The sequence below is a fragment of the Peromyscus leucopus genome, chromosome 4 (assembly GCF_004664715.2).
Source record: "Peromyscus leucopus breed LL Stock chromosome 4, UCI_PerLeu_2.1, whole genome shotgun sequence".
NCBI lineage: Eukaryota > Metazoa > Chordata > Mammalia > Rodentia > Cricetidae > Peromyscus > Peromyscus leucopus.
Genome location: NC_051066.1, coordinates 151,103,511 through 151,164,458, shown reverse-complemented (window position 1 = coordinate 151,164,458; position 60,948 = coordinate 151,103,511). Strand labels below are relative to the sequence as shown.

General features: G+C 53.6%; 1 protein-coding gene across 1 annotated transcript; it reads left to right on the top strand.

The window, feature by feature from the left end:
* The first annotated feature begins 206 nt into the window (after window positions 1–206).
* On the top strand, window positions 207–29,466 carry Ube2v1 (ubiquitin conjugating enzyme E2 V1). Its single transcript, XM_028868577.2, has 4 exons — window positions 207–540; window positions 17,024–17,172; window positions 26,195–26,320; window positions 27,835–29,466. Exons 1-4 carry the CDS (start codon window positions 519–521, stop codon window positions 27,979–27,981), a joined length of 444 nt encoding a protein of 147 aa, XP_028724410.1. The 5' UTR covers window positions 207–518; the 3' UTR covers window positions 27,982–29,466.
* The last annotated feature ends 31,482 nt before the right edge of the window (window positions 29,467–60,948 follow it).

Below are 60,948 nucleotides of genomic sequence, written 5' to 3'. Positions count from 1 at the left end.
GGAAACAAGATTGTGGTGGCCACAGTCTGACCTATTCAGGCCTCTCGGGTGTTTTTCTTTTCTTCAGGTACCCCACAACAAAGATCATCTGGCCTGGGTTCCAGTTCTGACTCAGCTACTTAACAGCTGAACTGGACATCTCCTGGCTTCATTTTCGCATTTAATAATAACCTGCTCGCGACGGAGCGAGAGGGGAGCCCGGCGAAGAAAAGCGCCGGGCTCCGCAGCCCTGCCCCGCTCGGCTCTCCCCGCACAGCGTGCTCACCCCGGGCCCTGCCGCCGAGCACCTGCACACCTCCCCCGCGCCCGCGCGGGGCGGGGCTGGCAGGTTGCCCCGCCCCTCGTGCTTGCTCGCGGAAGACCCGGGCGAAGCCCTTCCCGCCCGGCTCGTGCGACCCCGAGCGGGCGTCAGCGGCACCGTCTGCGGCTGCGTCCACGCCTGCGCCTGCGCACCAGCGCCCGGGAAGCTCAAAGGGGGGGTGAAGAAGGGGCCGGCCTTCGAGCGACAGCGACGCAAGATGGCAGCCACCACAGGCTCGGGTGAGCGGAGGCGCCGGGCGTGCTGGCGGATGCGGCGCGGGCTGGCTGGGCTGGGCCTGGGGCTAGCGGAGGCCGTGGTGGCCGGGACGGGGCTCCGCGCTCTCCCTGCGGCTGCTCTTGGAGGCGCGGCCCGGGCCGGGACGAGCAGGCGGCGGCCGGAAGCCCGGGCGGGGGCAGCGGGGCCGTGGGCGGTGCGGCCAAGCCGGAGGTTCCGCGGGCGCCTCCGGGGGTTGGGGGTGGGGGAGGCCGGCCGAGGGGCCGAGCGAGCCGGGGAACGCCCGGGTGAGGCCCCCACTGAGCCAGCCCGAGCGACGGGGAGCCGGGGATGCCTGGTGGGGGACGCGGGCGCAACCCGAGGGAGCACGGGAGGAGACGGAGCCTCGCGGGCCGCAGGCGAGGCCACCCCAGGGCCCAGCGCCAGTTTGGGGTCGGGGCTAGGAGAGGGAGAGCTCATGGTGGTCGCTTCCCGGGGAAATCGGGGCATCTGCACGGGCTGAGCCAGGGCGTCGGTAGCGGGCGCAGGCCTGGGTGGTAGAGACCAGGGTCTGCCCAGCTAGGTTTCAGGGGGCGCGCATGTGGGGTGGGCACGAGCAGGTGCCTCGGGAGCCCTGCGAGGGGTCTGTAGGGTCGTGTCACCGGTGGGAAGGCTTGGGGTGCAGTCCCGCAGATGTTTCTTTTAGAGAAGAAAAACCTCCTCTTCCTGCACCGGGCGGATGGAGGAAGTGCCTGTTTGGTGGAGGCGGTCACTTCGGATAATTGGGGAAAATATATGGGTTCAATTCAGACACCCCCCCATTATCTGCATGGGTGGGAGAGGAACACTCAAATGGGAACTCTTGGATGACACAGAAGGACTAGCAAGAGGGGAAGACGGTGGCGCTTTTAGGGGAGAAGCCCTGCCAGTTTCTGGTGGGCTAAGAGAAGCCTGCTGTGCCACCACCTGCGACGGGCCTGAGGGGAAACCTGAAGGGTCCTCCTCAGCACTGACAACTTAACACTTGATTATTGGAGTACGGCTCTGGCGGTCTAGAGGCGGGGTAGGCATTGATGAAGGAGATCCTCCGGGTCTGGGGAGGCGGGAGAGTCTGGCTGTTCGAGTGAATGATTCAGAAGAGAGTGGGTGCCCCTTTTTGATGAGAAGCTGCACCTTCAGGAGTCTGGTAGTGGAGGTGGGCAAGGGGTAAGGATGGGCCGCCAGCCTGGGTACTGGCATCTTGGAGCTGTGTGAGGCCCCACCAGCAACAAAAGTTAGGGTTGGGTTGGTTGGAGGGGGGTCGTCTTTCCAGGGTTGGTCTTGTATTCCAAGGAGCCCTCCTTGTGTGTGTTAGGAGAGGGTGGTGGTGCTGGTGGTGAAGGGATGCGAAGTAGAGCGGTTCTGTCTGCAGTGACCCATCACACACTGCCTGGGATCTCCTGGAGAAGACTACGGTGCTGAGTCAGTCATTCACCAACACATGGCATGGGCACTCCAGGAAGACCAAGGCTGAGTCAGGCTGGACTGGGGTGGGGCGGGGGCATCTCTCAGAGCAGTGTCCCTGCTGGGCCTGGGAGTGCAGCACCTGGCAGCCAGTATTGGGGTGGCACTGCCACTCGGCTCAACTTGTCGTTACTTGAGACCATCTCACAATCCGGTTTGACAGCTGCTTCTAACTTCTGAGACCTGCCAGTGCTTCCTAAGTACAGGGAGGGGAGATACCAACAGCAGCAGCTGCTGCTGACCGAAATCCAAGAGAGCTGGGGCTGGAGTGTGGCTCAGTGGTAGAGTGTGATCTCGCATGTTGGAGGCCCTGGCTTCCATCCGTGGCACCACAGAAAGAAGCAAGAGCATCTAGTGTCGTTATATAGCATAGGGAAGGCTTGGAGGTCCCGGGAGGCATCCCCCAGCTTCCCTCTAGTCCACAGATGGCTACTGGGACCTGTTGTGTCCTGTTGTGCACAGCAAACAAGATAGGCACACCACTCTCCTTGAATTTCATTCAAACTAGACAGAAGGCCATTCAGGGTATAAATAAAGTGACTCCAAAGCAGGAAGTTCTGGGAAGAAAATTGTGTGCTGTGATGAGGGAGGGGGTCTGGCTTCTGGGGCAACATTTGAACCAAGACCAGTGGTGGGGAAGAACTGTCAAGGCAGTGGCCCTGTAGTGGGGCCAGCCTGTAGTGTTAAAAGATCAAATTAAGAGGCATGGGGCCAGTGAGCTGGTTCAGCAGGTCAAGGTCCTTGCCGAGCCTTGGGCCCTGAGTCTGATCCCCAGGACCCAAATTTTTCTAGGAAAGAACCAGCTTCCACAAGTTGCCCTCTGACCTCCCTAGGTGCCCCTTCCCCCAATAACTAGGTGTCAGGAAGAAATGTAAAGGCCTTAGTGATGAGATGGAGAGAGATGAATGAACACGTGTCTGGTATGAAGCAGGATTCAGTGTTTGCTGACGAATGAATGCCTTGAAGAGATCTCACTTGTGCCTTGGAAGGCATCAAGAGCCTGTGGAGTGTTAAGAGTGGAAATGGACCTTAATTGGTTAAACTTAGCCTCTGCTCCCCCCTACACCCCTCAGGTGTGCTCAGGCCTGAGTCCACCTTTAGACTGAGCCTTTTCATTAATCCATGCCCTGGTTGCCAGGAAACCACTGTGTAGCCTTGGAGTTCCTGTAAGGGTTGAGCTCAGGTTTTGTGGGCACTGCTGCTGGCACCTTCCCACATGGTTTGCTGCTGTGATCTTGGCACAAGTCTCAGGAGTGGAGATGCTCACACTACAACCACTCAAGATGTCTGCAGTGGCAGGCACCTTCCCTCCTGTGTTTCCAGGACTGCAGGATATCACACGGTGGCCTTGGCTGCCAGGTCCTTCCTCTCATCCAGCAGCCCACATGCTGTGCTACCCTGCCCTACCCTGACAGTTAACCAGATACCAAGTGCCAGAGTGACAAGCCCTGGCAGGGTGCCACTGCAAATATGTGTGCAGGGGTGTGGCCTCATGCACACATCCAGCTTCTAGAGATGTCACCATCTGGGCGGTAGAGATTGTAGTCTTTCCTTCCACTCAAGGGTGTCCCCAGACAGCTGGAGGTGGGAGAGGAGCCCCAGTTCCTATGGGTCTTACTGTGAGCCGTCTCAGGTCCCTTACAGCCAAGTGCCTTTTCTCCCCCGTGGCCTGTCCTCGGGATAGCTGCTTCCTGATGGGCCTGCCCTCAGTGGGGCCTGCTTGGTGAGCCAGTCCAAGTGGGATTTCTTCTTTTCTTTTCGTGTTATTTTGTGTTGTCATTTTAAGACAGGCTGTCTGTAACCCAGGTTGGTTCTCAACCCATTGTGGAGTTGAGGATGACTTTGACACACCCCTGATCCTCCTGCCTCCGTCTCCCAAGTGTTGGGATCACAGGTATGTGCTGCCAGCTACCACTGTATCAAGAATTGCCACACAAGGGCTGGCAGAGTGGTTCAGAGCACTTGCTATTCCTCCCGAGGTCCAGAGCCCTGTTCTCAGCACCCCACCTCATCCTACCCCACCCCTATCCCCGTCCGGCAGCTCACAACTGCCTCTGACTCCAGCCTCGGGCTCTAGTACCTCTCTTTTGGCCCATGAGCACTTGCACACATGTGTCATACACAGACACATACATATAAACAGAAAAAAACAGATCTTTAGAAGAGAATTGCCAAGTGAGTTTTCTTGGAGCTTTTGCCCCTTCCTGCTAACTTGAGTTCAGCTCATGTAGCATACTTTCCTAGCACAGCCTTCGGTTGGTTTGGTTCCTAACATCAAAAGGACGACAAACCCCATCTACCTCCACTTTTTCCCTCCCTCTCTTGTTCTTTGTCCCGAGTTGACACTCTACAGAAGGTCATGACAGTGGAATAAATACAAGTCTCAGCTTAGTTGAGAAAGGCCACAGCAACACCCAGAGCGGCGTTAGGTGAGGTGATCCCCCCACTCCCCAGAAGGGTTCTCATTATGTAGCCCTAGCTATCCTGGAACTCCCTCAAACTCAGAGATCACCTGCCTCTGCCTCCCCAGTCACGGTGGGACTAAAGGTGAGCACCACCATGAGGTCTGCCTTTAAGGAAGTTGTTCTGTGCACCTTACTCTGAGTAATCCACACCTGCTGAGCTGGGGACACCTGTGTCTTACCCATCGAGTAAGTAGGTGCTTGTCCTCATCTGTGTGCAAGCCTTCAGGATGCTTGATTTCTGGGAGCTTTGGGAGGTTGTTGTTGTTTTGTTTGGTGGTTTTGAGGCAGGGTCTCACTTTGTAGCTTAGACTGCTCTCAGACCCGGGCAGTCCTTCCTGAGCCTGGTCTTACAGGTGTGCACTGCACCCTGGCTCTAAGACTTGAACTTGCACTTGGAGGGCTCGCTGGGTGCCAGGTACTGGCTTGAGCACATCTCTTCACTTCATGAACCTGTTGAGGCAGATGCCTTCTGGGATGGTGAGGAGACCGGATGGCTGGGTGACACAGCAGCTATTCAGTAAACACTGGGCTGTCGTAATAAGTTCTCTGACCAGATGCTTGCAGGGAAATTGTGTCTGACAGGGTGATGCAGAGGTGCGGAACTCAGAGTGGGGCTGTCCCTGAAGGAAGGGATGGAATTCAGTGGCTCCTTCCTGAACTGGATTTCTGTCTCGTTCTTGGCCTCTACCCTATCAGAGAAGATCTGATCTTTGGCTTGGTCACTGAGCCCCCAGCAGGTCTTCTATCCTGTCACACTAAGCTGTAAGGATTGATAGATTATGGGAGCTGAAGAGCTGGCTCCGGGGTTAAGAGCATTGGCTGCTCTTGCAGAGGACCCAGGATGGGTTCCCAGCACCCACACCCACCGGTGACTCCAGTTCCAGGAGATCCAACACCCTCAGGCCACCAGGCACACACATGGTGCATTTACATACATGCAGGCAAAACAAAGTAAATAAATCTTTAAAAAATAGCATCAGCCTGCCATGGAGTCTTCCACTAGAGCCTCTTATCTCTGCATAGAACAGTCAGTCTACAGGCCTGTCATATTGCTGGGCCACCCCCAGAGGCTCTCATCCTGGAATTCCCAGAGGACATCCCAGGCCGGCTTTCAGGCTGACTGGCCATCAGAACAAAAGTCATCGTTTGCCCACTGTCCGGTTTCAGTGATACAGCTTCCCAGGGCTCCTGCCAGGCTTTGTCACTTCCTGAGGCTAGAGCAGCACACTGGTCCTAGCACAAGCTGGTGTCTGCCCTGAGCAGGCACCTAACCCAGCCAGCAGCTCCTCTCTCAGGACCCAGAACTCCACCATCATGAACTAGGGCTGAGCTGAGTGGCTCACACCTTTCATCCCAGCACTTGGGAGGCATAGACGGTCGATCTCTGAGTTCAAAGTCAGCCTGGTTTACAAAGTGAGTTCCAGGACATCCAGAGCTGTTAAACAGAGAAACCTTGTCTCGAAGAGCTGGAAGGGGTGGGGGGCGACGGGATGGGGGGGACCTGCGGCTTGGGTCCCTCTCTGCGGGGCAGGACACACAGGCTGCCAGAACCATATCATAGCTTTGTGGTCCCCAGTTCTCCAAAGATGTTTGTATTGTAATTTTATTTATTTATATATATGTTTATTAGTTTTGAGGCAAAATCTTACTTTTTTGTGGTTTTTCGAGACAGGGTTTCTCTGTGTGGATCTCACTCTGTAGACCAGGCTGGCCTCAAACTCAAAGAGATCCACCTGCCTCTGCTTCCCAAGTGCTGAGATTAAAGGCGTGCGCTACCACCGCCTGGCAAAATCTTACTCTTTAATTCAGGCTGGCCTGGAACTTGTGGCAGTCCTCCTACCTCAGCCTCTTTAGTGCTGCAGTTACATATGTGAGCCACTGAATGAGGCTTCCAAAAAATAATTTTATTTTTAGACAGTTTCACTATGCAGTTCTAGGTGACCTCAGACACGGAGATCATTGCCTCTACCTCTCAAGTGCTGAGGTCAAATACTTGTGCCACCACATCTGTGTTGCCTTGACTGGCCTGAACTCACTGTGTAGACCAGGCTGGCCTCAAACTCCTAGAGATTGCCTGACTCACCTGGGGTTTTTGTGAGTTTGTTTTTGAGGCTGTGTCTCATGATCTTAGACTGACCTCTAACTTGACTTGTAAAGGAGAGGATAACCACAAACTCCTGGGCCTCTGCCTCTATCTCCCAAGTGCTGGGATTCCAGGCACACACTGCTACACCTAGCTTTGGATGGTGCCGGACTCTGAACTCACAGCCTTTGAATATTCTGTCTGCTTTAGAGACGGGATTATGCTGTGTAGCCCTGGCTGGTTGCAATCTCATAGTCTCCCTGCTTCAGCTTCCTGAGGGCTGGAATTGCAGGTAGTATACGCACACCCCAGAATCCTTTTCCCAAGATTTAATGTTTTCTATGCTTCAAATTACTGTGTTCAGTGTTTCCCTAGGACATCGTATAAAACTATCAAACATTCATGCTTTTTCAACCTGCAGGTCGGTCAGTCTGTCTGGTTGTAGTCCTCTTCCTCCTCCTCCTCCTCCTCTCCCTCCTCTTCCTCCTCTTCCTCCTCTTCCTCCTCTCCTCTCCTCCTCCGGAGGGTGGCATGTGTTGTGGCATACTTTTGGAGGTCAGAGGACAACTTAGTGGTAGTTGGTTCTCTTCCACCATGTCAGTTTCAGGGATTGAACTCGGGGCCAGGCTTGGTGACAGTGTATTCACCCTCTGAGCCATATTGCCGGCACCTGGATTTCAGTTGTTTTTTGTTTTTGTTTTTTTACTACATTCATTTACTTTGTGTGGTTACATGTGCCACATCACAGGGGTGAAGGTCAGAATTTGCATAGGTTGACTCTTCTGCTCTGTGGGGTCCAGGGCTAGAACTCAGGGAGGCAGGCTTGGCAGCAAAGGCATTGACCCACTGATCCAACCTGCCAGTCCTAGATTTCACTTTTTGCCATAACTGCACATCTGATTTTGAACTCATTCTGTGTTTGAATTCATGCCCTGAGGTTCTGGGACTGAGGTGCCCTTAGGCCACATGGATTTCAGTGCTTTGTAGACAGAACAACACTAGTTGTATTAGCTTCCTGTGCTGTTTCTAAAGGCTTGGGACACCAGTAACACACGTTCATGAGTTTTCCTCTGAGGAGCCCTCTATAGGGGTTGGGCATTATCCTCTGGGTACAGTGCTTGGAGAGGCTCTGGGCTCAAGCCCAGCACAGGAAAGAGCCTTTTCTCTTGTGAAGTTTGGTGAGGAACCAGTTCACCTTAGTATATATTTAAAAAAAAAAAAAAAAAGAAAGAAAGAAAAAGAATAAGCAAGGCCTAGTGGCCCAGACTGGTAAACCAACCCAACTACAGGAGAGGCAAAGGCAGGAAGATCAGAAGTGGAAGGGTCGCTTCAGCTGTAGAGGCAGTTCAAGGCCAGCTTGCACACTTTAGTGAGATACTGCCTCCAAAGAAGTGAAATGAGATTTGGAGATAATACAGCTCAGTAGTAGAGTCATTGACTGGCATGCGCCAAACCCTGGGTTCAATCCTCAACAACCACTACCACCCCCCAAAAAGTTTCCCTCAGATTCCTAGATTTTTTTTTAAAACAGAGGAAGGCTGTTGGAACCGTCTGTGATGTGGCACACCTTTAATTCTAGCGCTGCTGAGGCAGAGGCAGATGGATCTGAGTTGGAAGCCGGCCTGGTCTACGTAGCAAGTTCAGGACAGCCAGGGCTGTAAAAGAGACCCTGTCTCAAAAAACTAAGTACAAATTTTAAAAATGCCAGGTGTGGTGGCATATCCCTTTAATTCCAAGCCCTAGGGAATCAGGAGCAGGTAAACCCTGAGTTCACAGCCAGTCTGGTCTACATAGCAAGTTTCAGGCGAACCAAAGCTACAAGCTAGGCTGGGGGCTGGGAATGGATTGCAGAGGATGGTCAATGCCAAGACCACGTGGTAGAGAGAACTAATTCCTGGGTGCTACCCTCTGAGTTCCACAGGCCAGCTGTGGCACCAGCACATCCAGACATAACATATGCATGTAAAATGAAGTAATTTTAAAAGCTACCAAACTTTACATAAAAACTCTGAGATGACTCATGGATAAAGGTTCCTGCCACAGAGTCTGGTGACTGGAATTTAACCTGAAGATCTGCATGGTGGAAGAAAACCAGCTCTTGAACGTTGTCCTCTGACCTCTCAGGTGCATCGCGGTGCACACAAAACAAGTAAAATGTAACTGAAAGACAAAACTCGCTGGGCAGTGGTGGCGCACACCTTTAATCCCAGCACCTGGGTGGCAGAGGCAGGCGGATCTCTGTGAGTTCCAGGCCGGCCTGGTCTACAGAGCGAGATCCAGGAAAGGAGCAAAGCTACACAGAGAAACCCTGTCTCGAAAAAGAAAAAGACAAAACTCTGCGATTGGGCTGGCAATATGGCTCTGTGGATAAAAGCATTTGCTGGCTAAACCTGGAGACATGAGTTTGATCTCCAAAACCCACGTAAAAGGAAGGAGAAAACTGTGTCCACAAGTTGTCCTCCGACCGCCACACACACAATAAAATTAAGACACTCACCTACTTCAGTTGTATGTTATTACCCAGTGTTCTGGTCTCGGTCAACTTAGAGTTCCCAGTATGAGCAGATGATTCTGCTGTTCATCCAGGAGGCATTTATTGAGCACCATCATGTGCCAGACAGCAGGCCAGTTGGGGGAGGGGCGGGTTGAATGAGTCACAGCTCTGTCTGAGAGGTGCAGAGATGGAGTGAGATAGCAAAAGACAAAGCAGGAAACAGAAAGAGAAAGTACTGGTGTGGGGGGCAGGGCTGGCAGGAGGTCAGGGTGCATGGCTGCTGGCCTCTTCAGTGGGAAGATTGACAGCTCTTACGCTTGTTCTGTTTGCATATGTTATGGAATTTTGCTTAATTTAAAATCCATACTTAGCCTTTTGATAAGATTCTCAAGCCAAGCATGGTAGGCACACCTGTAATGCTAGGACTTGGGGGTAGAGGCAGGTGGCTCAAGGCCAGCCTGGACTACCCTGTCCTCACCCCCCAAAATAATAATTAGACTCCCTTTTAAGGGTTCTGTGACTTTCCTGGATGCGTTTTCAGAAATCTGTTAGAATTTTGTAGGGCTGAGGGTGTGTCAGCACAAATCACGTACCTGCTGGAAAAGACATGGAGGTGTGCTCAGATGGGGAGACTAACCGGCCCTCCGTGCTGGGAGAGGCCATAGCGAGCAAAGGCTGGAGGAAGACAAACCTCCCCTGGAGCCTGAAAAGCTGCTGCTGTAGTGGCAGCAGGGAGGCCCAGTGGGGCAAATCCCAGTCGTAATGGAAGGTCAGTGGTGGATTCCTATAAGGAAGTGATGGTGTCCTGTTCACCGTTAAAGGATCGTCCATGGAGAACAGACAGGGTCCCCGGCAGTCACCAGTGAGGTAATGAGCACGGCAAGAAGACCAGACTGAGGTGGAAGGAGCCAGGAGGTGATGGAGTGCAGTGGGCTCTCTTGGAAGTGTCCTGGGTGGTTGAGGCCTGTGGCAGGTGTTGAGGAGGGCACGGCGTTGCCTTGGAGGTTGAAGGTCAGTTTATTGGGGCCTGTGGGTCCTGTAGAAGCACTTGAGCAGTGGGTCCTATCAAGAGCTTAGAGAATGGATCCAGGAGCCAGATTGAGCTTAGAGGCAGGAGCTGAAGGAGAAAGCTAGCAACCTGAGGCAGGGGCATGAACTGACCGTAATATCTGGCCAAGGACCCATGTCCTGGTGCAACATGTCCTGATGTGAATGACCAGGTGGCAGGTTCAAATAGAGCCACAGATGAGACTCCTGCTTGGATGGCCTTTTAGGGTTGTGACTGCTGAGCTGGGGAGGATGTGGGTCAGGAGGGGCTTGTTTTGCTTTGATATTTGGAAGACGTACATTGTACTGAGGGAGGGGGTACCACACACAGCAAGGTGGCCATGTGACGAGCATCATCCCCACAGAACTTTCTGGGCTCACTCCTTCTGCAGAGGTCAGAGTATTGTGATCCCTTCTGTACTGGGCCAAGGGAAAGTGCTCAGCTTATATAGCAGGACTATTGTAAACAGACTGCACACACATGCACACTCACACATTCTTGACTGATCTCAGCTCCTGCATCTAATCTGCGGGAAGAGGATGCCTCGGGTCTCTTGATTCTCATTGGTGGGAGCATGGTGGCACTCTGATCTGCCCATTTAAAGAGCAGTCCATGCCATGCTGCTCTCAGTCCCTGGTTCTCCCTCTGGGGTGCCTGGTGGCTGTAGTGGAAATCAGTAGTGAAGTGCTTACCTAGCACATACAGCCATCATATGCTCTGCACACTTGTCTTTTACTTTTGAGTCTTGGAGTGGTAGGGGCGGGAGGTGTATCCCTTTATAGCCCAGGCAAGTGCCACCAAGCCTGTCTTCTCCTTTCTGGTACTGACAGCGAAACCCAGGGTTTCCCACAGGCTGTAGGACACTGTTCACTGAACTATATGTGTCCTCAGTCCACTTTCTACTTTTGAAATATTTTGAGGGGGGCTCACTAAGTTGCCCAGCCAGGCCTTGAACTTTCCAAGCCTTCAACCTCAGCCTCTTGAGCGTATGGGTTGCAGGCCTGTGTTGCCATACCAGCTTTGGTTTTCATCTGGCGTGTATCTGCAGCTTGTCCAGTCCAAGAAGAGGGCTGGAAGTATTGCCCCTTTGGTAACCCAGGAGTGACACCACGCATAAACGCTTGCCCATGTGCCTCACCCCCCCACACACACTGTGGTGCCCAGTACCCGCTGGCTCAGTCTAGCATTCCTCCTCACCACCTGCCAGGCCTGCAGGGAGTTGGTGGCAGGTGTCTGTCACTTCCTCTCCTGGCAGACACCCATCCTGAGCCATGGCAGAAGCAGTCCAAAGCTGGGCCATGCCTGCTGGCTCATCTTGACACTGTCCAGAGACTTGGTTTACCTTTTCTCTGCTTCTCCTCAGAGCCACGTGCAGCTCCCCACGTGTTCGTTACCCGTAAGGGGTGCCTGTCACTTGAGAGCCTGTCAGCATCCATGTTAGGAAGGCTGCTCAGTGGTAGAGCCTCTTTCTCACCGTTTCCTCCCGTCGGCTACATTTGAGTGTTGGTGTTCTTTCTATACTGACACTCCATGGTCCTCCTGCTGCCCGTGTTGTCTGGCATGGTGCAGACACAGGGTTGCCACACTGAGTGAGGGTGGGTACCCATTGTGTTGATGGTTTTTGAGACCAAGTCTTGCTGTGTAGCCCTGGCTGACTGGAACTTGCTATATAGACCTGGCTGGCCTTAAACTCACAGAGAACCACCTGCCTCTGCCTCCGGAGTGCTGTGACTAAAGGTGTGTGCCACCACACCCAACATGTTTATGTAAAGGGATTCTGTTGTTTGAGACAGGGTCTTGAGTAGTCTAGGGTGGCCTTCAGCTCCCAGTATAGCTGAGGCTATCTTTAGACTTCTGGTCCTTTTATACCAGCCTCCAGAGTACTCAGGGATGGCAGGCCACTTCACTTGGCTGCATGAAGGTGAAGAGCCTAGACCACTTTCCACTGCAGCCCACAAGTGGGTGAGTTTGGTACCGATTGAATGCACATGGTGAGTACAGTTCAGTGCATCTTTAGAGAGACAGGATGAGCTGTCCCGTGACCCTAACTCCTGACTTTTAGCCAGCTGTTACTATTCCCCCAAAACTTTATTTTAATCAAGATTTTACTGTGAATTAGAACTTGTTTATTGTTTAGCTGGGTGGTGGTGGTGGTGGTGGTGGTAATGCACGCCTTTAATTCCAGCATTCGGGAGGCGGAGGCAGGCAGATCTCTGTGAGTTCAAGGCCAGCCTGGTCTACATAGTGAGATCCAGGAAAGGCACCAAAACTTCACGGAGAAACCCTGACAAACAAACAAAAAAATTGTTCAGAAAATAAATGAGTTGTAATTGGGCATGATGGCACACGTTGTTAATCCCAGCAGAGACAGGCAGATCGTTGTGAGTTCAATGCCAGCCTGGTCTACATAGTGAGTTCTAGGATGGCCAGGGCTACACAGAGCAACCCTGTCACCAAAGGAAAAAAAACAAAGGGTGGGGGGACAAATTGGAAAGTAACATGCTAGCCAGGAATAGTGGTGTGGGCCTGTCATCCGCTTACTCTAGTGGCTGAGGCTGGAGGATCAAAAATTTAAAGTCGTCCTTGGCTATGTGTTGAGTTTGAGATCAGCCTGGGTTATAGGAGACTGTCTCAAAAGAAAAGAAAAAGACTTGCTTGGATACTTTGGACTCAATGGTATGAGGTGAGGCAGAGAGGGATACCAAGGGCTGGTGGTGTACTTGTGGTACATGTTTGTGGGCATGAGTGTGGAGGTCAGAGGATACCTTGTGGGAGTCATTTCCCTCCTCTACCACATGCCTTCCAGGGATAGGCTCAGATAGTCAGGCTTGGTGGCAAACACCTTTGCATGCTGAGCCAGCTCGCTGGTTCCCCGCCTGACAGAAGAAAACAGCACATTACTGCGCTCAAGTGTCTTAGAACTGAGTCCCCAGAGAAGGTGAAGGAGGCTGTCTTAGTGCTGTCTGAAGAAGTCCTCAGAGACTAGAAAGTGCAAAGGCCAGGTGGTGGAACCTTGCCAGGAGTGCCCTGGGCACACAGGAGCGCTCACACACACCATAGTTCAGCTGAGGAGACTGAGGCAGGAAGATAATGTAGGTGTGGACTGTAAGGCACAGTCCTTGTATACAGAGATGCCTCTGCTGACATCTCAGTCTGTTTCCTTCCCGAGTTATCGCCCACCATCTGAACTGCTATAACACAATACCCAGACAAATTATATTTCTCTCTCTAGAGACAGGAAGTCCAGAGTCAAGCCCTCCCCCCCGAGACAGGGTTTCTTTCTCTGTGTAGCTTTGGTACCTTTCCTCGAACTCCAGCCCAGGCTGGCCTCGAACTCACAGAGATCTGCCTGCCTCTGCCTCTCGAGTGCTGGGATTAAAGGCATGCACCGCCACCGCCTGGCAGGCCCTTCCCTTTTGCTTGTAAGTTGATTCCTGCTGGTGTGTCCCTAGGGTCTTTCTGTATCCTAATGACGTCTTAGGGAGTCTGTAGGTTGGTTTCGAGTTCCAAGCTGCCTCCTGAGTTCAGGAGGAGCAGGAGTCAGTCTGTGACTCTTACCTTTGCTGTGATAGGGTTGAAACCCAGGGCCTCGTGCCCGCTAGGCAGGCACTGAAGCCCCTCAGATGGGGGGGGGGAGGTGGCTGTCTAGAGGTGTGACTGGTGCTCTTTGGTCATTCGTCCCTGCTGTTGTGGACTTAGGTGACAGCCAGGAGTGATGTGCAGTCATTTGCTTCACAGCCAAGTTTGTATTGTTATTAAACATTTAAATTTAGGTCTGGGCCTGGGAGGAGGCTCAGTGGTTAAGAGTATATACTGCTCTTGCAGAAGACATGAGTTTGGTCCAGTGCTGGATTTAGAGGCTCACAACCGCCTATAACTCCAGCTCCAGGGGATCTCTCTTCTGGCCTGTGTGGACACCACACTCACATGCACAGACACACTTTATGTGTGTTGTTCTTTTTTTTTTTTTTTTTTTTTCTTCCTGAGACAGGGTTTTTCTCTGGAGCTTTAGCTATCCTGGAGCTCAATCTGTGGACCAGGCTGGCCTTGAACTCAGATCCATCTGCTTCTGCCTCCCGAGTGCTGGGATTAAAGGTGTGTACCACCACCACTCAGCTATATATGTGATTTTTTTAAAAGAGATTAAGGGCTATGAAGATGGCTTGGCACTTAAGACACCGACTGACAGACTGGGTTTGACCCCTGAGAACCAGCTCGTGCAGGCTGCCCTCTGACCTACATATACATGGATCTAATAAAGAAATTCAGAGTAGCCAAATGTGGTGGTACATGCCTTTAATCCTAGCACTTGGGAAACAGGCAGGCAGATCTCTTGAGTTTGAGGCCAGCCTAGGCTACATATGAAGACCCTTTCTCTAATAATAGTAGTAGTTAGATTTAACTCTGGAGGGTTGCAAGCACACATGCAGGCATGCACACCCATGCACACGGTACAGGAGCCAGAGCAGAGACTAGTTAGTGTCTGCTTAACTGTTGTGAGACAGTCTTGCAATCAGCAGCTCTCCTGACTCCACCCCAGTGGTGGGGTCATAGGCACATAGGCATGTTCACCCATGCCCTGATTTCTATATGGGTATTGGGGATTTGAACTCAGGTCTTCATGCTTGCAGAACAAGTGCTCTTGCAAATAAGCTATCTCCCAATCCTCCCCCTCCTTTTTATTTAACTCTAAGCAAAATAATTGTGGTGTTTTCGTTTTGCCTCTGATGTCTAAATCTCTTCGCTTCGTGTTTGCTGTAGGACGTCACCAGCCAGACAGTGCAGCTGGCTCTCCTGAGGGTGACAAATGCTAGCGTTTCCCGAGCCAGTGAGTCAAGTATGCTGTTAGGCTTTTGCTGCGCACACACACACACACCAAGACCACATGTGCTATTATTTAGTGTTTTCAGTCAAATGGCTCTTTTGTTGCACACTTGTCCCTGGGGGTGGGACAGGTGATACTGCCTTGTAAGACTGAGGACCCGGTTTTGAGCTTAAACACTCAAGTAGGAAGCCAGCCAGCCAGGCATGGTCTGTGATCTCAGTGTTTGGAGGTAGGACAGGATCCCTGGGGTTCGCTGACTAGCCATTGTAGTCTATTAGTGAGCATCAGTGGACAGCTCCTGAGGTACATGCATGTACATACACACATGTGCACAATTATTATTCTTTTAGACAGGGTTTCTCTGTGTAACCTTGGCTGTCCTGGAACTCACTCTGTAGACCAGGTTGACATCAAACCCAGAGGACACTTGCCTCTGCCTCCTGAGTGCTGGAATTAAAGGTGTGTGCCACCATTCCCAGCTTCAAACACAATATTTTAAAAAGGAACTTCACTGTTACTGTTTGTAAATGGGAATTAGGATAGTGTTGTTTGCCCTAAATAAATTCTGTGTGCTGGAAATAGAAGCAGGCAAGTGCCTGCTAGGCACGTGCGCTGCACCCCAGCAGTAAAGAAGTCACTCTTTTTGGTGGTGGTAGTGAGAATGGAACCCAGGGCCTTTGAACTGCTAGGCCCTGTACACTTCCTAACCCAGTAAGTCACTCCTAGTAATTGTGGCCTGGAGGATGAAGCACTCCATCCGGCCCCATGAGCACGGCTGCCCCAGATGCTCACACCACACCTCTGGGTACTAGAGTTCACCTCTTTCTCTCACACCACAGGCCACTTGACAAAAATCCTGTCTGCTGGACCTTTGCTCTTCCCCACATGGCCACTGGTCCTTCTCAGCATCCCCCTCATAGCACTTGGGGTCTGTCTGGGTTGGGAGAAGGACTCCGGTCACTCTGAGAGCTCCAGTGGCCTTCGTGTTCCCCAGGGGCTGCACTGTCAGAGCCCTTTCCTGCTTCCCTGGCTTCCCTGTTTCCTCTGCTCCTTGACCCTAAGAAATGTCAGACCTGGGGACTTTGGGCATGCTGTCCCTTCAGCCACCCTTCAGCTGAGATCCGTCTCCCCCATCTGTATACAGTTCACTCATTGTATCTGTCCCACACCTCCCAGGGTGGTGGGCTCCAGGAACACAGACACTGTTCTCTGCCTCTCTGTCACCCAGCACCTGTGGCATGGCTGCCATGACGGGGCAGGTGAGCTAGCGCTGACCTGTGCCCTACATATCAGGAAGCCCAGGACACCCCAGGAGCTCTTCCAGTCTCCTGGGATCCTTTCCTCACTGTGCTACACAGTGAGTGCTGGAGTCTGGCAAGTGAGGCTCTGGGTTCAAAGAGAACCTGTGGCTTGTGTAGGTCCTGAGTTGTCCCCCCCCCCCATCAGGGAAAGTTGCAGGGGAGTCTAGGAGTGAGCTGTCAGCTGCCACTGCTGGAATTTGTACCCCCAAGTCTGAGCTCTATGCAAGACACCTTGCTTGACCTGAGGTGGCTCCAGCCTCAGGCCCAGCTTAGGTATCTAGTTAAACCTGGCACTGTAAATCAGAACCAGCTGCCTCTCGTAGCATTTTTCACAAATGAGGAGAGGAGCCATGACTTCTGGAATGGAAGAACCTTGAGAGCCTGCCCCTGGCACCTCTGCTGACAGCCATGTGTAGGGACAGCATTTCATGGGATACAATGCTTTTTCCTCTAAGGCTACCAGTCATCCCAGCCAGGAGCTTCTCCAAAATGTGCCATACCAGGACCCGGTGAAAGGAAGCGCTGTGTCTCAGGCTGCAGTTTGCATGTGGCATTCCTCTCAGCCAGCTCTCACAGCCGAAGGAAGGAGCATCCAGACCGGGAGTTGGGGTGGGGTGTGTGGAAGGGCTGGGGTGGCTGAGCTCCGGCTCAGTGTGTGCTGCAGGGAGACCGCTGTGGGCACCTCATGCATGCTGCCCTTGTGTTCAGACAGCGACACTGAGCAGCCTGCTCTAGGCTTACAACCCCCCTGGACTTGCTAGCATCTTGAATTTCTTTCCATTTGTTTTAGGAGTAAAAGTCCCTCGAAATTTCCGACTGTTGGAAGAGCTGGAAGAAGGCCAGAAAGGAGTAGGCGACGGCACAGTTAGCTGGGGTCTAGAGGACGACGAAGACATGACACTTACAAGATGGACAGGGATGATAATTGGGCCTCCAAGAGTAAGCACCAAGCTGTGGCTGTAACTGTCTTGTCTTAAGTTCACCGTGCCTCCTTTTGAATCAGTGGTTGTGGATGAACAGTCTTGTTAAATAGGAAACACAGAGCCAGTGCAGAAATGAAAGCCCAAGAGGTCAGAGCAATAGCTAAGAGCTAGAAACCTTACCCTTCACTGTTGCTGCTGTCTTTCCTCTCAGCAAGAGACCTACACCCTGTCTGTTTGTCCTTTTTATTGACTTTCTATTCTGCCTTCTCATTGGTTGTAAACCCAACCACATGACCTCCTCGTCACTTCCCATCTATACAGACCTCCAGGTCGATGGTTGGTATTGAGATTACAGGCGTGTGTCTCCATGCTGGCTGTATCCTTGAACACACAGAGATCTGCCTAGCTCTGCCTCCCAAGTGCTGGGATTATAGGTGTGTGCATCACCACCACTCAGTTTCTGCTATGGCTTGCTATTAGCTCTGACCCCCAGGCAACTTTATTTATTAACCTACAAATAAAATCACATTTCAGTACAAATAAAATATCACCATAAATGGTAACCTTGTTGGCAGACGCTCACCAACGGTGTTTTTTGAAATGTGGCTGGCCAGTTTCAGTTTATACATCTGAGCCCCTCTGGTGATGTCTCTCCATCTTGGGTAAATGAATCCTGTGTAGTCAGTAGTGTGAATTTCCATGACAGTGTAGACACTGGCCTTTGAGCTTGCTGTGCCCCGAGCTGACGTTTAGAACACGCTCTGAGTACCTGGACTGCCCGCAACACTCCTAAGGCAGCGGCCACCACTGCCCAGCTGTGCTGTGCCTTTGTGTACTGCTCGTCACTGCCAGCTCTGCTGGGTTCAGAGGTATTTTAAAAAAACCAGGGCCAGTGAGAGTTCTGGTTTGTGAGGTCCTGGCCAGCTGTGTTTGAGGATACATGGTTAGCCCTCCAGAAGTGTGTTTAGTGCACACAGGTTGTTGTCAGGTCCTCCTACGTGACCACATTCCAGGTCACAGGTGGGGAAGCTGACTCAGGAGTGAGGTCACCTGCCCAGTCGCACGCAGAGCTGGCACCTTCCGGCCTGGGTCTGTCTGTCAAGGCCTCACTCCTCCCTGCCATTGGTCAGCACTGGGGTGGTAGACGTTTCCTACTTGATGCAGGAGAGAATTGGGAGAAGGAAAGACCCTAGAATGGGACACTCCAGCAGATGAGCCCTGGGAGGTGTGGCCTGAATGTGGCTAGACCTGTCCAGTGTGTTTGTGTGTGCCTAAGGGTGACAGCTTCCTTCCTTTTCAGCTTGAGCAAGGCAGTGCCTGTGCACTTTGGAGATAGGAGGACTCCAGTTGTGGGCACTGGGAACTGACACCTGCCTCAGGCTCAGGAGCTTTCGCATACTTGAAGTTCATCTTCGAGGGTTGTTGACGCTGCCGGGGAATGACCAGCCGTGCGCTTTACTGTGTCTTCCTGAGTCGTTTTCGCAGTGCTGACGCTGGCTGGTACAGAGTTAGTGTGTGTGTGTGCCGTCCGGTTGTGCCCTTTCCCTTCTCCCTGAGAAGCAGCTTACTGACTGGAGTACTGGGGATGCACAGCTAGATGGCTCTACAGATCCTTCTTTGCTAAGAGGATTCAGCCTCTAGAGAGTCCTTCCTTCTCCCCAGAGTGCCCGCACATGGCTCGGGGTCAGGCAGCTGCGGGGCTGTGAACCACTTTCCTGCTTCCCAGGATCAGCAGCCTGAGAGCAGAGCATGTGCAGCTCCGAGTCACTGCTGCACAGACAAATCTCAAACAGCCCATAAGTGACACTGACGACACTGTTCTGCCTAAACGCAGGCTGGGTGTGGTGTGCAGCACACACCTGGAACTAAAGGGGAGGCGTCAGTGCTGCAGGCTTGAGGCAGTTGGGGCTACATACCAAGACCCCCGTCCCTAACAAACAAAAACGGCTTGGATTGTCCTGAACTTGAGTTTACTCTTTCCTGAAGGGGTGGAGAGCTGAAAGAGCTGCTAAAGCACTGGGACTTTCCACGAGCTAATGTGTGCACTTGCAGTGCTGCCGGTATTACAGAGCTACCTTAGGACCTCACAGAGTCTTGCTTGGCAAACCCTGCAGCATGCCACTGAGCCCCACCCCAGATATGCCTGCACATCTTTTAATTAAGACAAGGTCTTGAGCCGGGTGGTGGCTCAGACCTATAATCTCAACTCTTGGGAGGTTGAGGCGGGAGGATCACTATTAGTTGGAGGCTAGCCTGGGCTACCTATCCAGACCCCATTTCAAAAGTAGAACAGGATCTTTCTTTGCAGATGAGGCTGGCCTTAAACTTGGCATCTTCCTGCCCCAGCCTCCCAAATGCTGGGACCTAGAGCTTTGCACAAAGCAGGCAGGTCTCTACCACTGGACTATATCTGTTGGGCTTTCTAATTTTAATTATGCGTGTTTGGTGTAGGTATATGCATGTATCTGCAGATGTCCAAAGAAGCAAGTCGTATTGGATTCCCCTGGAGCTGGACTTACAGGAGGCTGTGATCTGCCGGTGGGGGGGTGCTGGGAACCAAGTGGGTCCTCTGTAAGAACAGTGTGGGCTCTTAACAACTAAGCCATCTCTCTGGGCCCCAATCCTTGGTTTTAAGGTACAGTTTGATGTAGTACAGGCTGGCCTCAGACTCAAGAGTTATTGCTCTGCTTCTGGTATACTGAGAGTACGTGGATGTCCCCATGCTTGTTTTAGAGTGTGCTTGTAACGTGTATAATTGCAAGTTCTTATTATTGGACTTTTCTCAGCGCTCTGATACAATACCTGGCAAAAGAAGCCTGCTGGTCACACTGCATACACGGTCAGGAAGAGAGCGTGGAGAGCTGGTGCTCAGCAAGCATCCTCTTCCTATGGTCTGGGGCCCCAGTCTGCGATGATGTTCAACATCCAGGGTAGCTCAGTGGATAAAGCAACCAGAGTTCAATGTACACACACACACACACACACACACACACACACACACACACACACACACGAGTGAGTGAGTGAGTGAGTGAGTGAATGAATGAATGAATGAATGAATGAATGAATGAGTGAATGAATGGCATCCAGTTAACAGGGCCACCCCAGAATCTGTCACTTCACATCGTATCATTTTCATCATTCTAAAGAACTGTTGGGAACTGCTCCAGTTCATAGGCTTCCCTTCCCCCAGCTCCTCATTCCTATATAACCCTGCCATTTCAGCTCTGTGTTCTCGGCCCCCTCTCTTGCCCCCCTCTCTCTCTCTTGGTTGTCTCTTCTCTTCCTCTCTCGCTCTCCTGGTCTCTCTCCCTTCTCACTGCCCAGTTCACTCTACAGGCCATGTTGAGTGTATCTCCCTGCTCTGCACACTCCCAGATGCCTCTACAATAAAAACCTTCCCCTCAATCATAAAAAAAAAAAAAAAAAAAAAAAGAACTGTTGGTGGTGACTTCTTCCCCCTCCCACGCTGAGCTGCAGGCATGTGATGGTGCTGATTCCAAGGCGTCTGTTTCTGGCAAAGCCCTATAGCATGTGGTGACATATTGTGTACCCTATAAATTTGCCTGAAGATCAGAGAACAGGACAAGCCACTAGAGTAAACATAGAGGCCAGGCAGTGGTGGTTCACACCTTTAATCCTAGTACTTGAGAGGCAGAGATCCATCTGGATCTCTGTGAGTTCAAAGCCACCCTGGACTACATGAGATTGACTCAGTCTAGGAGAGAAATAGAGCCAGGCAGTGGTGGCACACGCCTTTAATCCCAGGACTTACTGGGGGCTGGAGAGATGGCTCAGAGGTTAAGAGCACTGACTGCTCTTCCAGAGGTCCTGAGTTCAATTCCCAGCACCCACATGGTGGCTCACAACCATCCGTAATCAGATCTGGTGCCCTCCTCTGTATACATAATAAATAAATCTTTAAAAAAAAAAAAAAAAATCCCAGCCGGGCGTTGGTGGCGCACGCCTTTAATCCCAGCACTCGGGAGGCAGAGCCAGGCGGATCTCTGTGAGTTCGAGGCCAGCCTGGGCTACCAAGTGAGTTCCAAGAAAGGCACAAAGCTACACAGAGAAACCCTGTCTCGAAAAACCACACACAAAAAAAAAAAAAAATCCCAGGACTTGGGAAGCACACATGACATTAATCCTAGCTGGGCGGAGAAAGATATATAAGGCGTGAGAAGACAGGAACTGAATCTTTTTTAGGCTGAGGACTCCTAGAGGTAAGATGTGGCGGTGGCTTGTTCCTTTGTCTCTCTGATCTTCCGGCTTTTACCGCAGTGTCTGGCTTGGGCTTTATTAAAGACCGTGTAGGAACTCATGGTACGGTAGCACCTGCGGTACTCCATGCCTTTGCACTGTTGGCAGGAGCGCCGTCCTGGGTGTGCCCTTGTAGCGGTGGGCGGACACTGATGGCGGTGTGTGTGTGGATGGCGGTGTGTGGAGCACTGTTTGCACTTCGGGGGGTGTGCCTAGGACTGCCATTGCCAGAGGAGGCGGCTGCTGCCCAGCCTTCCAGCTGTTAGTGACTCTCCTTCCTTGTCTCCTGTGGTTTGGGTTTTAGTTTTTGGTTTTTTATGTTTTGTTCGAGACAGGGTTTCTGTGTAGCCCTGATTGTCCTGGAACTCACTCTGTAGACCAGGCTAGCCTCAAACTCAGAGATGCGACTGCCTCTGCCTTTCAAGTGCCAGGAGTATACCAGGCATGCACGCCATCACTGCCTGGCTGGGGTGTATTGCTTCTTTTGTTTTAATGTATGGGTGCTCTGCCTACATGTATTTCTGCATGCCAGAAGAGGGCACCAGATCCCATGATAGATGGTTGTGAGCCGCCCTGTGGTTGCTGCGAATTGAACTCAGGACCTCTGGAAGAGCAGCCAGTGGTTTTAACCACTGAGCCATCTCTCCAGCCCCTGTTCTTCTTTTAAAACCTATACGTTCATTGTTTTGCTTTAGGAGACATTTTAGAGTCTCTGCAGCCCAACTGACCCAGAATTTAGAGCCGTCCTTCTGCCTCAACCTCCCAGAAGCTGGGGCATTGTCGTAAGCCACCACACCTGGCGTCCCTGTAGTTTTGATTAACTTGGTTTTCTGATGTTAAAAACAAAGCCATAAAAGCAACTCTTTCTAGGTTCCTGGTGTGAGTGATCTGCTCTATGCTCATAAGGAATGTGCTCTGGAACTACAAACCAACTTGGTGTTTTTGAGTTGGGGTCTTATGTATAGGCTGGTCTAGAGCTCCTCCTAAGTGTTGGCGTTATGGGTATGTACCATCACACCTTGCAAGCATAATTGCTTGTTTTTGTTTTGTTTTGTTTTGTTTAAAGATTTATTTATTATGTATACAGAAGAAGGCACCAGATCTCATTACAGATGGTTGTGAGCCACCATGTGGGTGCTGGGAATTGAACTCAGGACCTCTGGAAGAGCAGTTGGTACTCTTAACCTCTGAGCCATCTCTCCAGCCCTGTTTTTTGTTTGTTTGTTTTTTGTTTTTTTAAGATGGGGTTTCAGCTGGGTGCTGGTGGCCCACACCTTTTTTTTTTTTTTTTAAGATGTATTTATTTATTTATTATGTATACAGTGTTCTGCCTGCACACCAGAAGAGGGCACTAGATCTCATTACAGATGGTTGTGAGCCACCATGTGGTTGCTGGGAATTGAACTCAAGGCCTCTGGAAGAACAGTCAGTGCTCCTAACCGCTGAACCATCTCTCTAGCTCCCCCAGCCCACACTTTTAAAATCCCAGCACTCAGGAGGCTGAAGCAGGTGGATCTGTGAGTTCGAGGCCAGCCTGGTCTATAGGGCAAGTTCTAGGACAGCCAGGCTACACAGGGAAACCCTGTCTCAAAAAACCTAAGAAAGGATCTCTGATCTCAGTCACTGCTAGCCTGGAACTCACTCTGTTAGCTCAGACTGACAGATGTGTCTGCCTCTGCCTTCTAAGTGCTAAGATCCAAAGTGTGTACAAGCAACTTTTTATTTTATTTATTTATTTATTTATTTATTTATTTATTTATTTATTTATTTTGTATTTAGTTATTCATGGGGCTGGAGAGAAGGGCTCAGAAGCTAGAGTGCTTGCTACTAAGGAGGACCAGGATTCCATCCTGGCTTCTATGCTGCTTCAGGCTCCTGCAGTTTCACCTCAGGCCTCTCTGGTCTCTGGACACTGCATGCATGTGCACAAATTTATGTGTACACATAATAAAATTTATTTACCTATATATGTGTGTACACACCTGCATTGTGTGCATTACAGTGTGCGTGTGGCGGTCAGAGGCCCCTCTGAAGCGTCTTCCTACTCTGTGGGTCCCAGGGATTGGGCTCAGATGTCAGGCGTCTTTACTTGCTGGATCAGCTCACTGGCCCTTGGCAGAGTATCTAAATGGAACCCCTGAGGGACTCAGCTCTTTTTGCTTATTTATTTTAGTGCTGGGGACTGCTGTTAGGGCCGCCTGCATGCCAGGGAGGGGCTGTTTAGCTGAGCTACCGCCCAGCCCTCTTACTTGATTTTGAGACAGTACCTCAGTCACAGGCCTGGACCACCTGGCCCAGATTGCCCATTTATTTTTGCTAGTTTTTTTAAAATATATTCATTTATTTGTATTTTTTTAAGGCATGGTTTCACTGTAGTTCACAACAATCCCCCTGCCTCTGCCTCCTGAGTACTGAGGTTAAAAGCAGGAGTCCATGTGCCCAGCTTTGTAAATGTAAAGGTGTACGATGTGTGACCTGTAGATTTGGTAGGTTGTTTTTTCCTCCTCTGGGTTTTGTTTTTGTTTTTATTTTCCAACATACTGCTCAAAAGCTGTGTATACAATCATTGTATGCCACATAGTAAAAGGGACACACTGTGCAATCCAACACTGGTGTTGGTGCAGAAGAGTCAAGTTCGAGGTCAGCCTGGCCACAGTGAGACCCTGCCTCAGCCTCCAAGTGTGGGGTACCTGGTATAAGCTACTATACCAACCCTCCAAAACACTTTTTGTTTTGTTTTGGGGCTGTCTCGATATGCAGCCCAGGCAGGTCCTCATCGTGCCTGCTGTTCCCGCCTTCTGAACGGTAGAGTCACAAGCAGATGCCACCACCCCTGGCAAGGTGCCTTGTTAAGAATCCCGGTTTCACAGATGTAGGTATATCTGCAGAAGAAACCCCGTCACCGCGTTAATGAAGCACGTAGTTGTGTTGGTTTGGGGTTTTCTGCTGTGGTGGGGATGGAACCCCACACCCTGTACAAGTAAGCAAGCCACATACCAGCTGCTGGCTTTTTGAGAGGGCCAGTCTTACGTGTGTAGGTGCTTAGCCTGCGTGTGTGTTTATGGACTCTGTGCATGTCTGGTGTCCACCAAGGGCGTCAGGTCCCCTGGAACTGGAGTTAGAGGCAGTTTTGAGCTGCCATGTGGGTGCTGGAACTGAGCTGCAGTCTTCTGCTGTGACCTGCTCTGAGGTTCCCCCCTCCTTCGTTTACTGTCGGTCTTTTTTCTGTTTGTTTCTGAGGCAGGGCCTCACTCTGGCTCTTACCTGGCTGGAACTCTGCACTTCTGGCAGTCTTGCCTTGGCCTCTCCTGGATGCCCCTGGGGCTTATGGGTCTTGACGGAGCCTGTGCTGAGAGTTGAGGGGCTAACCCTGCAGGCTTGGGGGCCTCAGCGATGTGAACCGGGAGCTGTGGGGGCACTCCTCCACCCAGACCCCGGGAGCTGTGAGGGCACTCCTCCACCCAGACCCCGGGAGCTGTGGGGGCACTCCTCCACCCAGACCCCGGGAGCTGTGAGGGCACTCCTCCACCCAGACCCCGGGAGCTGTGAGGGCACTCCTCCACCCAGACCCCGGGAGCTGTGAGGGCACTCCTCCACCCAGACCCCGGGAGCTGTGAGGGCACTCCTCCACCCAGACCCCGGGAGCTGTGAGGGCACTCCTCCACCCAGACCCCGGGAGCTGTGAGGGCACTCCTCCACCCAGACCCCGGGAGCTGTGAGGGCACTCCTCCACCCAGACCCCGGGAGCTGTGAGGGCACTCCTCCACCCAGACCCTGCAGCTAGGTTTTGGTTGACCATGCTGGATAGGTGATGGGTGGCAGTGCTCCCAGGGGAGGGGGAAGGGGGGAGACCATGTTTGAGCGCTGGCTTAGTCAGCTTATCAGGAGAATGGTTTGCATAGGTGCATGATGAGTAGTGACCTGAAGAACCTGGCTTCTTAAACACGTGTCCAGTGGTTTTAAAAAGACACAGAGACCAGTAGATGTCACTGTTTGCCAGGAACAACTGTTGTGTGTGCGAGACTCAAAGGTGGGGCACAGAATAGAGCTACATGCTGGTTGAGGCAGGTCTTAGAGCTGTGGGGGTTCCAGTCGGAGTGAATGTCCGTGCAGGATGGGGCCCGGCACAGCCATGCTTTACTGCTGAACATTGCAGCCAGTGGTGCTGGTGTGGAGTTGGGCTGGCCTGCCTTCTCCTGAAGGCGTGACTAGCTTTCTAACTAGGTGCGTAGAGACCCGCAGACACCGTCTGTACTCTTCCCTCCTTCCGCCTTGACAGGCTGGCATGAGCAGCCCTCTGCCCACTGGACCGTCTCCACAGCCCTCAGCCCTGCAGTTGGCATTTTTGTTTATTTGAGACAGGGACACACATAGTCTAGATTGGCCTCAGAGTCACCGTGTAGTTACATAGAACCTTGAACTCTCGGGACTCCAGGTGTGTGCCACCACACCACGCCACGTTGGCACTTCAGATGGATGCTGTCCCTGGTGGACTTGTGTCAGCTGTATGGCCGCATTCACTCACTCGATGCTGGTAGCTACTTCTCGGGTCACCATGACTACAAAAGAGCAGAGGGTTGGACTTGGTGACACTTACACCCGAGCAGCACGAGGTTCGTTGTCCTGTCCTTCGCTCACTTCTCGGAGGCCAGTGCAGGGCCTTGTGCTCTCCACCTGTCCCCAGGCACACCATCACGCTGTAGTTCCAGGGCAACAGGGTCTCAAGTTGTACTTCTCCTAGCTCTTTGTAACTGACATCTCTGTACCCTTTTTTCCAGACAATTTATGAAAACCGAATATACAGCCTTAAAATAGAATGTGGGCCTAAATACCCAGAAGCACCCCCATCTGTAAGATTTGTAACAAAAGTCAACATGAGCGGCGTGAGCAGTTCGAATGGAGTGGTAAGTCCCGTCCTGCCCAGGCTGCCCTGCTGAATTCGTGGGCGGGGGCGGGGGCCGTGCTCTGCTGCCTTATCCTCTGCAGGCTATCACAGTGTGTCTGCCACGCAGGGCAGGGCTGCCTCCATTGTGTCTTGTCAGTCCTCTGAGCTCACTCCCAGAGCTGAGATGTCATGGTGTCACTGAGATAAGAGTGCTCAGTGCTCGTGACACCATGAGGTGGAAATGCAGAAACTGAGGCAGAGGCATGACCTTTCCCACATCTTTACATGGACCCTGACCACTGCTATGTGATAGTTTAATATTTGCTGCTTGCTTATTTATTTTATGAGCGTTGGGGTTTTGCCTGCATATATGTCCTTGTCAGGGTGTTGGGTCTGCTGAAACTGAGGTTACAGACAGCTATGAGCTGCCATGTGGCTGCTGGAAATTGAACACAGGTCTGGAAGAGCAGCCAGTGCTCTTAACGCCGATCCATCTCTCCAGCCCCTTTGCTTATTTTTTTGAGAGGATCCTGTTTTATAGCCCAGGCTGGCCTCTACCCCAGCAGTCCTCCTGTCAGCTCCTGAGTGCCTGACTGGAACCTGACTTTCTTGTTTGGTTTTCTTTCGAGGCAGGCTTTCTCTGTGTAGTTTTGGTGCTTGTCCTGGATCTCGCTCTGTAGCTCAGGCTGGCCTCGAACTCACAGAGATCCACCTGGCTCTGCCTCCCGAGTGCTGGGATCAAAGACTTGTGCCACCACCGCCTGGCAGAACCTGACTTTTTAAGTGCATTTTGACAACAGACTCTCTAATCCAGAGCGTTCCCAGGTCTCAGACTGATGACCAGGACACTGAGGCCCTCCGGAGTGGAGCTCACCATGCCAGAGTGGTTGGTTCAGCTGTGCGGCTCACTGGTGGTCCCAAGCACTGCGGCAGGGGCTCTTCCTCCTGCATTACCGTTTCCTCTTCCTGGGTGGGACTGCCAGGCCTTGTCCTGAGAAGTCCAAAGTGCTGCAGCACTGTTGTAGACGAAAGCCCGGGCGGGGCCTTCCTTCCACAGGCTAGGGAGATCTGCCTCGCAGCCTCACTCCAGCCGCAAATGCTGAATCTGTATGTTGCCTGCCAGAGGCTTGGGGGCATCGTGCGCAGCCTCTGTCCTTGAAGTCTTCAGAAGATGGGCCAGAGAACGAGAAATGACCTGTCAGAAGTGTGTTACTGTATTAGAGCCACCCACCCTTGGTGACCTGAGAGACCGACCTCGGTGCCGCTCCCACCTTTATCAGCCCCACCCTAGTGTATAGAGGAGAAAGGACAGGGCGTAGGTGCGTCAGGTGGCCAGGTTAAATCTCCCCATGTTCCACAAGCTCTTTGGTTCTTCCATGCTGGGTGGGACCCAGAAAAGGAGGCAGACTGGCTGCAGGGCAGGGGGCACTTGGCATGGCCTCTGTTGATGGAGCCATGCAGGCTCAGCAGAGCCACCTTGGGGAGGCTTTGCTCGAAGTCGGGGTGATCTCTCTGGTGTTTGCCTCTTTGCAGGTGGATCCAAGGGCCACGGCAGTGCTGGCCAAGTGGCAGAATTCCCACAGCATCAAAGTCATCCTGCAGGAGCTGCGGCGCTTGATGATGTCAAAAGAGAACATGAAGCTACCACAGCCGCCAGAAGGACAGTGTTACAGCAATTAGTCACCAAGGCCCCGGCCTCCCCTCCCCAGTCCAACCTAAGTCTTCATTTCCCACAGTAGTGAATTTTCTAGATTCATCTTGTAGACCTCAAAGGACTGGAGAGAGAGCTCCACTGAGACTCCATCCTGGAACACTGCTCTGATACTAATTTCTTGTCCATTTGAAATACATAGGCTGTGCTGTGTAACATCTTCTGTTGAGTGTAACCGCTGGCTGCCTAGTTGAACTTCTGGGATCAAGAAGGTGTGTTGAAATCGGTTTCCTTTGGGAGCGGTGGGCACAGCTAACGCAACTGTGAACAGACACGTCACACAATCACCTGCTGCTGACACATGACCTGGGTCTGCCTCTGCCCGCCCCGCCCTCCTGCCACAGCCGTGGGGTGGCCCTTAGACTAGATGGGAAGGCTTCAGGTAGCAGCTGTGGGACTACTGCTGGGCTTGGGGGTGCTTTGGCCGCACCCCTGCTTTCTTAAGTCTTAAGTGATGCCCCTCCAAGCCATCGTCCCCCCCACTCCTCCACTCCCGCCCTTGGCCAAAGCTTAGATTGTAACCCTCCCCTCCCTCAGAAATTGGCCGTGGGTGAGGAATTCAGGGCTTCCCGTCTCCCCACCTTTATCAAGGGGTGCTGCTCTCCCCTCCTCAACTCCCTTGTTGCCCATCACCACCCAACACTTGCTGTGGCCAGAAGCCATCAGATGAGGTTGGAAGAGCCTGGCCTCCCTCACTTAGCTCTGGACCACACGTTCACTTGCCACCAGCCCGGGAAGGGGGGCCGGGTCCTCAGCCCTGCTGCCACCATCAGCCGATGCACTTTGAGCTCAGGTCTCGAGGTGAACAGAGCAGTCTCGGGGCCACAGACCTGCCAGCGCTCAGGGGCCTTGGTGGTGACGCCTAGAGAAAGGCCATGCGGAGTCCAAGCGCACAGGGTTCTGAGTCGGTTCCTTCTCTCATAATCGCTTTGCTTTTACACACTGAAGAGGTTTGGACGGGGCTCCCTGGCCACCATCAGGTCTGGTGGAGCCTGACAGCTGAACAGAGCCCCTGACCCTGCGGACTCAGGGTTCAGTGTTGCTGCTCCTCAGACCCTCGCCAAGACCCGAAGGAGCTCTGTGTCACGAGGTTTTAGATCAGTGGGCCTGGCCTCTGGGCTCGTCGCCATGTTCCCCACTCTGTTCAGGACCACTAAATGTTGAAATGTGGATGCATACCGAAATAAAGGCAATTCGTTGTGTTGCAAGGGTTATTTTGGGTTTGGGTTTTTTTTGGGGGGTGGGGTGGGGTTAAGCATATATGTGAATTCACCTGTTGAAGCGGCAACTATCAGGTCTGAAAAGTGGCTGGTGTGGCCATTGATCTTTCTGGGGCAAACTGTAGCTGTCCGGGCGAGGCATCCTGTAAGTCAAGTTTAACAGTGTTCCATAAGCAGCGTGTTGTCAGTCATTGCCTGATTTTACTGTAATAAACAAGTGTGCATTGATACAGAGCAGGCTGTGCCCTTTTTCCGCCAGGCTTATTCAGCAAGAGGGTCAAATGCTTTTAGATGCTCTGGGAACTGCATGATGTCTGAAGCAGGCGAGAACACTTGGGGTGTTACAGCCAAGTCCAGGCTCTTCATCACTGTGAAGTAAAGGGACAGATCCCTCGACACTTGGTGAGATCAAAGCCAGGCACAGTGGTGTTAGCCTGCTGATAACCATGGGGGCATCTGTGGGTGAGGTTTGCCCTTCATTTGAGAGAGTGGTCAGAACAAGCAGTAGCCTGGACTGGCCTGTGCACCAGTTTGTCCTGTCTCAAAGGATGTGGGGGTTCTTGTTTGTTTTTAAGACAGGGTCTCTATTACGTAGCCCTGGCTGTCCTGGAACTTGCTTTGTAGATCAGGCTAGCCTCAAACTCTCAGAGATCTTCCTGTCTTTGCCTCAAGTGCCAGGATTAAAGGTGTGTGCTCCACTACCAGCCAAAAAATCCGTTTTTAAAGGTTTTTATTTGGGAGGTGGAGGCAGCAAGATCAGGACTTCGACCTATAAAGACCCTGAGAGAAAAAATAGCTGGGCATGGTTGTGCACACCTGTAATCCTCGTCTTTAGGGGTGGAGGCAGGAGGATCAGGAGTTCAAGGCCCCAGCTATTGGTGACCCATTGTGCCTCAGTGGGCTTAAGTAGCTTTGGGATCCTCTAGCTCCTTGTTGATTGGGGAGAGCCTGTGCTGGCTGGGCTTTCATGCCAAAAGTAAAAATACTGCTGTGCTGTCATAGCTGTGAGGTTGCAAACAAGAATTCTGATCTGAAAATGGGCAGCTTATCCGCAGCTGTCACCGTGCAAGGAGTGGGGACATAGTAGCTGCCTTGTCCCAGGAGTTGAGCTCCCGTAGACCTGCTGCGGGTGCGAACACAGGCCTGTGCAGCAGGAGCAGAAATGCCCTCTGGCGCTGGGCAAACACAGGCGGCCCTCCAGAAGGCTCTGCCAGAACCCAGATGGATGAACACCTTTCCGTCGGGGGTCCCCAAGGAGCCAGAGGATGCTGACAAGTTCCCTCTGGCTTGAATCTGTTTTGCTTCCTCATCACTGCCAGGTAAGGGACTTGGGGCTCAGTCCTGGGGTCCCCTCCACTACGCAGAGCTCGCAGAAGCACACGGTCTCTTGAGAAGTGGCACCACCAGGAGTCCGCAGGACCTGGCCCTGGGCTGTGGGGTCCACATGGGTCCCTTGATGCCCACCAGTTGCAAGGCTCGGGAGACAGATCCTCAAGCTGGAGCCAGCCTTGTGGCTGCTGCTGGCAGCTGTCATTGAGAGGAACACTGCGCACATGTGTGAAGGTCTTCAGGTTTGGGGCATGGGCTCAGTGAACACTAGAACTTTGTGTGGAAGCAAAATTTTATGTGAAGTCTCCCAGCAGCCAGAGTCAGTTAACCTACGTGTGACGGCAGCCATGCCTGCAGCCACTGCACAGGACACCTGCCAACCCCGGGTCCTCCTGTGATGCTTAATGTGTATCCTTTGGCTTCTTGGGACCGTGGTCCTTGGAGCTCTTTGAGGAACGTGTCCCCAGGAGCCTGGGTGTTGACACCTGTGTTCACAGGCTGGGCAGGAAATCGCCCCCATGGTCTCCAGGAGCTGACCAAAGCATCATCAACGTGTCCATCAACACAGCTGCGAAACACCAGTCATTGTGAGAAACCAGACATGCTGGTAAAAAAACATGGGGGACTCTAGTGTCATTTTTAAATAATATAAACAATACTGGGTTTCATTATGACATTTTCACACATATTAACGTCTTGATCATATGGACTCCCAGTTACACTCATGATTGTGAGATGAGGTTTCGTAGCCCAGGCTTTTTGAGTGTCCCCAGCAGATCCTGGGCAGACACAGCTAGACCGTCCCCACTGGGGGCTAGCTTTATCTTGGGGGCCCCAGGGTTACCCTTTCTGGGCACCAAGGACACTAGGTTCTGAAGATGTGTCGGGTTGGGCGTGTGACTGAAACTGGGACACATTCAGGCTCTATCACACCCGATAGGGACATATTTACACCTATTGTCCGCCCCTCCCATCCCACTGAGCGTCATCTGTGAGCAGCAGGGCAGGGCCCATTGTGTTGGTGTTCGCTGAGCTCACTCTCACTGTCTGGCATTCTCTAGGAACTCCATAAATACTAGTGAATGTGAGTGAGTGGGGGGGAAGGGGCCTCAACAGCTCTTGTGGACCTCAAGGCTAGGCTCTGCTGCTCTGTGACTCCAGGCAGGTTCACTAGCCCCTCTGTGCCTCCCCACATACATATCACAAGTTATTCTGATGCTTAGACAAGATTTTAGGTAGAGAGGGCTCACACAGCTGGTGTCCCACTTGGCTGCCCTCCTTCCTGGCCCAAGTGCGCACGCAGTTCTGACCTCCAGGTTCAGCTCAGGCCTTGGTCCCCACTGCGGCCAGCAGAGGGTGCGCTTGCCCTGCAGACTGCCACCTTGCCCGCATCCGCTCCCAGCCAGCTGTACTATGAGTACTAAAGCGGACAAGTGGGGACAGATGTGGCCACTGGGCAGGGGAGGAGCCAGTGGCCCACGGTGTCCTGCAGAAAAAGGCGATGCCCTCATACCTCCCCTGCTCCCAGGACCCTGACATTCCAGTGAGGGTGGGGGCAGGGGTGAGGGTCCTCTAATGGCCACTGACAGCCGTCAAACTCAAAGCCTAGAGGGCCAGACATGCCCCAGAGAAGGGTGTCTGAAACACAGGTCCCATGGGCCAGGCTTTCCCCTCCGGGAGAGAAGCCTGGCAGCAGGTGAGGTGAGGTGTCTTGCTTCTGTGGACCGAAAGTATTTGTTTTGGCCTCCATCACCACCTTTCCCACTCCGGAGCTGCCTCGCCCTCCCCTGAGGCCTGTGTTTGGGAAGAAACTCCTCCCGCTCTTCCATCTCCCATCGGCCGGCCCTTCCCCAGGCGACTAGCCCGGACAGTCCCTTCCACATCCGGTAAAGCCCCAGCCCTGAACTGCCCCGGGAGGCTTCCTTTCCTCCACACTCACCCAGCAAGCATTTTGTGTGTGCTCACTATCTGTCAAGGCCTGTGCGGCGAGCCGGAGCTGTGAACTAGAACAGGAGGCGAGGAAACAGGTGCACACAGTGTGGCTTCAGAGGTTTCCAGCAAGTGTCCTGTGGGGAACCGAGGGTGGAGGACAGCCCAGGGCAGGGGCCCCTCCAGGTGGGGGAGGCTGAGAACGCAGGCCTGAGTTGAAGTTCCCAGTGCTTAGCACTGAGCAGGCACCCGAGGAGCTGGGCCGGCCACACCCACCCACTCACAGTTTGGGAAATCTCGCCTCTGGCCCGGTGAACTCCCAGCATTCCTGACCCTGTGACTTGACCCGGTGCCCCTCGGGCAGGGTCATCTTCCTCACCAGCTCCCCACCGCACCCCGCGGCTCTGGCACTTGCTTATGCCACAGCTTCGTGGGAACAGAATTATTTTTTTCTCCCTGATAATTCGGGCCAGGAGACTACCCTTCCGGCCACACTGCCTATCCAAAGGTAGAGCTGACCAGCAGGTGCCGGCACCGGTGACCTGGGATGTCAGCACTGCAGGGACAGGAAAATGATAGTGACAGATCTAGGGACATAAGGCAGGGAAGGGGCAGGGGTGACAGAGACGGGACTGAGGTGTCACTGGAGCTGGGGAAAGCTGTGAGGAGAACCAGGGAGTCCGCCAGCACCCGGGGAAGAAGGTTTCCAATGAAAACATTGAACGCAAAGGCCCTGAGGCTGGAGCAGGCTGGGCTTGGTTGTAGCTGGGAGGGAGCCAGGAGGAAGGAGGCAGGGGACCAGGAAGTGACCATGTCCTTCCTTGCAGCAAGGCTGGAGTCTATGCTGGGGCCCCAGACATTTTACCCAGGTTGCCCCTACAGCCTGGTAGAGCAGAGGCCCCTGGGGACTCAGTTCAACAAGTTAGCCAGGGCTCCAAAGATGGAGGGCTGGGACTGCGACCTCTGAATCCCACCCCATCACTACTTGAAGTCTGCCCCTTCCTGGAGTTCAGCAAACTCTTATCGAGCTGCTTGCCTCTGGGGGTGAGCAGGGACTCAGATACCCAGAGAGGGGCGCCATTTGCTCAAAGACATTTCATGCTTGAGTGTGAGCCTGGGAGCTGGAATTAGATCTCCCGCTGGCTGATGGGCCCTGTCCTCCAGAGGACCCTGGAGCAGCATGCCCTGTGACATGGCTGAGCACAGGCTTTGGGGCAAGCTGCCCGGGTTCAAGTCCCAGACCCACAACCTCTGCAGTGTCCTCTAAGTGACAGTGGCCTGAGTGTGACAGGGCCTCCAGAATCCCTCACAGCACAAGGGCCTTTAATCCCAGCGCTCAGGAGGCAGAGGCAAGTGGATCTCTGTGAGTTCAAGGCCAGCCTGGGCTACAGAGTGAGTTCCAGGAGAGGTGCAAAGCTACACAGAGAAAACCTGTCTCGAAAAACCAAAAAGGAAAAAAAAAAAAAAAAAAAGAACCATGTCCTGTGGCTGTTACAGGTGTTACAGGAGACTGGCCTTCTTACGGGGGACCGGCCTTCTTACGGGGGACCGGCCTTCTTTCCTGTCACCTTCCCTTCCTACCTGCCACCCCTTGACCCAGAAATGAGGCCTTTCTACAGGCGCTGGGGTCAGAGGTCATCAATGAGTACTGGAGGGAGACACCTGGTACATAGCCCGAGGTGTGACACTCACTCCTCATAATAGGTCACCTGTGTCCCACAGGTCTCAAGGCTGTCTCCCCAGTAGCCAGGGACTTCCTGCTGCAAGAAGGGGGTCCTTGAGGGGCTATGAGCCCTGTCACACCAGAGTGGCCTCTCCAGGGCCAGCCAGCTGTCATACCGGTGAGGCTCAGTGGGCAGAAGCCAAGGATGCTGTGAGCCCCAGGTGCCCAGGCAGTGCTCACACACACACACACACACACACACACACACAGGATCTGGTCCCAGCATGGTCTGAGCCAATACAGCTAGTGAGTGAGGTTCTCTCCCGCCGAGCTCTACACATAACCTGAAGGACCAAGGGCGTGCATGAGCAGGCAGGACAGCGTCTGTCTGTCCCAGTCAGCCTCAGCTGTCACCTCGACACAAACCCAGCAGCGCCCAGGAAGAGGGAACCTCAGCTGAAGAAGAATTGCCCAGATCAGGTTGGCCTGTGGCCACAGGTGTGAGGCATTGTCTCGATTGTGAATTGATGGAGGAGGACCCAGCCCACTGCGGGCGGTGCAAGCCCTAGGCAGGCAGGTCTGGGCTGTGTAAGACAGGTTGCTGAAGCCAGGCATGGTGGCACACTCTGGAAGCAGAGGCAGGCAGATTTCTGTGCCTTTGAGCCCAGCCTGGTCTACGGAGCAAGTTCTAGGACACCCAGTACTACATATGGAGACCATGTCTCAAAAAAAAAAAAAAAAAAAAAAAAAAAAAAGTAAATACATAAAATTAATGTAGTGACTGGAGTGGTGGCCCACGCCTCTAATCTCAGCACATGGGAGGCAGAGGCAGGCGGATCTCTCTGTATATTTAAGGCCAGCCTGGGCTACAAGGTAAGTTCTAGGATGGCCAGGGCTACACAGAGAAAGTTTGTCTCTAAAACAAACAACAAACAAGTAAGAGCGTAGTGGCTCACACCTTTAATCCCAGCACTCAGGAGCTCTGAGTTCAAGGCCAGCCTGGTCTGCATAGAGAGTTCCAGGACAGCCAGGGCTACACAGAGAAACCAAAACCAAAAATAAATAAAACCAAGCTGGGCGGCGGTGACGCACGCCTTTAATCCCAGCACTCCGAAGACAGAGCCAAGCAGATCTCTGAGTTTGAGGCCAGCCTGGGCTACAGAACAAGATCCAGGACAGACACCAAAGCTACAGGGAAACCCTGTCATGGAAAAACAAACAAACAAACAAACAAACAAACAAAAAACCAACCTGCAATTGAGGGCCAGAGAGATGACTCACAGCTGGTAAAGGCCCTGGCTGCAGTTAATGAGCTGAGTTTGTTCTCTGGGTACCAGGTGATGGGGGAGAGACTCAAGTCCCACAGGTTGCCCCTGACTCCCATACATGCATGTCCTCACGTACACACGCACACACTTACGATGAATAAGTATGACAAAACCATTTCTACAAAAAGGGGCGTGGGAGCTGAGCAAGCGGCCCGGGCCAGGTGGTAAGCAGTACGGTCCTCTTGGTTTCCCCTTCAGGCTCCTGCTGTGGCGTCCCGCAGGATGGACTGCAACCTAAATACACCCCTCCGTCAGAAAGAAAACTAGAACAGGGTTCGAGTCTCAGCCCTGCCTTCCACCTGCTGTGTGCCCCAGGCAGGTGTCCTTCAGTCTCTCATCACTGGCTCCCGTGACTACAGCCAGGGCTGGGGGGCGCGTCTCAGAGGAGGGAGATTAGTAAGATGGGCTCCACGGAGTTAGTGAGGGGGACCCCAGCAGGGCGCACCACACCAGCGTCCCAAGCTGTCATTCACCACCAACATCACAAGGTGAAGGAAGGGGTATCCTCCCCTCCTTTCGTGGATGAGGAAGCTGATGCACCGAGATCAATGTACACACGTCCAGAAGCAGAGTGGGGACCAGGCCAGGCCCGAGTGTCTGCACTCCAACCAGCGCCCTCTCTGCCTCTGTGACCGTGAAGGCCCGTCGGCGCCACCTGTCTAAACTTGGAAATTTGTCTCCAAATTCTGACAGAACTCCGTTTCTCTTGAGTTCGCGGCCTGCCCTTTCAGCTCCACCCGTCTGCTGCCAGCAGGTTCTCCAGAGGGACAGACACCAGAATTTCACACCCCCTTCCCCTCCCCAGCCACTTCAAAACCCTCCTGGCCGAGCCAGCCTTGATTCCAGGCCTTTCCACAGCAGGAAACCGTGTGAGGCCTCAGGACAGGCCTCGGGGCAGAAAGCAGATCGACCTGGACAAGTCCACACCCTGCTTTAGGGGGTCTGTGTTCAGGAAGCGCCGCCCCTGGGCTCATGTCCTAAGTGAGCACCTACCGACCGCCCAGTACTCCACCAGCCCCTGTTAGCAGCCTCCACTCTCCACAACAGTTTTCAGTCAGGTGACCTTTCCCTCAATGACAGGTGGGGAAACTGAGGCTCAGTAGGGAATAGTCAGGACAGAGCCAGGCTTTGGGCCCTTTCTTGAACTGCCTCCTGTTGACTTCCAGAACCACAGCAAGAAGGACTAAGGGCAGACAGGTGGGGGACTTCCCTCCACCTGCCTGACTCTGGGCTGTGCCTGAAGGGACCAAGCACTGGCTGCAGCTTCTCTGGAGGCATCAGGAGAGAAGGGCCCTGAAGTTTTCAGTGGGTGCCGGCTTCACTTCTGAGGTTGAGGGGTGGCGTCTGTGTCAGCCAGGCCCTAACAGTAATTCTCAGTGTTTCACCAGCTGGACCCTATCCAGCTCCCCTCGGTCATCACGGGGAGTGGCAGCTCTGTCCCAGCTGCCGGCCCGGTGAGGGTCTCAGCCTTGCCTGCCCCGTTCTTCCTGCAGAAGCTCTTGGTTTCCCCCTCTACCCACTCACTCCCTCATGGAGACAACACACACACACACACACATACAACACTGACCAGAGCGGCCACACAGAGCTCCCAGGACCTACAGCTTAAATCTAAAGAAATGTTTCCTGAAGCACACGCCTGTAATCCCAGCACTTCACAGGTGGAGACAGGAAGATCAGAAGTTCAGGGTCATCCTTGGCTACATAGGGGGTCTGAGGCTAGCCTGGGCTACACCTGACCTTATCTAAATAAAGAAACATAGAGACCCACAGAGACAGAGAGAAACATTTCTTCTCATGGTTCTAGGGCCGAAATCCGAAATGGGACACGGGGTGCTGCTCCCCTAAAGCTCTCTCCATCTCCTGGTCCAAGGGGTCTCGACCTTCCTGATGCTGGGACCCTTTAATACAGTTCCTCATGCTGTGGTGACCCCAACCATAAAATTATTTTTTCGTTGCTACTTCATAACTGTAGTTTGGCGGCTGAGCGGTGTCCCTGAAAACCCAGAGGTGAGAACCGATGCTCCAGTGGCCCCTGGCTCTCCTTGACTTCCAGCAGCATCACACCAGCCTCCTGCTGCCCCATCTCAAGGCCAGTTCTCTTTCTCTGTCCCTGTGTTCTCTTGGTGGTCTCACCGTCTGCCATTACCTAACTGTGTCTTGAGACCCTTAGTTAATGGGTCTATGAGAGTCTATGAACTAAGTCCCAAATACAGTCCCTCCTGGGCTTCCAGGTGCACACGAGTCAGAAGGGAACACAACTCCATCAGCTCCAAGCACCTACTGTGTTCTCTAGGAACAGAATGGTAACTGGGCAGGCTAGCTGGGGTCCGCCTTGGAGATCCAGTTCTGGGAAGGGGCCGGCAGGGGCGGAACCAACAATTACAGGACTGAACGCGGCTTTAATTACAGCCTCTGAGACCCCACAGGAGACATGGCTGGCCTAGCCAGGCCACCAGGCAAGAGCTGACCTTGGGATGGCTGGGGGCCCATGTCCCCTCTTTCCTGTGTTCTCTCAGTTCCCCAGGCTCCCCCATTTTCTCCCATGGCCACAGGGATGGTACATTTTCAAAGACTTGGGATTTGGGGCTTGGGTGCTGGGAATGGAATACAGAGTACTGTACAAGTGAGGCACAGGTTTTTGAACCACAACCCCCAGCCCCATTTGGAAATATTTGTTTATTTGCTAACAACAACAACAACAAAATGGTTTCCGGGCTGGAGAGCTTGCTCAAGTGGTTACGAGCACTTGCTGCTCTCCAAGGGACCCAAGTTCAGCTCCCAGGTCCCATGTCAGGCAGCTCATGACCGCCTAGAACTCCAGTGGATCTGACGTCCTCTTCCTGCCTCTGTGGGCAGCTGTGCTCATGTGCACCGCCAGCCATGCCAGTAATTTAGAAAAATAATAAATTAGCGGGGGGGGGGGGTGTGTGCACACCTTTAATCTCAGCACTTGGGAGGCAGAGGTAGGCAGATTTCTGAGTTTGAGGCCAGCCTGGTCTACAGAGTGAGTTCCAAGAGTACACAGAGAAACCCCTGTCTCAAAAATAAATAATTTTTTAAAGTTTTTATGACTGGGTGTGAGAGCTCACGCTGTTAATTGAAGTTTTCTGGGAGGCAGAAGCAGGAGGGTTTCTGAGTTCGAGACCGGCTTGGTCTACATAGTGAGTTTCAGGCTAGCCAGAGCTACACGGTGAGACCCTGTCTCAAACAAACCAGCGGAAGCAAGGAAGGTTCTATGCTGGGGCTTTCAACAGGGGCATCTCCCTCCCAGGGGCATCTCCCTCCCAGGGGCATCTCCCTCCCAGGGGCATCTCCCTCCCAGGGGCATCTCCCTCCCACCCCCAGGTTCCACCGGGTCTGCAGCCTCCGGTCACAGAGATCCCAGGCTTTAAAGATTTATTTATTTATCATGTACACAGAAGAGAGCACCAGATCTCATTACAGATGGTTGTGAGCCACCACGTGGGTGCTGGGAATTGAACTCAGGACCTCAGGAAGAGCAGTCAGTGCTCTCAACCTCCGAGCCATCTCTCCAGCCCCATCCCAGGCTTTAGCAAGGGCAAGCGCACCACTACTCTCTGAGGAGGCAAGACTGCCACACTGCAGAGACTCTCCCACCAAAGCCCAGAAAATACTTTCCCAGCCCTGGAACACAAAACACCGTGAACCCACTGTGCGCAGTCTACGGTACGTGCTACAGGAGCGACCTAAACACCCATCACCACAGGCCTAGGAAACAAGGAAAGTATGGACTGTGGAATACTACACAGCTGTGAAAATAACTTAGCTTTAGAGCCATGGATGGGTAGGCTTCGGAGCAGGGGATGTGCATGTGCCGCCCTGCCCTTCTCCAGTCCACAGGGCAAGCTTGCTGCCCGGCCACACTCCCAGCCTTGAACAGTTTGTATTTTATACCATTGGGAAAAAAAAACAAAACAAAACCTAACTAGGAAAGAGGTGTGTGGTGTGCTCGGACTAGCTGTACCAAGCGGCTCATGGCCACAAGGCTGAGGCCGCAGCAGGCAGAAGTCCTGGTCTATTTATTTACTTTTTGGCTATAAGTTTTAGTATTACCCAGAAACAGAAAAGTGTAGCAGCACCCTCGCCAGCCCCATCCAACCAGAGAGTGGAGGGGACCTCCTGGCCCAGAAGCCGGGCGCCCAGCGGTCTCCGCCCACCCCACAGCCCCATCTTCTGTCCCCCACCAGGCAAGTGGGAGCGCCGTCGGTGCGGTGCCGAGGGGAGCTGCTGACTTGGGCCCTGGCTGCAGCAGCCGGGTGGGGCGCAGAGCCAGCAGGCTGGAGCCAGGCGGCCTCCCGGGCCTCCTCGCAGCCGCTTTTGATAAAGCCCCTCTGTGCGTGGGGTGGGGGCCCGGCCGGCTGGAGCCAGCGCACATCTGGAGGCCAGCAGAGGCCCAGGCAGCCGGCGGCCGACAGCGGCGCCATCCCGAGCCACACGCCCGGCCCTGGGTAAACACGCCCGCGCCCACCCAGCGGCTCACCTTTCGCCCACAAGGCTGCCTTTCTTCTCGGACCCGAGCCCATGCCACCGCGAACATTCCTCCCGGGCACAGGGCAGAACAGGCCTCTCACCCCAAGGCTGGCTGAAATCCGAATCCAAGCAGGCGCAGGTTGAGGCGGAGGGGGTGGCTCAGGGAAGCATCTCCTACTTGCCAGGCCCTGACTGTGGTTCAGATCCCCCACCACCACCCAATGGGGACGTGTTGGTGAAGGTGATCCCTGAATTCCTACGGAAGCCAAGGTTGAGGTCCTGGCTCCAGCTGCGCGCCCTTCGGAAAGTCACATCGCCTCTCTGAGCTCAGGCTGGGGCACGCAGCTGCCCTACACTCGGAGGGTCCGATGGGTGTTGAGAAGTTACCATGAGTGAAGTGATGGGAAGAAGCTGCTGAAGCCTGGGGCTCCCCAGGGGCTAGTCCCAGCGGGCTCTCCCAGGCCACTCTGTGCCAGTCACTAGGGTGAGGTGGTGGATACTGGGCACAGGCCTTAGAGCTGTGTCATATCTCGGGGGAGCAGCCCCTCACCATGTCTGGCTACCCCAGGACTAGACTGCTCCGGCCCAGTTGGGAAACCTGCAAGCTTCTCCGTCCTTCCCCTGGTGGATTACTACACCGTTCCAGCCGTGGGGAGAGCAGGCCTGGGACCTCACCATCTGCTCCAAGAGGAAACGGGGTCTCTTGGCTCCAGCAGCACACTGTCAGCGCTTTCTGCCGCCTCCACACCTCCTGAGCCGTGGGCGCTGGTGGGATGTGGTGGCCACAAAGGGCTAGAGGTGTGGGAGCAGTCAGGGTGCTTCCTGGAAGAGGGGGCCTTGGGGTTTTCAGGTTGGAGGAGGAGCGGGCATGATTGATAGCTGTGTACCTAGCTTAGCTTGAACACTTGGTAGAGCTTCAGCCTTCCCAGATGACCTAAGAGGAAATTGAGGCCCAGAGGGGGAAGCTGCTTCGTTCACTGGGAAGGGTGAGCCGGCCTGGGCATCTGGGCCATGGGCATATTCCCTCCTGTTCTTGTTAGTACACAAGTCTAGTGTGTGCCAGGTCCCCAGTACTGAAGTGGTGCTTCCCTTTGGGGGACCCCTCCTTGCCTCTCTGTCCCTGTCCCTGCCTCTTCTGGCCTGTTTCCCTCCTCTGAGCAACAGCTTCGTCCTCCAAGGTGCCTTTCTGGTCAGGGTCCCTGACTGGCTGAGGTATGTGGAAGTAGGGCTACTGAAGCCGGCTGGTGGGGAGGGTCCTCCACCTGCTGGCCCCCCTGGTCCCATGAACCTGCTCGCCAGGCTGGAGCCAGCCGCCATCTGGAATGCCGGGCTGTTTATGGAGCCGGGCGGCTGCGGCCCTGGCCCTGACCCGGCCAATCTGGAAGCGATTAGCAGCTGGGCCAAGGGGTATTAGGAGTTCTCATCAGTGGTGGGATCCACCGCCCACCCCTGCACCCATGGATCCCAGGCTGTGCTGGGGGTCTCTCAGCTCTCTCCCCCAGCTCCTGCTCCTCCATGCCGGCAGCTCAGAATCCCATGATCCACAGGGGCAGGAGCTAGGCCACATGCAGGCCAGGGGTCTGGGTGGAGCTGCGGGCCAGAATCTGGGGCTTTCCCCAGAGAAGAATGCCTTTTCAGAATATAAAAGTAGACAGAAGGAATACTGACTCCATCAGCAAAGCCCAGAGGCAGACAGAAAAAGCCACTGTCACCAAGGTCTGGGGGCTCTTGCTGTGGTGGGAATACCCAGCCATGGAAACCAGCAAACCTTCCTTCCTTGTTTCTGGGAGGGAGGGGAGGTCGAGACATGGTCTCATGTAGCCCAGGCTGGCCTCAAACCTTTTAGGTAGCTGGGGATGACTTTCAACTTCTGACCCTGCTGCCTCCGCCTCCTGAATGCTGGGATCATAAGCTTGAGCCACCAAGGCAGGTTTCTGCTGTGTGGGGTAGAATCCAGGGCTCGGCGCATGCTCGGTGAGCACACTACCAACTGTATTTCCTCTCCAGCCATCTTTCTTTCCTTTCAGTGCTGGGAATGGATCCCAGGGACCTACCTGCTCATGCTGGGCAAGCTCTCGACTTCCTTAAGCTATCACCCGCCGAGGAGCTGAGGCTAGCCTGGAACTGTCTTCCTGCCTCTTCTCCCCAATTCTGGGATTCTAGGCCTGTGTCGCCACACCTGACTTCTCTCTCTCTCCCTTTTCACACAGTGACAGCCCTCCCTCTGTCCTGGCCCTGCCTTGGCCTCAGGATGAACCTGTACTTCTGCAGCTCATGAGAGTGAAGCCAGAGGCTGCAGCGTGGAGGGAAGGGTGTCTTGCTGTGCGCCCCACATGTCTGAATGTTTCCCATGCATTGACGGGATGGGTGGGAGACCCCGTTGGGAGGCGTCCACATCGTCACTGTCCCCATTAGAGGAAACAAGGGCATAGGTGAGGTACCTACCTGGTGTCACACAAGGTGACAGGCAGAGCTTAGATGCAGGCTCTGACTGCCAGTTCCCAGGGCTGAGTTCCCTGGGCTACAGAGAGTTCTGGAGAGATCTGGTATCTGGACAGGCCTCCAGTGGTGCACAGCTGGCTTGTTTCCATCGTGGGCTGGCCAGACGACATCTGTGGCAGTGGTGGGGGTGTGGGGGTGTTTCCATTCCCAGAAGGGGCTGTTTGTCACCATGGTGACCATTTCCTGGGCTGAGGGCCATCCGCCCAATGTCCTCCATGGGGAGGTGTTGCTGATGCTGACCTGGACCCCTGCCCTCAATCCCATGTCCTAGGCTCGCTTCCAGGGACCTCAGGGCATGTAGCCATGTAGCTCCTTCCCTCGGCACTGAGGCTCTCTCCTTCACGACTCCCCCAGCTTCCCTTCCTTGTACGGCCTTCCCCCATCCCAGGCTCCCACTCCAGCCAGAGAGGAGACAGCCGAGGAGGGGGAGGGGCGGCAGAGCTGGCTCAGCTCATTAAGAGCACTGGCTGCTCTTGCAAAGGACCCAAGTTCAATTCCCAGCACACATGCTGGTGACTCAGAGCCACCTGTAACTCCCGCTCCAGGAAATCTGACGCCCCCTTCTGGTCTCCGTGGGTACACACCACACACACACACACACACACACACACACACACACACACACACACACACACACATTAAAATAAAGCTAAAATAGAAAAAGCAGAATCATCTCCCACCTGAGCCTCAGCTCAAGCCCAGTTCCCCCTTCTCTGGCCAGCCCCCCCTCCCTGGCCCCACCCCTCGAAGGACACAGGTAACCATGACTAGTGCATCCCTGGCAATGCTTTGCAAGGACTCTTCCCCGTCCCTTGTTCATGTGTCCGAAGGCCTAGAGCCTGGCCTGTGCCCTAACAGCACCTGATGATGCAGTCTGTCACGCCATCCACTCAAGAAGCCAAGACAGGAAGATTGCAACAAGGCCTGCCTGGACCACAGAGTGAGCACAAGGACAGCCTAGGCGACTTAATAAAACCTTGTGGTAAAATTAAAAAGTAAACACAGGGCTGGGCTTAGTGGTGCACTCCTTTAATCTCAGTCAGCACTTAGGAGGCAGAGACAGGCAGGTCTCTGAGTTCGAGGTCAGCCTGGTCTACAGAGTGAGTTCCAGGACAGCCAGGGCTACACAGAAAACTTGTCTCAAAAAAATAAGAAAATAAAACAAAAAAAAACAAAAAGAAAGAAAAGAAAACGAGAAAGAAAAAAGAAAGGGAAAAGTGAGCAAGAGAAAAGGCAAACTTGTAATCTTTGTGTGTGGTTATGGGTGTCCCTGGGCTGTGGGTGTCCCTGATGGTAGCCAACAGGTGACAGTGTGTCCCCAGCTCACTAACAGCTCATTGAATTCTCAGCTCACTCCTCCAAAGTCGGGACTATTATCATCCCATCTTACAGACAGGATAGCCGGGGCTGGCGATGGTATGACTGGTCCAGGCAGAGAGACCCAGGAAGACGTACGGACAGGTTGTGGAGGGAGGAAAGGCAGGACCACAGAGGAAGAGAAAGCTCAGGGTTCCCACGGCCTTGGCAGGCCATAGCTTCTGTCCTCTGGGAAGTGGGGGTGTGGGAGCTCAGACTGCATCCCCGAACTTCGTTGCGAGTCAGAAGAGCCCATCACAGCAAGTGACCGCGGAGCCCCACCGCAAGATGACTAACAGTGGCCGTGGGGCGAGCCTTCGGTTAATTCTGAGGCTGCAGCCAGCCTGGGTGTGGACCCTGTCTAGTCCTCCTCAGCCGTGGGTCCTCCTGGCCCTTGGTGACGCAGCTGTGGCGGTGTTTGGCAACTCCAGCTGCCCACAGTCATGACAGCTGGGGGTGGGGTAGCTAGGCAGGCCCAGCCGCTGCCAGTGACCCCCTCTGACAGACTAGCAAGAGCTGGACACCCCTCCCCCCAGTGACCCCCTTCTGACAGACTAGCAAGAGCTGGACACCCCCCCCCCCAGTGACCCCCTCTGACAGACTAGCAAGAGCTGGACACCCCTCCCCCCCTCCCCCCCCAGTGACCCCCTCTGACAGACTAGCAAGAGCTGGACACCCCTCCCCCTCCCCTCCTCCCCAGTGACCCCCTTCTGACAGACTAGCAAGAACTGGACACCCCTCCCCCCCTCCCCCCCCAGTGACCCCCTTCTGACAGACTAGCAAGAGCTGGACACCCCCCCCAGTGACCCCCTCTGACAGACTAGCAAGAGCTGGACACCCCTCCCCCCCTCCCCCCCCAGTGACCCCCTTCTGACAGACTAGCAAGAACTGGACACCCCTCCCCCCAGTGACCCCTTCTGACAGACTAGCAAGAGCTGGACACCCTCCCCCCCCAGTGACCCCTTCTGACAGACTAGCAAGAACTGGACACCCCTCCCCCGCAACCCCGTCCCCCCTCCCCCCCACCTCCCACCCTCTTCTGAGACTCTGCCTTATGTTCCTTCTCTGACAGTGAATTGTTAGCAAGAACTAGAAAGTCAAGGCCTTGCAGGCAGGACCTGCCTGTCACTCTACCTTTCTCTCCGGAACCAGATGGCACCTGGCCTTCTTCTTTTTCTTTTTTTTTTTTTTTTCTTTTTTCTTTTTTTTTTTTTTTTTTTTGAGACAGAGTGTAACTATGTAGCTCAGGCTGGCTTTACTATGTAGCCTAGGTTGGTCTCAAAGTCCTGGCAATTCTTCTGCCTCAGCCTCTCCAGTGCTGGGATTATAGGCATGAGTCACCAAGGCCAGCACAGCTGGCAGTTAGTACCAAATAAGGAAAAGAAAAACTCAACAGTAGCTGGGTGTGGTTGAGTACACCTGTAATCCCAGCATGGAGGATCAGAAGTTCAAGGCCAGCCTGGGCTAGATGAGACTCTCTTTACATAAATAAATAGGAAAGAAAACTGAACAAAGGAATGTAGTAATTTATTCCCTTACCCTACACCCCCCAAATAGGTATTAAGCACCTACTGTGTGCTGGGCACCAATCTTAGCCCCAGGGGTGTGACAGTATAGGAAACATTCCTGTGCTCTGAGCAGAGTGTGTTGAGGCAACAGCAGAAGTCTGTGGCTGGTGCAGGGAGGGGGTGGGTCGCCCCCACAGGGCAGGTAAGCACCAGCTCAGGCACAGCTCTGAGGCTAAGGGGACAGGGACCTTCAGTTTGAGCAGGACATTCCTTATGAAAGCGGAAACCCTCAAGGCTCTGAGCAAGTGCCTGGTCAGGAAGGTCCCTGAGGAAGTGACGTGTGTGCTGAACTGGGACGGGGCAGATCTGCAGGCCACTGGAGGAAGAACTTTCCCAGCAGGGGCAAAGCTGGGGCAGAGGCCGGAAGACAGTCGCCACCCCTGGGAGCTGGTGGCCAGTGGGAACGCCCCTTGGCCTTGGGTTTCTCCTCCGTGGGGAGGGAGCAAGGGCCTTTCCTTTGAGGCAGGCGTCAGGAAGCATCTCTGCGAGCTGCTGGGATCCCCCAGGGCCAGGCACCTTTCCCCTAGCAGTCCTGGCCCAGCTGCCTCAGCCTGACTGCGTGGCAGGTGCGTGGGGAAGGTGTACCTGTGGCGCACCACTTTCCAAGGAGCCTCAGTTTCCCCAGTGTGCAGAGAGAGAGAGAGCTGATGTCCCTGTCTCCTGACGGTGGCCAGCCCCTCTGAAGCCCCATTTAGACTGAGGTGAAAGGGATGGTATGGGTGGAGTAGACCGAGCTCTCTCAAGAGGAAATGCCGCTCAGTCTCCTGTACAAAAGGAGGAAACTGAGACCACAGAAGCCCCAGCGAGGCGGGCTCTGGCCCTTGCTGGGCACTCACACTGAACTGGACACTGGGCCAAGCCCTCTGACCCCAGCTGCCTGGCCTGGTTCTCTCAGCAGGCAAGGTAGGAAGCGGCCACTGGGACCCAAACTCTGTGAGTGAGGAAGTAAGTGAAGGATGAGAGGAAAGCCAAGGCCATGGTCAGGTCACGGGGAAGCCAGAAGAGCCACCGGACTCCAGACCCAGGCTCTCCACCTGAAGCTGCTGGCTGTGCAGGCAGGATGAGGAACACGCACACACCCACACATACACACATGCACAGGCACACGTGCGCACACACATGCTCGTGTGCACATATACACTCACATACATACACACACATGCTCTTGCACACACACACACACACACACACACACATGCATGCACTGGTGGATGTGGTCAACAGGGCCTTATCCGACTCAAAGGCTGTGAAATAAGCAGTCTAGGAGTGAGAGGCCAGGAGAGGCTGGTTCCATGTTTTGTTTCTTTTCTCTTGAGACAGGGTCCCATGGAACCCAAGCTGGCTTAAAATCCACTATGTTGCCAGGTATGATTTTGAATTCTGATCCTCCTGCCTCTACTTCCTGAATGCTGGGATCCCAGGCTTGCACCACCACGTGGACCTGGGTTACCATGTGGATTTTAGTTGTTGTTTTTGAGACAGGGTCTAACAGTGCAGCCCAAGCTGGCCTTGAACTCACAGCGTTCACCCCACTTCAGCCTCCGGAGTGCTGGCATGCCAAGATGTGAGTCAACACTCATACCTCAGTTTCATGTTTTTATACCTGGATAGCCCAACACAGCTGGGGAAAGCCAAAATCTCCACCGACCCAGCAGCCCAGAGTGTGTTCATTCATTCATTCATTCAGCAGAAATGATGCGTAACTGAAATGACACAAGACTAAGGATAAATGTAAATAGATTAACTCAGCAAGACCCTGTCTCAAAAAGGAAGGAAGGGGCCAGCTGTGGTGGCCAGTCCTTTAATCTCAGCACTTATGAAGCAGAGGCGGTGGATCTCTGTGAGTTCGAGACCAGCCTGATCTGCAAGGCTGGCAGATAGCTCACTGTGGAACACTTGCATGGCATGCACAAGGTTCTGCTTTTGACCTCTGCTCTGCATGAGCAAACACAGTAAAAAATATCCTCAGTTGTTGGGCAAATATTTATAGAGTGCTCAATCTGTTAGAAATGCTGTTTTAGACCTAGTGAGAGTGGATAAAATAAGATCCAGTGAGAACAGAACATGGGGAGAGCAGGGAGAGAGCCGCGCAGGTGCTGATGTGGAAGGTGACAGATCTGGAGGCAAGAGCTGGGAGAGGCCACCGTGATTGAGTAACTGCCTGGTGGGGGAGGGCGGGAAAGGTCTGTCAGCCAGGCCACCCTGGAGCATAAACAGGACAGTCACCCTGTCCATGTGCTGGCTCTCCAGCAAAACCAGCTGGGGTGGGCTGGAGATTGGGGGCTTCCTCCAGCTGCTTGGGCCACCCAGGGCACAGGCTAAGCCCCGCTCTGGGAAGAAGACAGTGTGAGTCACTGGCCCAGGCTCAGTCACTACCCTACCAGTTCTTTAAGTCATGTCGTTAGGCTAGTTTTCCTCCCATTTTACAGAGGTGAAAACTGAGGCTCAGAGACATAGAGTAAGCAGCCTGGGGCCACACAGCCAGCCAATGGCAGGGCAGGGGGTTGGAGTTCTTGTATTAGATACCATCACGGCCTCTTAGGGGTTGGAGAGGGACAGGCCTCAATCAGCTATATGTCCTTATGCATGATTCCTCCCCATCCCAGGGCCCGAGTTTCCTGTCTGGGAAACAGCACACAGAATCAGGACCCTCCATTTGGGTGACGGCTCCCCAAACTCTGTGTGGACAATTCCTTGATTCCTCCTTACAATGAGAAGGAGACTAAGGCGTGGAGAGCGGGGTATTTGTGGCCTTGGGGCCTCCAGGGGCTTGAGGTCAGTGCATAGGATTGCTGGACGGTGAATTCCCAGAATGGGGAAATCTGAGACAAGGAGACTGGGTAGTGGTGGGACCAAGGACGCCCAGTGGAACTGGGCGAGCGTGAGTCAGGCCCAGGATGGGGGACCCAGTCCCTGCCTCCTCCATGCAGGCTTAGTTCCTAAGTGGAAATCCCTGTCTCTCCTCAGGCTTTGCCTGGACCCTGCCCAAGCAAACAGGAAATGCCAGGTGGTCCCACCCCCACCAGGGCCGTGGGAAGACTCTGGAAGAGGGCTGTGATGGGAGGCAGGACTCCAGCTCTGACCCAGCTTGTCTAGAGCCTGGGCCCAGGAGGGCTGCCTGGCCTCGGGCATGGCCTACCCTGCTCTGGGCCTGTCTCCCGGCATTGCTAGTCACAGCTCTGGTGAACAAGCTCTGCTACCTTTGGGTTGTGTGACCTGGGCAGTGGCTGTGGCCCTCAGAAGCCCAGCTTTCTTTTTCATGCCTCATCCACTGAGTCACTTGTGACCTTAGTGAGCACATGGGGGGCGGGGAGGCTGGGCTCTGGAAAGTGGCCACTGGGGACAGTTGAGGGCTAGAATGCTTGCCTAGCATGTAAGGGGCTCTGGGTTCCATCTTAGCTTTGCCCCCCCAACGCCTCCCCTTCGCATACGCGCGCGCGCGCGCGCACACACACACACACACACACACAAAAAAAAAAAAAAAATTATAGGGCCTCTGCAAATGGTTTCCAATTCTCCTGTGGGCTACTCTGCTCCTTCCATGCCTCAGTTTCCCCTCACCACTGGGGAGGTCAGCCTGTGACTGATTTGTTGCTGGGAGTCACTGGCAGTGCAGGGGCAGAGGAGGTATGGCAGACTTGGGGTGGTCTGGGTCCAGGACTGTGGAGGTGGGAAGATGGAAAGTTTACCTCCCACACATAATGAATTTGAGGCCAACGTGGGCAGCATAAGACCCTGACTCAAGCAAAAGGTCTCCTCTCCTTAATCAGGGAAATCCCTTAGAGGTTCTAGGGGCCTGTCCCAAGACCCTAGGCACACTGACAGAGGAATTGTGTAATGGGTTGTGGCTGAACCTTGCAAAGGGAAACAGAATGTCAAGCTCATACCCAGAGAGCAGAGCCACAGCCAGCCAGGGCCATAGCTGCTGTCACAGGAGATCTGCCGTCTAGTTCCGGGGATTTGGGCTCCTCCCACAACGGCGCCTGCACAGAGCCCCACAAGGCGGAGTCTGTCCATGACATTCAGACGGCTCCTTTTCTCACCATAGAGCAGAACCTGGCACTCAGTAGGTGCTCAGTGTGGATCAACCATTGCCCTGACTCAGGGTCCCTGCTGCTGAGATCCAGGGATTTTCTTCCCGTCATGCTCTGCTCACCCCTGCAGAGCACTTGGATGGTAGCACCCGCGGCCCTGAGCTCCAGGTCCCCTCCTGCCTCCAGTACAGACCCATGTGTCAGGAACTGGGGACAGCTGAGGGCTTTGGGAATTCTGGCTTCATGGATGGGGTAGGAGCCCCAGGGGGCTCTGAGCAGAAGAGAGATGTGGTCTGACTCAGCTTCTCCACCCGGGGGAGGGGGCACTGGAGGGCACGGAGGTCGGGCCAGGAGGAGGTGAGAGCTACTATGCCAGCTGGTATTTGTCTGAGAAAGAATCTATGTAGCCCAGTCTGGAACTCGCTGTGTAAGACCAGGCTGGCCTCAAACTCACAGAGATCTGCCTGCCTCTGCCTCCTGAGTGCTGGAACTAAAGGTGTGTGCCACAACGCCAGTCCTTTCCTTCGTTTTTTTTTTTTTTTTTTTTTTTTTTTTTTTTGTTTGTTTGTTTGTTTGTTTGTTTGTTTTTAGACAGGGTTTCTCACCGGGCGGTGGTGGCTCACACCTTTAATCCCAGCACTCGGGAGGCAGAGGCAGGCGGATCTCTGTGAGTTCGAGGCCAGCCTGGACTACCAAGTGAGTCCCAGGAAAGGCACAAAGCTACACAGAGAAACCCTGTCTTGAAAACATAAACAAACAAACAATAATAGACAGGGTTTCTCTGTTTAGTTTTGGTGCCTGTCCTGGATTCTCTCTGTAGACCGAGCTGGCCTCGAACTCACAGAGACCTGCCTGGCTCTGCCTCCCGAGTGCTGGGATTAAAGGTGTGCGCCACCATCTCCTGGCCTCCTTCATTTTTTTGAGACGAGGTCTTGCTACTCAGCCCTGACTGACCTGGTACTCACTGTGTAGTCCATGCTGGACTCAAACCTTTGGTGATCCTCCTGCCTCTGCCTCCAGAATACTGGGAATATAGGCAGGTGCTTTGAAGTAGGACTTCAAAATAAGCTTCCCAGGATGGTCTGGAACTTTCTTTCTTTTTTTTGAGACAGGGTTTCTCTGTAGCTTTGGAGCCTGTCCTGGACTAGCTCTGTAGACCAGGCTGGCCTTGAACTCACAGAGATCCACCTGCCTCTGCCTCCCGAGTGCTGGGATTACAAGCGTGCGCCACCACCGCCCGGCAGTCTGGAACTTTCTATCCAGCTGCTTCAGCCTCCCCTGGTAGCCCTCAGCTGTCTGCATCCTGCCAAACAGTGGAGAAGAGGGGCCCCAAGTTCCGGCGACCCCTTCGGCGTTCCTGGAGTCCCCAGGCTGAGGCACAGATGCACCAGAACCAAGCCTGGGGAGCTCACACCTCTAGACCCTGCTCTGAGGAGCAGGAGAGGAGGGACTGTCCCTTCTGTCCCTGCCCGCTGTGGGCATCACACCCCTAAGCCTCACTGGGGGAACAAAGTCACCCCCCCAGCCAGGGCCTGGCCAGCGCTGTTATCCACCAACCAATAATGAACTGTAACTATAAATCACAGTGAGAAAATTCTACAGCCTGAGGCTGCTGAAGAGAGACCATGGCCACCCTCATCTTCCAGCTGAGGACAGGGGTGTGAGGGAGGGCTGTCGCTGTCTGAGGTCACAAGGTCACAGGACTGTGTCTGAAGACCCCCCTCACCACCTCTGTTCCAGAAACAGGCTGTTCAGGGGCTGCAGGGACCCAGCCTTGTAAGACAAGCCAAGAAATGGAGGCCTCACAGGCTCAGGGCCGTGCCCTTAAATGTAGAGAGTCCCCTGGCTGAGAAAGGCTTTCCTGGGTCCCCGTTACATCCCCCACGAGCCGGGGGCTCTGGGCCCCTGCAGGAAGTGGCCTGGGCCGGGACAGGCCTGATGCTTTGATCAGCTTTATGAGCCTTGGCTGTTTATGGAGTGCTGGGCCCCCACCCTGCCACCCAGGGCTGTGTCCCGTCAGTGACACTCGGATATATTAGCTGTCCCCGGAGAGTCTGCTGCTGGGGCCCGGCCTCAGCCCCATTTCCTCTGGCCTGGCCCTTGGCCTTGGCTCCTGGGAACAGAGCAGCCCCTCAGACAGATGTGGGGGTGGGGTGGAATGGGGTCCTGGAGCTGAGCGCTCATGCCCACCTCTGTCTTCGCCCTCATCGCCCTGGCTGGCCCTGGCCCTTGCCCACCCCGGGTGCTCCCCATGTCTCTGTTCAGGGTGCTCCACTCTCCTCCCTGAATGGAGCAGCCCTCCCTGCCCATGTGACTACAATCAATCAGTTTCATTCTCCATCTTTGTTCCCAGGCTGGAAGGCTCTTGTATGTTTTGGTTTGGTTTTTTTCCTTCCTATGGACGTCTGCCTTCCAACCCAGTGCAGGGACCGCACTCATCCCCCAGGACTGGCCCAGCTTGTAGCTGACGCACAGTGGGTACTCAACAGGTGCCTCTGGAGTGAAGATAAAATCTTAGGCTGGGTGTGATCCCAACACTCAGGGGGCTGTGGCTGGAGGGCCAGAAGTTCAAGGTGTTCTCAGCTACACCATGAGTTCGAGGCCAGCCTGGGTTACATGAGAGAGACCCTGCTTCATCCCCCTCCAGAGAGAGTTGGGGAGAGGGATCAAGCCTTCCTTGGGGACAGACCTGTAGGAAGCCAAAGCCCCGTCCGCCATAGGGAACCTGCATCCATGCCTGTGCCCGGAAAAGCCACCCGGATGTGGACTCCGAGCTGCCCGCAAGAGCCTGCAGCGCCTTTATGGATGAGGGAACAGGGTAGGGAGGCGACTGTTTGTCCAGGGCCCCAGACCCCATGGCCTCTTCTTCCCTAGGCCCTGGCTCCAGCCCCACCCCCACCTCCAGCCCCAGCCCCAGCTCACACCTGTGTTGGCTCTGGACAAGAAGCTACCATGCAGGTGTCTGACCAGCTGGGCTGGTTCCGGGGCGCGAATCTGAGGGCACTTCCCTAGGGGCAATGCTGGGGGATGCTTGTGGACACCTGCCCTGCACCTGCCCTGCATCTGCCCCACCTCCCCTCCTCCCAGCCATTCAGGCCCTGTGGTCCCCTCCCAAGGTCTTCCCCCCAAGTCCTCTGCACCTACACGGCACAATGGCAGTCTATTCTCAGAGACACTCACCCCTTCATCCTCCTGCAGTGTGCTCTGTGACCTCGGGCATGTGCAGTGGTGACTTGGGAAGGAGACAGCAGGTGCGCGCTGGCCAGCCTGCTCCCTGAAGACTCCACCATCACCCAGCCAGCTGTGACCCTTCACTTCTGGGGGACCGTGGCAGTGCCAGGACAGGCTGCCTGCCTCTTTGCGTACCAGCAACCCGATGATCTCCAGTTCTATCTGTGGCTGTGGAAGTCCTGAAACAGAGGACAGGGCACCTGCCCAAGTTCACACAGCATGCAGAATCTGAATCCAAAATCACACGTCTTTCTAGTTCCTCCAATTTGTCTCCCTGTAGGGAGCTGATGTCACATTGGTGGTTCTGCTGAAGCCTACTGTATACCAGCACTTACCATGTCCAAATCCATTCAATAGACAGGGACTTGGGGAGCCTTGTGTAAGGTCTGGGGACACTGGTGACTAAGGCTGACCCGATGTTCCAGCTGGGGACCGAGAATCTGCCACCACACTGACAGTGACGTCAGCTCAGATGTGAAAAGGGCCACAGGGTAGGTGGGCTGAGGAGTAAGATCCAAACTGAGACGGGTGAGTGTGCAGGAGAGGGGAAAGCGAGGCTGAGGAGCCTTCTGGAACGACGGTGAGCCTCTGTCTACATGATGGTAACCCCTAGGCTTCCCATCTCTGAGGACAGCTAGCACTCAGCAAGTGTGGGCTCCCCAGCCCGTGGAAAACAGCTGTCATTCCTGGTGGCACAGGCTGAGGCAGGAAAGTCACGAGTTCAAGGCCTTCCTAGGTAACTTTGTGGGACCCTGTCTCAAAATAAAAAAATAAAAATAGGGTCAGGGGCATAGCTTAGTGGTAGAGTTCTTAGGCTCTGGGCTCGATGTCCAGCTTCACAAAAATAAATAAAATAAACAAAGGCTGGACACTTGAGAGGCAGAGGCAGGCAGATCTCTGAGTTCAAGTCTAGCCTGGGCTACAGAGGAAGTTCCAGGATAGCCAGGGCTGCACAGAGAAACCCTGTCTCAAAAATACAAAAACAAACAAATTAATCAATTAAGCAAGGGCTAGGGAGATGGCTCAGCGGTCGAGCGTCTGCATGGCAAGCGTAAGGACCAGAGTTCAGATCCCCAGCACCTGCATAAGGAGGTGAGATGGCCCAGCCTGTACCCCGGTGCTCAAGGGGCTGGCTGAGACAGGGATTCTACAGCAGGCAGGGTGGGAGGGTGGGGTGTGGGGAGGTGTGGGGGGGATTGTGACAGGCTGAATAAGCGCAGCCAGAGAGATCTGCCTCAGTACATAAATGGAGGGGAAGGGGGAAAAGACTCTATGCCAACCTCTGGCCTCTGCACACATGCACACCACACACGCAAAAACTAATTAAAGGGCAGAGTTTGGCAAACTAGCTTGTGTTCAAGCCCTGGTTGCCACTTGCTAGCTGTGTGGCCTTGGGCGAATTCCTCAACCTCTCTGTGTGATGTTTCTCCATGCATAAGATGACTTTCCCTCACAGGGAGAGCCCAGAGTCTGAGCAGCTGGCATCCTATGCTCTTTTGTTTTGCAACTATTGTTTTCTGAAATGACAAAGGGTCTTCTTTGTCTTCTAGGCTGACCTAGAACTCAAAGCTATCCTCCTGCCCCAGCTTCCTGAGTCCAGGAGTCACACATTTGAACCATCACACCTGGCTTATTTTACAATTTGTTTTATTTATTTATTTATTTATTTATTTATTTATTTTATTTATTTATTTATTCTATTTATTTATTTATTTATTTATTTGGTTTTTGGAGACAGAGTCTCTCTATGTAGCCCTGACTATGCTGAAGCTGGAGCTGGCTATGTAGATCAAGCTGACTTTGAACTAAGAGAAATCCTCCTGCCTCTGTCTCCCAAGTGCTGGATAAAGGTGTGCCTCACTATGCCGGGCTATTTTACAATTTTTTAAGAAAGATTTATTTATTTAATGTACTTTGGGGTTTTGTCTGCATGTATGTCTGTGTGAGGGTGTCAGATCCCCTGGAACTGGAATTACAGACAGTTGGGAGCTACCATGTGGGTGCTGGGAATTGAACTCAGGACCTCTGGAAGAGCAGCCAGTGCTCTTAACCTCTGAGCCATCTCTCCAGCCCTGTTTTACAATTTTTATGGAGTCTCTACAGTATATCTGGGTGTGCCTTGGGAACTGGACACAGAGAAATGAGCAGGGAGACATCATCACTGTCCGCTAAGGCCAAGCCAGCTTCTTCGGGAACCCCGCCTCCCGGCCACACTCTGGGACTTTCAGGAGGACATCGACACCTGCTACAACGGTACCGCAGCCCCTGGCCTGGAGCGGACGCCAGCCGAGCCGGAAGAGGCTTGCCCAGGACAGTGTCTTATTCATTAAGGTCCTGGCTGCAGAGCTGAATTTCCCAGACCGTTGGCCCCGCTGTCCTGCCTGGCTCTCCTGTGGCCAATCCCAGCTCTCCATGTCTAAGTCCCCAGACCTGGCCCGGAGACACTGGACTCAGAGGGCACTGGGGACTTGTCTAAGGCACCCAGCGAGCCCACGAGTCTGTCCTCAGTCCACAGGCAGGGACCACACCCTAGGAGTCCTCAGACCAAGCCAGAGCCCCTGAGGGACAGGGGTGGGGAATGGACCCCTTTGATCTCAAAGGGGCTTGAACTAAATGTCCTAGGCCACAAGCTTTCCAGCCATACCCAGACTGTCTGGTTTCCATGGCAATAGCCACCTCCCTGTTGCCCCACCCTTCCTGCTCTGGAGCACCTGCAGGCCCCGGAGTACCTACCTGACCCTGCTGAATGCAGGGGAAGGGACAGCGGGTGTGGACCTCACAGGAGGAAGCATCCTGAGGAACTGAACCTAGCTTGGTAGGGAGGGAGCCCCTGGGACCTGCAGGGCTCTGCTGAGCTTCCAAAGGCCTCCTCCAGCCAGACCTGCCTGGGGGTGCTCACTCTGTGCCTAACCCAGCTGGCACCCTTTGCACACAGGTGTGAGGACAGAGGACTTCGGGAGGCTCCAGTTTGGGGTTAGCCACTTCCTGGCGGATGGTCCTGGGCCAGGCTCTTCTCTTGCAGGGTCCTGGATTCTCAGATGTAAAAATAAAGTCAGAGCTGATGCCAAATGTCCCTGTGTGACATGAACCAGGTGCATGGCATGTGTCACACCTGCATTCCTCACACAGGTGTCAGAGACAGGACCACCAACCAGGCCAGCAGGACCAACTGGAACTCAGGCTTCTTGGCTTCAGGGGCCACGTGAACCCACACGGGGGTGGGAGGGTGGGGGGATGGGGGGGTGGGGGGGTGAGCAGGGGTCAGGGGAGGCAGGATTCACTGGCAGTTCTGTAACAACTGTTGTTGTTTTAAAGATTTTGTTTAATTTTGTTTGATGTGCATTGGTGTTTTGTGTACATTCATGTCTATGTGAGGGTGTCAGATCCCCTGGAACTATCATTTCACACACTTGTGAGCTGCCGTGCGGATGCTGGGAATTGAACCTGGGTCCTATAGAAGATCAGAGAGCTCCCTTAACCACTGAGCCATCTCTCTAGCCCTGTAACAACTGGTTTTGCTCTTTTAAGACAGGATTGAAGCCTGCATGGTGACTCACAACTTTGATCCCAGAACTCAGAAGGCAGAGGCAGGAGGATCTCTCTGAGTTTGAGGCCAGCCTGGTCTACAAACCAAGTTCCAAGACAATGAGAGCTGTTATACCGAGAAATCCTGTCTTGAAAAAAAAAAAAAATAAAAGACAGGGTAACCTGGAACTCACTATAATCCTCCTGCCTCAGCCTCCCAACCTCATGGATTACAGAAGCACATCACCAACTAATTATTCTTTTTTTTCCTGTGACAGGGTCTGTAGTCCAGGTGACCTTGAACTTCTGATCCCTTGCTTCCAGCTCTCCAGGACCTGGCTTATTAGGTTTGCGCCACCAGCACCCCAGCTGCTGTGTTTAGTCCTGGGGACGCCAGGGCTCTGTGCACACTAGGCAATCGCTCCACCGACCCAGTCACATCCCAGCCCTCCCTGCAGCCATCCTCACTTTACAGCTGACGAGAAGTGGGGGAAGAATGGATGAGCCGCACGGAAGACGGAATAACTGAACGGCAGCGTCCGTCCTGGACAGCTGACTAGGTCAGGAAGGAAGCCGGAAGCCAGACCAACCGGGCGTCCAGGGCCAGCTCTGGCCTCAACCTGCCCACGCATCCTCAGTGGTGAGCTGACTGCCAGAGCTGACTGAAAAGGCCAACATGATCCTTGAAAACCTTTCAAGAGTGGGAAATGTGCAGTGTATCTCCGCCGGCCTCTTCTTTGTCTGCTCCAGACTGCAGCCTTGCAGACGCTCCCTGAACACACCGAGCGCATTCCAGCCTCAGGGGCCTTTGCACTTGCCGCTCCTTTGGCTGGAAGCTTTTCCTGTCCCTCAGGTGTCTACGGCCTCCCTCCTCCCTTCAGGATTCTTCGCAATGGCCGACTTGAAGCTATCCTGAGCCCTCTTCATTCACAATAGGAAGCATCTGCCCCTCCTCTGGATTTCACCACTTCTGAGGATGGGAACACTCTGTTTGACTCCCCACCAGCTCCCGGGGACAGGGTCTCTGTCCCTCTAAAGCTGTAGTCCAGTGTCAAAAACGTCACCTGCAGCTGGGTGTGGTGACGCACACCTTTAGTCCCAGCACTTGGGAGGCAAGAGCAGGTGACCTGTTTGAGTTTGGACTATCCTGGGTTACGATATCAAGTTCCAGGACAGCAAGGCTACATGGAAAGACCCTGTCAAAATAAAACAAAATAAAAAAACAAAGAGTTTGAGACCATCTGGACTACAGAGAGACATTTTATCTAAAAAAAAAAAAACAAAACAAAAAAACCTAAAGGATAATCAATCAATAATCTACTCACTGGGGTCAGGTGTGGTGGTGTACACCTTTAGTCCCAGTACTTTGGAGGCAGAGGCAGGAGGATTTCTATGAATTCCAGGCCAGCCATGGCTGCATAGTGAGTTCCTACCTTATAAACAAACAAATAAATAAAATCCTATTCTCTGGAACATAATAGATGCACAACAAATATTTGTCAACTAAATAGACAACAGAATGGGAAGGGATGGAAGGTGCTAGAACAGAGCAGAGCCCACAGTGGAAGGAAAACGGAAGGGCAGGGTACAGTAGTCGGATGTGACACACCCTGAGGACCCACACACCTCACCAGGGCTGTGCTTGAGGCTCCAACAGAGGAGCTGGGACCTTCCCAATGCTACCTCAGCCCATGAGGGCATCACAGGGAGGAGAGCGAACCTGGGAGTCTGCCACGTGCCTGTCCCTGAGGCTGTCTGGCCTGAACCTAGGGCTCTTGGCCCTTTCTGCCCAGCTCCTGTTCCCTAGCAGGTCAGAGGTGGTGGTTTCCGATCTGGATATGGACAGGCAGTGAGTGTCCCAGATGAGGGCAAGTCTTGATGAGTCACTGGCTGAGCTCTGACCAGAATCCCACTTCCCACAAGCCTATCATGGGGGGATGTCCATTACAGGAGACAAATCGTGTGTGTGTGTGTGTGTGTGTGTGTGTGTGTGTGTGTAGTGTGTCTATGTGTCTGTGTATCTGTGTATGTGTCTGTATCTGTGTGTGTGTGTGTGTGTCTATGTGTCTGTATCTCTGTGTGTCTGTGTGTCTGTGTATGTGTCTATGTGTCTGTATCTGTGTGTTGTTTTGTGTATTGTTTGTTTTTTTTGTGTTTTTTTTTTTTTTTTTTTTTTTTTATGTGTCTATGTGTCTGTATCTGTGTGTGTGTCTGTGTGTGTGTGTCTGTTTTTTTTTTTTTTTTTTTTTTTTGTGTTGTTGTTGTCTTGTGTCTATGTGTCTGTATCTGTGTGTGTGTGTCTGTTGTGTATGTGTCTATGTGTCTGTATCTGTGTGTGTGTGTGTGTTGTTTTTTTTTTTGTTATTTTTTTTTTCTGTGTGTGTGTGTTTGTGTTGTGTTGTGTCTGTGTCTGTGTGTGTCCCTGTGAGACAGAGCTCCCGGACTTGGGTCCTGACCACCCTTGGGAGCTGGACAAAGTGGGAGCCCCCCATGCCTTCAGGGCTGGGGCACTGTGGCTCCTACAGCTCCCCTTTCACTCCAACTTTTCAAGGACACAGGTGCATCCTCGGTCAACTCTACAGGAAATCTAATCATGTCTCAATCTCTCTGAGGCCCCTCTCTCTGGGACCCTCCAAAGTCTTCCATCCGTCAGCTCAAGATTTCAAATCCTGCTCAGTCTTCCTGCTCAATGGCTAACCTTGAGGCCTGTTACCTTCCCCTCCCAGCTCCAGCCACACTGGCCTCAGCTGCCTCCATATTATGGCTGCCATAATCCTGCCCCAGGGCCTTTGCACTGGCCAATCCTACTGCCTTCTTCTTCCCTGACGACCCTGTCACGGGGCAGCCGGTCCTAAACCGGCAGCTCTAAGGGAGCAGGTGAGCAGTACACTCCGTTCACTTCCATCCTGGGTGTCCAGGGCAGGGTCTGACCACTGTAGGTTCTCAGTACCATCCAGGCAAAAGAATGAGAGGAAAGGTAAGCTGGAGGAGACGGGATGGGAATGGGAAGGTCACATTTAAAGGACAGGTGATGAGGACGATTCTCTGAGATAACAATAATCTAGCCCCTTGGAATGGAAAGAGGAGAAGGCACCGCAGTACAAAGGGCCTGGGGTGGAGCTGATCAATAGACTCCGGAAACAGAAAACGTGTGTGGCTGGCCGAGAGAGAGGCGCTGGGAAGGATTGAGGGGCTGCCTGTGACTTGGGAGTGCCAGCATCCCACTCTGGTACCTCTGGGTGGTTTTCTATCTGTTCTGTCCAACAAAGGCTAAGACAGAGGTCTCAGCTCTCCACAGCCTCCCTCCCTGTCTCCACCCTGGCTCCCCAATTTCCCGCCTGCTTTGGCAACAACTGGAAACAGTGACTCAGGAGTCTGGACTCAGGTTATGTAGCCATGTCCTGGCGGCTGGGCTGGTGCCAGCCTTGGCCTGATGTGTGGCCTCCAGCCCAGCGTCCACTCAACGTGGCCGGGGCTCTCCCTTCCCACGGCAGATGTTTCACAGACTGAGCCATGGCCCTGCCTATCCACCATCCTTAACCAAGGATGTGCCAGGCTCATCTTCCAGGGCTGGAGACAGAGGCTTCAGGTGCAGCGATGCTTGTCACACAGCAGAACTGGTGGCCTGGGGACAGGCTGTTTGTGAGCTGAGCTTCACAGGGAAAATCAGGGATCGTGCCTCCTTGGGTAACCCTAGGCAAAAGGAACCCCAGGTTGCAACCGCAGAGCTGGAGTCCCTTCCACCCAGAGCCCTGAGTTCCCAGGCACTCACAGGAGGTCAAGGACAAAGGAACTTCCTGGGGGCCACCTACTTCTCCCTGTCCATAATCAGCAAGGTCCCTGGTGGCATGGGCTGCAAAGCTGGCTGGAAGGTAAGACTCTTGCCATGTAAGCCTGACTTTGATATGAAACACACAGCAGCAGGAGAGAACCGACCCCGACTCCTGAAGGTTGTCTTCTGACCTCCAACACAGACAGATATACTAGCAACAACAACAACAACAATAACAACAACACGTGGCTTCTGTCCTAAGCCACACTCAGCTGCTTCTTAGCTGTGCACACCTCAGCAAATGTCTCTACCTCTCTGGGCACCCTTCCCAGGTTGCTTTGCTCAAAAACATTCCCGTCTCCAGGCGGTAGTGGCACACGCCTTTAATCCCAACACTGGGAAGCTGAAACAGGTGGATCTCTGTGAGTTCGAGGCCAGACTGGTCTACAGAACAAGATCCAGGACAGGCACCAAAACTACACAGAGAAACCCTGTCTCGAAAAAAAACAAAACAAAAACAAACAAACAAACCCAAACATCCCTGAGGTTCTTCTCCCTGAGCCCCAGATGTTCCGGGCCTCATCCATGCACGAGGTTTGTAGACTCCACCCGGTACCCACACTGCGGCTTCGCCTATGGCACATGGCAGGCCACACTGTCCCTGCCATAATTAAGACGCAGGTTCAGTTCCATCGTAGGAGTCCACGTGTGATATGGCCAGTTAGTGTTTCTGGCAGAGTGCATGGCAGTTCTGGGGACCTTACAGGCACAGCCACCTTGGCTTTCGATGCCCTGGAGTCCAAGCAGTTTAGAAAACCGCCACCTCCTTCAGACTCGGAACCTTCTGCTGCAGCTAAGGTGTGGAATTTCCAAAGTGGGCGTCACTTCCTCCCACTGGGCAGCCCATTCCTCCATGCCCATGGCCTGTGCCCCCCTAAGACTCCTCCGCAGAGGAGACTCCAGGGGCCCCCAGAGTCCTCTTGTC

Bases quoted from the DNA above. Each gene is read 5' to 3' on its own strand.
- Ube2v1 (XM_028868577.2), top strand. From the start codon at position 519: ATGGCAGCCACCACAGGCTCGG. The intron at 541-17,023 runs GTGAGCGGAGGC...CATTTGTTTTAG, and splicing joins GGCAGCCACCACAGGCTCGG to GAGTAAAAGTCCCTCGAAAT. The intron at 17,173-26,194 runs GTAAGCACCAAG...CCTTTTTTCCAG, and splicing joins TGATAATTGGGCCTCCAAGA to ACAATTTATGAAAACCGAAT.